The sequence below is a fragment of the Benincasa hispida genome, chromosome 2 (assembly GCF_027475165.1).
Source record: "Benincasa hispida cultivar pf3 chromosome 2, pf3_genome.v1.1, whole genome shotgun sequence".
In the NCBI taxonomy this organism is placed as follows: domain Eukaryota; kingdom Viridiplantae; phylum Streptophyta; class Magnoliopsida; order Cucurbitales; family Cucurbitaceae; genus Benincasa; species Benincasa hispida.
In genome coordinates this window covers 122,330-194,418 of record NC_143479.1, presented here as the reverse complement: position 1 = coordinate 194,418, position 72,089 = coordinate 122,330, and the positions used below count along the sequence as shown (strand labels likewise).

The 72,089-nt window shown below is 34.1% G+C and overlaps 3 protein-coding genes across 25 annotated transcripts; 2 read left to right on the top strand and 1 right to left on the bottom strand.

Moving 5' to 3' along the window:
- Positions 1-24,687: 24,687 nt before the first annotated feature.
- LOC120071709 (uncharacterized) lies at positions 24,688-27,297 on the top strand. Its single transcript, XM_039024089.2, has 3 exons — positions 24,688-25,313; positions 25,401-25,486; positions 26,814-27,297. Exons 1-3 carry the CDS (start codon positions 25,001-25,003, stop codon positions 27,102-27,104), a joined length of 690 nt encoding a protein of 229 aa, XP_038880017.1. The 5' UTR covers positions 24,688-25,000; the 3' UTR covers positions 27,105-27,297.
- A 4,540-nt stretch (positions 27,298-31,837) lies between these two features.
- GAUT11 (galacturonosyltransferase 11) lies at positions 31,838-36,589 on the top strand. Its single transcript, XM_039023617.2, has 2 exons — positions 31,838-32,597; positions 34,753-36,589. Exons 1-2 carry the CDS (start codon positions 32,445-32,447, stop codon positions 36,205-36,207), a joined length of 1,608 nt encoding a protein of 535 aa, XP_038879545.2. The 5' UTR covers positions 31,838-32,444; the 3' UTR covers positions 36,208-36,589.
- A 1,374-nt stretch (positions 36,590-37,963) lies between these two features.
- Positions 37,964-64,884, bottom strand: LOC120070581 (UBQ, helicase-c and DEAD-like helicase domain-containing protein). 23 transcript variants are annotated; one of them, XM_090311262.1, is made up of 30 exons: positions 64,641-64,884; positions 63,785-64,552; positions 63,459-63,570; positions 63,276-63,397; positions 62,230-62,382; positions 61,834-61,929; positions 61,491-61,613; positions 61,049-61,198; positions 60,834-60,965; positions 60,658-60,737; positions 56,192-56,286; positions 56,028-56,095; positions 54,981-55,070; positions 54,825-54,898; positions 54,632-54,739; positions 54,405-54,480; positions 54,055-54,191; positions 53,788-53,947; positions 53,516-53,695; positions 53,238-53,369; positions 52,925-53,080; positions 52,503-52,670; positions 52,234-52,346; positions 40,597-40,720; positions 40,390-40,485; positions 40,232-40,294; positions 40,116-40,147; positions 39,968-40,044; positions 39,724-39,808; positions 38,158-38,296 (listed from the first exon to the last, which is right to left on the bottom strand). In XM_090311262.1, the coding sequence occupies exons 1-28, from the start codon at positions 64,797-64,799 to the stop codon at positions 40,041-40,043; spliced, it is 3,771 nt and encodes a 1,256-aa protein (XP_090167388.1). In that variant the 5' UTR covers positions 64,800-64,884; the 3' UTR covers positions 38,158-38,296; positions 39,724-39,808; positions 39,968-40,040. The 23 variants fall into 23 exon arrangements, with proteins under 23 accessions (XP_090167396.1, XP_090167388.1, XP_090167386.1 ...); XM_090311261.1 differs by lacking the exon at positions 38,158-38,296 and adding an exon at positions 38,931-39,070; XM_090311270.1 differs by lacking the exon at positions 39,968-40,044 and having other exon boundaries at positions 37,964-38,296; positions 40,045-40,147; positions 40,597-40,697.
- Between the last annotated feature and the right edge of the window lie 7,205 nt (positions 64,885-72,089).

Sequence of the window (72,089 nt, the reverse complement as noted above, 5' to 3'; positions counted from 1 at the left end):
GTACCAACGTTTTGTTTTGTGTTTTTTTTTTTTTTTACTTCAAATTATAGTAATCAAAATAGAAATATTCTAAACTAATTAAAAATAAATTACTAAATAATTTGTTATTGTTATTTTTTAAGTTAACATAATGATAATATGGTTCAAAAAAAAAAAGTTATCGTAATAGTATTCGATGATAAATTTAAATTTATTTTATTACATTTTTTTGTTTCATAGTAATAATTAGTTAAAATAATTAAAATAAATTACATCAACTAACAAGTATTAATATAATGATAAATTTAAATTGAATAATTTATTCGTTATCGATCAGTGATCATAACTAACCAAAATAAAGGTACATCAACTAAAAAAGATTAAAATAAATTTATTAGAAAAATATAAACCAATTTTTTTTTATGTTATCTAATGAAAATTTATTTGACCAAATTAAATAACAATTTCCATTATATAGAAAAATTGCACGTGAGCTTTTTTTTTGGGGGGGGGGAATAAAAAATATATAATTAATGTGGATAAGGAAGATATAAAAGTTGTAAGATAATTAATATAGGATCTAATTAATAAATGAGGGAGAAAAAGATCAAAGTTGTTAAGTAATTAATAAAAAAAAAAAATGCAGACCTGCATAACGAAGTGAAAATATCTACTACTCTTGTCGTGTATACTACTTTATTCATAATTCAACACATTATTAAATAATATTTTAATTTATTTCATGAACCACACGTTATTTTTTAATATTACTATTTTGTTCATAATAAATGTCAATAAGATTGATTACAGTTTTGGAGGAGAATAAAATCACTTCTCATAGGTGATTGAGATTTTCAAATCAGTAGTGAATTATACCAATTGATTTCATTTAAAAAGTTATGGTAAGGACCATCAAAAGGGAAAGAAAGCTTTCATTCTCAATCCTTTGGAGTAAAGAGACCCATTGAATGTATTTATTATTATATTTCTAATTTATTTTAACTACTTATAAATCCAAAATAAATAAATAATTGGAAAATTTTTTAAAATCACAAAACTACTTAAAATATTTACAAATAATAGTAAAATATCACAATTTATCTGTGATAAACTGCAATAGACTATTGTCTATATCTATTATGACACATATAGATACAGATAGTAGTCTATCACGGTATATCACAGATAAATAGTGAAATTTTGCTATATTTGTTAAATATTTTTGTTCATTTTCTTATATTTGAAAATATCCCTAAATAATAGTCACGACTTCTTTTTCCTTTTTCAATTAAAAAATATATGTAAATTTTTCATTGATGATATATGTTCTAATTAATTAAAAGATCTGAGAATTGAAATATTAACTTTTGAAAGGGTAGTAAATATTTTATCTACTAAAATTAAGCTACTAATTGGCAAAAAGAACGGTCTTTTTGAAGCATGATCTTTCTTCTATTTATGATTAATTGGTTTAGGACTTTGTTTGAAAAATCAAGATGACTTCAAAATTCAAATTATTTTTTCAAGCTACGTCTCTATTTTATAAACTATTTTTGTATTATAAAGAAATAATGAGTAAAAATTGACCTTTTAGTATAATATATGTGTGGTTTATTGATTTATAGTAATATAAAGATTAACATATATATATAATAAGTAGTTTATTTATTAAAAAAAAACGAGATATAATGTAATATGAGGCTTATACATCTTTAGAGAAATAAATTTATTAACTAAATGAACTCACATATCAAATATATCAGCACGATTTCTATCTCAAAATTATATAAACCTACCCTAAAAGTCTAACTAGTTTTCCCTTAATATAGTTAGCTTGACAGAAATTCTTCATTCATACGTGTGATGTTTATATATACTTTTGTCTCTATCTTCATTACATAGTTTACTTAGTCTAATTAAAATTCTTCATTTAGACGTTCTCATTAATTTTGGTTTCTATCCTCATTAATAAACGTTATAAATAATTTATTCTATATTCTCAATTCTTATCTGAAAAGATTGATTTTTTTTTTTTTTGTTGACTATTTGTTTGGAAAATAAAGATTATATTCAAGTTATGTTTCCCTTTTGTAATATAAAGATCAATTTATCTTTTTTATCTTCATATATTACTTCTTATCCATAATGTCAATTGAATGGCTGGTTGCTGACATGTGTATCAAATGTATACGTTGAAACTCCTTCAAAATAAAAATAAAAAAAATACGACGTACAAAAAAAAGTTGTACATATTTTTCAAAAGAAAAATTACATCACACAAACCAATTAAAAAAAAAAATGAATTGTCATAATTTTACCATTTTTACCATCCAACGTAAAGTAGAATGAAGCACAAGGCAAAGATAAATATTTAGGAGTGTTTGAAGATTGCTATGTGTATGGACCAAATTAATTTATTGAAACCAACAAGTTGGTAGTTGCATAGGAAGATTTTGTCTTTTTTCATGGCCCCCTCCCCACCCCCCAAACAGCTGCCTATGGTCCTCCTAATGAATGGCATTTTAATGCTTTTTTTTTATATTATTATTTAAATAAAAATATAAAATAATATAAATGTTGCAATAATTTTACTCTTAATATAGGCGTTTTAGTTGAATAAGAACAAATTTTGTTAAAAAGAGATTCTTCTTCTATATAAATTTCTTTTTGGATGTTTGCATATAGATGATAAATAATTTTAGTAATGTTGACATCTTATGCTAAAAAATGGGAATAATGTATTACAAACCAAATAAAAGTATTGATTTAAAACTTTTGGGGACTAGAAAAATACCATATCCTAAATGTCTATTAGTTCAATAGAAGATTTAAAAAAGGAGTGATTTTGGAAATCAATCACTGTCATCCTAATTTTAAGGAAACGAAAAGTTTGCATTTGAGTATGATTGCAACAAAAAGAGTAAACAATTAATGGATTTTGCAATTTTTTAAAGTTTTGATTGCTACATAATTATGTAAGTTTAGAGATGGATGGATCGTCAAATTGAAAATTTGATAATGTAATTGTAAATTGTAACTATTACAAGTGAGTTTAGACATAGTAAAATAGGCCCACGATTAGAAAAACAATTAGTTCTATTAAATTCAAACTAATTAATCAACTACTCAACTAGAATCCTAATCTGTTCAAGATTATGACAACATTTATGATTTATTGGTAGTTTTTGCTAATTTAATTTTAAAAAACCAACTTTCAATGATTTTTTTTTTTCTTTTTGGATCTATCATTGAACTGTTAGTTAACAGTTGTAATTGTTATGTTGGACAGTGATCAGGACACCACTTGACTATGGCCCAAGCCTAAATTACACTAAATTTATTTTATATCTCAAAATAATGTTGGTATTTGATTTTTTTTTTTTTTTCCAATTTGATATTTAGTGAAACAAATAATAGACAATATTTTTCCTTGTTTAACATGCTTTTTCTTAACAAAAAAAAAAAAAATGAAAAGTAAAGAAAGAAGTTATATTAACATGTCCAGCCTATGGGGTTTGGGGTTTGAAAAAGATAATATATTGTAAAAAAAAAAAATAGGATTAAAAAATTAAATAGAATTATCAATCTAAGTCTATTACCTTATTTAACATGTTTGGGTTTTATTTTATTTTGTTTTTTTTACGGATAACATTGATCTAGGATGTTTAATATTGTCTATCTAATGAAGATAATTTTGTGTCATTATCAAAACAAAATAAGAACGTGTTAACCATTCATACTATCCTATGCGTACAATTAATGAAAATTCAAAGCGACAAATGTGAGTGAGAAAAGAAGAAGTGTGAGCGTGATGAAGTAAATGAAAGAAGAACCTTAGCGTGTGAGAGTACAATTGTATTGGACTAGTTGAACGTAAGCACGAGCATAAAAATATGAAACACACTTGTGAACATGAGGGAGGGAGGAAGAGACCTAACGTAAGAAAGCATTATTGTACGGATGACCTTAATTTTATCCTCACTAAAATCGTGATGGATAGTATAGATAATTAATACAATCTTAGTACGCTTTGACAGTAGCAGAGAATAATATTTCGCATTAGTTTCAAAAATCGAGACAAACGATATTAAACCTCCGAAATTTAGGTCATTCATTAAAAAAAGAAAAAAATCATTCCTTAGTTTTTTTAAAACACAATGGAGTCAAATTAAATTAAAAGGTCTCGTTTAATTGAAGTAATATTGTATTATATCAATCTATTGTCATATATAATTTTCAATTTTTTTTTTTTCCTTTTCCCTTCTTTTGAACTATCAACTTCACCTTTTTGTGCTTCAAGTGAAATTCAAAAGGAATAGGGTAGCTAATTTCAATTTTAAGGTAGAAAAAGTACACTAAAATTTTCTTAATATTAGTTTCCATTACTATAAATTTATTTCACAATTTAATTTTTATGCAAATAGAGAAATAAATACTTTCATCACTACCAAAGTACAAATTAAAATACTTTGAAAAATAAAAAGTACAAACTAAAAGGGACCCACATGATAATAATGTTTTTTTGTTTTATATTTCAAAAATAAGTTTGTCAAATCCCAACTATTTTTAATGATTTATTTAAATAAGGATAGTGGGCAATTTGAATGTATTTATATTTTCACTTTCATTTCAGTTTTGTCTCTGTATCTTAAGTTTTATTTTTCATCCTTATACTTTAATTTATTTATCTAGAAGTCCCTACTATTAATTAGTCATTAATAATATCATTGACTATTATTACCAAAGCTAATCACTATCTATCAAAACCCTATGCACACAATGTTTTATAACTTCTTTTTGTGACATTTAACACTATTTATTGTACATTGAGATTAATGCATTAACAAAATGTGAGATTTATACTTTTAAAAGTAGACCAAAATAACATCACCTTGATATACAAAGAAAAAAGTTTTAACTAATTATTTCAACTTGTCCCTCTGTATTTCAATGTCTTTCTACATTTTTTTAGTGTTACAATTCAAACATTGAACTAGTGTATAAATATATATAACTTTGAAGAAATATTATTAATATTTGGAAAGATATCAGTTTATACCCTTAAACTAGGGAGTTGTATCAATTAAATCTTGAACTATAATTGAATCAATTTAAACCTCCGAACTTTCACCAGTCTATCAATTTACGTCTTCCTTTAGATTTCTTTTGACCAATATCATGTGAAACTTATAATTTGAGTCAATTGAACTCTTAAATTTTCATAAGTCAATAAATTTAGACCTTTCATTACACATTGATTTTCAAACGTGTGTAGACTTCTTCAAATGTCAGTTTTACAAAATTAACGATTACAGTAAATGAATAGCAAAGAAAATTCTGACTAAGAGTCTAAATTGATTTATTTATAAAGTTTAGAAGTTTAATTGATACACGTAGGGAGAAAAAAACCAACAATATACTTATATGTTTCACACGAGGTTTTTCCAACGTGGAACATAATAAAATATTTGAATTGATACACTTACAAGAGTTTGAGATTTAAATTGATACAACCCCTAAAATCTATATATATATATATATATTTATTTATACTTTTTTCTTAATATTTTAACCAGTTGAATCATGTCGTTGGATGATCTCAAGAATGTAAATAAGGCATTAAGAAAAGGGTACGAGAGGAACAAATGAAGTGAGGTGGAAGCCAACAAACAAGTTAAGGTAAGTAGGGGCCAATATGAGAGAGAAAGAGAGAGTTTTTTTTTTTTTTTGGGGGGGGGATTGGATGGTTGGGTGTGAAAAGGGCCACTTGCCCTTGATTCAAAGGGTGAGAATGATGCCCATACCCTATTCATTCACTTGTCCATCTCAAAGAACATAACCAAAGAAAAGATTAAAAAAAAAAAAAAAGAAAAGAAAAAAAGAAAAAAAAGAAAAAAAGAAAATAGAATTTTGGATGGCCAGGGGTAGTGATGGTAAACAAATTAAATATAATTGGGGCCCACACCATTTAGTTCCCCCATGAGGGTAAGGCCTTTGCCCTCTTTGTGTTGTGTTGTCTCATTGATCTTTCTTCTATTACAATTATGATGCCCCCTTTTCCCCCTTTGATGAGAAATAAAGAAGAAAAAAAAAAGGGGGATAGAAAGGACAACTTGTCTTACTCTTCAATAATTTTCTTCCCCATTCTCATTTAACTCACATACATATACTCTTACTCTAAAATCCGACAATTCTTTCACTCTTCTGTCTCGAGCTACGTTGTCGTAGATCTACCGTACTCGTGATTTCGAAGAAAAAAAGAAAAAACAATCCGAGATATGGGACTTGCTTCATTCATTCGGTTATTGTTCTGACTATCTTAGTTGATGTCTATGTCAATTATCAATTACTTAATGCTATGTATAACAAGATTGTCTTCTTGACTTCATTGATATTTAAGAAAAAGGACAAAAGAAAAAAATTGTTATTTACTTAAATTGTTTAAAGGGAAAAGGAAACAAAAAAAGTCTTTTGAATTGGTGGGCCAAAGAAATTGGGTAGCCTTAGGTATCAAGCCCATTTAATGATCCTAAAAGGAGAAATCCAAGACTGCATTTATACAATATGCATGATGAAAGAAATTTTTTTTAAATAATAAAAAAAAAGTTCAATAATGTTTGCTTCATTATATACTATATATGCTTGCCTATAATTTAACATTTTTTTTATAATAATAAAAAAAATACTTTTTAAAATTTATATTGGTTAGTTATTATTTATTTTCTCTATTTATATATCAATTTTTTTTTTTTTTTTTTGCACCCACTCTCTCTATTACCTTTTATGAAAAATAGCCTAGAGAGAAGAAAAATTGAAATGTTTGATCTTTTGATACAAAGACTATATAAAGAGGTGAAAATAACATATAATTGTTGAATTAAAAAAATTGTGTATCATAGTAGTTAAGATGTTACTTCTTTTTAAGTTCGACTCTGATTCACAATTGTTGTACTAAAAAAATTTATTTGACTTTGAAGTATGAAGTTCAAAACCTACCTTCTACTAATTAAAGAAAATCAATTAAAGAGAACATTTGATGGACTACATTATTTCATAATAAATTACGTGTTATTTTGTTTTTTCCCCGATGAGCATTTTAACAAGTGGCATCCACGTGCGCAATATTGAGTCTAAAAATGAAATCAGTATAAATATTTATGATAAAACATAATTTAGGTTGTTAGATTATAGATTGGTTGAATAAAGTATATGTCAAAATAAGTATAACTTAACTGAAATAAAATATGTACTATCAATTTCAAAGTTAAAGGTCTAAAATGACCTTTGACATCCCATAAACATTTTAAAAATATATTATTTGAGTAGAAATCAATCTAGAGCTGTAATGATCTAGTGGTGTGGATCATTCCAACCTTCGATTGATTTCTACTCAAAGTTTTTTTAAAAAAATTTAGAATTCTAACACTGTCACATTTGTTTCAAATCTCATTTGTATTAAAAAAATCTTATAAAAGTTTTTACTTTTGAGGACAATTTCGAAACAAATAGGAAAGGTGAATGGTAATAATGTAATTTTAAAAGAATAAATGTATTTTTTTATAAAACAAATAGTCAAGGGATAAGTTTGTAATTTAACCTTTTTTCCCTTCAAAAGTTCAATGGACTACGGATTGTAGTGTTCGACCCACGATAGGTGAAATTGGGCTATTGGGTTTTAATCCAACATACTTAGGTTTGTCTATTTTTCTAAAAGGATTTCTATACTTAGCTATTTATATATTTATTGAATCACTTATTTGGTAATTGCAATCAGAGCATTTTAGGTTAATAATTGAGTGCATAATAATATTTAAAAAAAAAATCAAATGTAATCAAATTTATCGGTCTATCATGGATAGATTCTGAGAGTTGGATCTAATATTTATTATATCTGCAAATTCTTTTGCATTGTGTTATACATATTAATATTTTGAGTATGATTACTACATTTGCAACTACCTCTATTTCTTTAGAGGTGTTTGGCTGTCTAATATGAGCTAGGTTAAGTTGGTAATTTGATAAAAACTATTAACTCAATATTTGGCTCACCAACTTAAAATGTTGATGGACTTGAGTTCGTTATTTAACCAACTCAACCCAAAGCCCAACTCTCCCTCCCTTACATGTTTCCTACGGCTCCACCCAGTCACCTTCATGCGACCAACTCTAGTAACTAACTTCCAATGACAACTTCGATAAATACCACCTCTAACACAAATTTCGATAAATACCACATTTAATGATCAACTACGGTGAGAACTATCTTTGGTGGCCAGTTATGACGATCACCTCAGGCGAGTTAATCATTTCCTTAGGTATCAGTTATTTTTCTCTTTAAAGAATTATATATATTAGGTTTTTTTTCATGTTTATTTATTAATTTTTTGTTTGTACCACAAAACTTTATGATACGAAATTAATAATCAAATAAAAAATAAATAAAACTACAGAGGCCAAATGGAAAAAAAAATGAAATTGAATGGACAAAAATAAATTTAAATCAAAATTTTATTTCAATTCTCTATTTTTTTCCCCATTTTATTTAGAACATTCATTGATAAATTACATTATAAATTTTCATATGATTATATTTTAATAATATTATGAAAAAAAAAAAACGCACACAATTGGGATCTTAGCAAGAAGATATACCTACCAAATTTGGGATAAAGATTGCCAATAATTTTTTTTTAAAAAAAAAATTGGCATATTTTGAGTATTCTAAATTCTAATATACTTTAAATTAAACGGTTTGCCTTTAAATTCTAGAATATTAATCATGAGTTTGACATTTTATATTTCATATTGCAATCCTCCCTACCATATTGCCTAATCTCCGCCATCCACTCTTAGAATAAGAATTTTTACCTAAAATAGCCTCTTTAGGTCATGTATTTAAAAAATATCAATATTATTTTCGAACAATTTTATTATTTTCTATTATTTGGATTTTAGATTTTTATATATATTTTTCTATTGAAGAAGTTTTCTTAATGATTGAGAGAGAAAATGCATTTAATATGATTTTTTAATATTTTCAAATTTATAGAGAAAATGCATTTATTCGTTGAGATTTTCCTTTTATTTAATTTAATTGGAGAGAGAAATTACATTTAATGAAATTTTATTTTCTATTTTTGTTTGTTTCTTTTTTTTTAGATCCATAGTAATTTAAAATATACCTTAGAACATTTTGTTAGATATTTGAAAATATTCTAACAAATATATGGAATATACACAGTATATAACTTAAAGATTGATTCAATTTTTTATGTAAAGCACCATTTTTGTTTTTCATGTTGATTTTTGATATTATGTGAAATATTCCATTGTTTGTTCACTTGTGCATGTAATATATTCCATTGTTTATTTGTAAATATTCTAAAAAATATATGAAATATACTAGTAAATATATTTGATATCTACTCAAATATTCATGGTTATTTTTAAATATACTTTACAACATAAATTTCAAAACATACATACAAGCGTGTATATATCATATATCATAAATTCAAAGTTGTTGGAAATCAACAAAAATATCTACCATAATATATAAATCACAGATGGACCTGATGTTCAACATAGAACATATATACAAACGTATATATAACAAAACAAGAAATCTAAATACAAAAATCATCATCGTTATATAAAATAGACGAATATATATATATATCGTTATATATCACAATATATATGTATATATATTCTTGTTTTGTGTGTCCAACGACTCTCCTCATCTTCATCTCTTATTCTCCCTATCTTCATCTCGTCCAAAAACCTTGTCATCTACCAGATCTTCTTGCCTAACTCCATCGACTGGATCTGCCTGAATCCGCGTGCGGATCTACTCACGCTTGGTGTCGAAAGCTTCGTCATGTCGTCTCATGCCATCCGTTTGCTCGAGCCCACGTCATCATTGACTGGATCTGCCCAAGTCCGTGTCGAATTTGCTCGCGCCCGGTGCCGGAAGCTTCGCCCTGCACTATATCGTCTCACGCCTTCCGTTTGCAACCGAGTCGTCGTTTGCTCGAGCCCCCACTGGATCTACTCGTGCCTGACATCAGAAGTTTCGCCTTATGTGAGGTCGTCCTGAGCCATCCGTCTGCAACCACATTGTCGGGAAAGAGAAAAAGAAAGGGAGGAGGAAGAAAGAATAGGGATGAAGGATAAGGAAAAAGATTCCAACTTATTTTTCTTCTTTAAAAAGCAACATAAATGGGTGCAAAGCCCTAGGATTGTGTATGGGGGAGATAGAATCAAATATATATTTTTTATATTTTTTTTTATGTATAAAAAAAATATGGATGAGGCCTAAATGGTAAATACACACCAACTTTAGTGAAAACTTATATTCTATTGGTTTATTGTTAAAAAATTAAATGTTAAAGAAAAAAGTGTAAACGAATCTATTTTTTATGTAACTTAAACATGTATGTAGAGACATACAGGTGGATCATATTTAAGTGATAACCTAAATGGTCTATAGTATATGGATAAGGTTGGGTGCCTTATCCTGGTAACACTCTTGATATGCCCCATTTTGTAGTTGTTATAATTGTTGTAAAATACTACAAATGATCTGATCCTTATCATTCATGTGGAGACATGTGAGCGGGGGTATCTTATACAGAAGAGTTTGTATAAAGACCAGACCACAAAATGTTAAGTCTCTTTTTATAACGTCTTTGTTAGAAAAGACTTACATTTCACCAAGATGATCATAGGTAACCTTGATCTTAATTTTGAGTGAGTTGTGAACTTCTACTTATGAGAGCGATCATTTTATTTGTATAGGTGAGAGTGGCCAAATTCGCCGACTCAATAAACCTACCATTTTGGAGACTCGTCTGATTGGGTAGCTGGGAACATAGCTACATAAGAAGGAATTCACTCATTCCCTATAGTTAGGGTAAGAAGATAAATTACTCTTTTAAGGACTGATTCTGAGACTTGAACAATAAGGCACCTCACTCTCTCCTGGCCCGAGAGGGGTTCTAACTGTTCATTAGAAGGATCGCTGGTACTTAAGCAGTTAGATGTAACTACAGAGGTAAAATAATAATTTGACCTAGCTGTACTTACGAGCAATTTTTGAAGGATTAACGCATTGTTGATTGGTTATATCCAATCGACGCAAAAATATATCTATATTACGAAGAGCTTAGCTGTCGATTTTTACTGGAATGACCGATAGTTAATGAATGTTAATTAATTTAATTAAAAGAGTTTAATCAATTAATCTCGTATCATTAGAGCTTCAATCTATAGGTTCATAAGGTCCTCTTATTAGCTCAATGAGGACTGGTGGGAATCAAACTAATTTTGGTTTAATTTGAATTGTTCAAATTAATTATAGAGAATTAATTGTATAAGATACAATTAAATAATGTATAGTGATACATTATGTAATTTTATGAGAGAAATAAATATTTGAATATGATTCATATAAAATTTATATGTTAAAATTTACTGTAAATATGGTTCATATTAAATTTATATAGTTTTATGAGAAAAATAAATATTTGAATGTGATTCAAATATTAATTATATGAATATGATTTATATAAAATATATATGTTAAAATTTAATGTGAATATGATTCATATTAAATTTATATAGTTTTACGAGAGAATTAAATATTTAAATATTAATTATGTGAATATGATTCACATAGAAACTATGTGTTAAAATTAATATGAATATGATTCATATTAAATTTATATAGTTTGTTGAGAGAGGTTGTTATTTGAAATTTGAATGTAATTCAAATGTTAAATTATATTGATGTGATTTATATAAAAACTATAGATTATATTATATGTGATATAACATAATTCAAATTTTTAGTTTGAATTTTGAACTAAAGGGGAGAGAGTTATACCTCCCTCAACCATTCAACTCCTAATCTCATGTAAAGAAAGGAGAGAGAGAAAAAAAGTTCTTTCATTTTCATCTCCTTCCTCCTGATTCTCTCTAGTAGAAGGGGAACTTTCCCAAATCTCTAATCAAAAGGAAATCGAATACGAGGATTTCCATGAGTAGCGGAATGATCTTTCCAAATTTCAATCGTATATGAACATTACAGTTACAATCTCAAACGGAAACATATGGTTATGCGAAATACAGAAATTATAGCATGCTATACAAAAAATCAAGGACAAGAATCAACACACTTTTGTAAATTCATCTTCGAGTTCCTTGATCACGAACACTCGATCACAGCAACATAGAAACACGAACGCTCGTCCAACACGACCACTACACTGCACGAACACCGCGCACTCGAACTAAGTGATCGCAAGGTCACGAACATACCGAACACTGCGAACAACCTCCACAGAACATCGACGACGTCAAGTTGAGTATGACACCACCAAGAAGGTTACCTTGATATTCTTGGTGTGAGAATACAGAATGTGGGCTCTATGTGGACTTGGTTTGAGGCAGAAAACAGAGGAAACACAATCGTGTAAAGGATTGAGCAAGTGGGAGATGGAAGAACCTATCGTATAGGTCGATGCCCAATCATTTAGAAAAAGTTATGTGATCGTCTAGCAAAAGCTATGCAATCGTTTAGCACATTGCTTAACTGAGTGTCTATTGCCTAAGAACACTCCACGATCGTTTAACTAACTCCAAGTTGTCGCTTAGTAAATCTAATTTACTTGACAACTTCTCATGAGTATTTTTCGAGATTGGAATTCTTGAAACAACAATTTTCTTCCTTACTAAAATTAGGAAAACATTTTTTCTGTTATCTCACGGTTACCATGAAACCACCAATAACCTCTCACTCAATTGGTTATTAGAGAAAAATAGATAATTATCCAATAATTAATATTATTATAAATATAAAATATAAATGATAACTAACTTATCATAATATATTTATAACATATAGTTTTAATATTTCATCTCATGAAACATATAAATCATAACTCTTTTTCTATTTCATGGCAGTTAATGTAAATCTCATTTATATTAACCCTCCACTAGATGTATCTCATACATCATACTGATCATATCATATATAATTGAATTACCTCTTGTCAATTTAAACATTTCAAACCAACACTAAGAACTGATCCTCATCTTGAATCCATTGAGCTACCAAGGGGATCTTATGGACATGTAGCTCGAAGCTCCAACGGTACATGAATAACTGACTAAACTCTTTAGTCACGGGATCCACCATTCGTTAACTGCCAGACATTTAACTAAAGACTAACAGCTGAACTCTCCTTACCACAGATGTATTATGTGTCAATCTTAAGCAATCAATAGTGCGACAACTTTTCACAGATCTCTTGTAAGTACAGCTCGGTAACCGTTATGCCCCTGTAGTTACATCTAACTTTTTAAGTACCATTGAATCCTCTAATGAACATAAGTCATAGTTCTACTATGATTCAGTCCTCTCTTCCAAAGAGAAGTTGTGGCCAGTATGTTCAAGCCCCGGAATCAGCCTTTAAGGGAGCAATCTCTCTACTTACCCCTGCTTCGAGGAAGGAGTGAACCATCTTGTATAAATGAGTTCCCAGCTCCCAGATCAGACAAGCCCCTAAAAAGGTAGGCATGTTGAGTTGGCAATCTGGCCACTCTCACCTATACTAATCAAAGGACCACCCTCAAAGGCAGGAGTTCCCAAAACACTCAGGATTGAGGTCGTGTCACCTATGGTCATTTAGGTGAGATGTAAGTCTCCAGTATCAATGGCGTTATATACAGAGTCTAGTCATCTCGTGGTCCGGTCTTATACGAACTCTTTGTATAGGATACCCCGCTCGCATGTCTCTACATGAATGGCCAGGATCTATCATCTGTAGCAGTTTATTGAAGAAACTCTTATTCAAGAGTACCTACGAGCGGACGCGGATCTTTCCAATTTATTGTAACAGAATTACCACATATACATTCAAACATACTTTCATAATGCTAAAGGGATCAAGAAATCATACCAGATGAAGATTTATTCTTCACAGCGAGTCTGAAGCCCAACTGTCTACCTCGAATAGTCACCACTCGGACAGAAGAAAATGGAGAAGACAACACCACTCAGAGCTCTCAGTATTCTTAGATTGAGAATCCAAAGTGTGGGCTTTGTTCGGATTTGGTAGAGGGAAAAAGGAAGAGAGACCATACAAAACAATCAAGCAAGTGGGAGATGCGGTCGTCTACCACATAGACAACATACTTGATCGTTTGAGTGAAGTATACGATCGTGTAGTAAAAGTAAGCGATCGTCTAAATGATCATGTAGGAAAAGGTAAACGATCGTGTAGGAAAAGGGTGAGCGATCGTCCAAACAATCGCGTAGGAAAAACTAAGCAATCGTCTATACGATCATTTAGATAATAGCGCACAACGGTGTAATTGGTATGCGATCGCTTAACAATATCATATATGTAAGCGATCGTGCAGTCACTATCATATAGGCACTAATTTTCTAAACGATGACACTATCTTTTTCACAATATCCGTGCACACCAAGATCAATACACCGTCTGCTATTTATAATGTACTCATCCGTTATTTAGAACAAAAAGGCGCTTTCCCATTTCCTTTATAACCGTCCAATGAATGTGATCTTATCACATTCATAACTTATAAATTAATATCATATATTAATTATAATATTTTCTTTTACTAGATATAAATCATATTTATATCCAATTTCTTCCAAATTAATGTATCTCATACATAAAGTTAACTATATCATATTTAATTAACTCGTTCAATTATATCATATATAATCAAACTCCCTCTTGTCAATTCGAACATTTCAAATTGACCCAAAAACTGACTCTAACTTATATCCAAGCTACCAAGGGGACCTTATGGACCTATGGCTCGAAGCTTAAACGGTATATGAATAGCTGACTAAACTCTTTAGTCACGATATCCACCATCCGTTAACTGCTAGGCATTCCACTAAAGACCGACAGTTGAACTCTTCTTGCCATAAATATAATTCTATGTCCATTGGATATAACAAATCATCAGTACGATGAACCTTCACAGATGCTCGTAATTATAGCAGGCCAATTTACCGTTTTGCCCCTGTAATTACATCTTCCTCCTTAAGTACCACTGATCCCTCTAATGAACAATACAACATAGTCCTACTATATGTGAACACCTCTCGGGCCATGAGAAGACGTGTGGCACCACATCGTTCAAGCCCTGGAATCAACCTTAAGGGAGCTATCTATCTACTTACCCCTGCCTCGAGGAAGGAGTGAATTCCATCTTGTGTAGCTGAGTTCTCAGCTTCCAAATCAGATGAATCCCCAAAATGGTAGGTTTGAGTCAGCATTCTGGCCACTCGCACCTATGCAAATCAAAGGACCTTCCTCAATGGCAAAAGTTTCCAACTCACTCAGGATTGAGGTCATGTTACCTATGGTCATCCTAATGAAGTGAAGTCTTAGTTATGAACGGTGTTATATATCGAGACGTTAACACTTCGTGGTCAGGTCTTATATAAACTATTTGTATAGGGCTTCCGCTCACATGTCCCCTACACGAATGATCAGGATCAGACCATCTGTGACAAGTCACAATACTTGTGACCATTCCACAAAGCGGACCACATTCGTAGCATTACCAGGATAAGGTTTCCCTCCTATATCCATATACTACAGACTATTTTGGTTATCACTCAAGACATGATCCACTTGTATGTCACCACATATATGATTAAGTTACATACAGATAACTAGGGATATTAAGTTTATTGGTTTGTGGTAAAATATAAAACATCTAAATGTGCAAACCCCAACATTTACAACACTTGCAAACCTCTACAAAGCGAGTCGTATCCGTAGTGTCACAAGGATTAGGTATCCCATCTTAATCCTTATACTACAGACTTATCTAGGTTATCACTTAAGGCATGATTCACTTGTATATCTCATATACATACTTAAGTTTACATAAAATAACAATGGAGCTTTGTTTATTGGATATGAGTAAATGGCAAAACAATGTATATAATTACAAACAATGAGAGTCCGAGAGAATTAGGACACTAATCCCAACATCTCTCATACTCCTCCCTATGCCAAAATTGAGTGCAAACCCACACCTTTGCACGATGCTCGTCCCTGAGAATAACGAAAAAGACTTCGTGGTGGTGTCCGATTGCGGTGTTCATGAGATTGGGAGAAGATGATGCAAATTGGAGAGGAACACGAAGAATTGGTCTTCAATGGTATGTGATTCCCTTTATATCTTTCTTCTTTATTTGATTAACACAGTAGATACACATGCTTAAGTTAATATTGTTTATCGTTTCCGTCTCTCTATATTTTTATGTTATGTAAAACGAAGTTTAGAGATCAATGCATTCAATTGTTTCCACTGTAGGGAATTTCAATCCCTTCAATTGGAATAAGAGCCATCTCGAATCTCTAGATTTTGTTTTTGAAACTTTAATTCAGAGTTTTGGTGGGTGCATGATGCATTTTGAATGTATGGCTTTTTGCATATTAGATGGTTTTGAAATTGGCCTAGAATTTACTGTTTTAAAGGTGTTTAAATTTGTAATTGCCCGATGTTTTGGGATTTTAAATTCATGTAATCGAGTTTGTAATTATCTGTGTCATTCGTGATGGAGTTCCGACTTCGATTACATGAAATTTTGGAGTAAGAACGGAACAAATAGGATGAATGGGTGAAGCAGAACAAACTTTCTGCCTTACAGTATCGCAACCTATGAAGCACTGATACAGATACGAATACATGATACAGATATGATCGGATACGACGATTCGTCAATTTCTAAAAAACTAAGATACGGATACGTCTAAGGATACACCATTTTTTATATATATTTCTAAAAAGTGAGGATATTGATACGCTGAAAATACATTTTTCTAAAGAAAATATAGGATATAGATAAATTTAGCATACAAGTTAATAACAACAACACAAAATAGAATACAAACACTGAAATACAATACAAAAAAGGAAACATCTAAGATGTTGAAGTACAATAGTTAATAAAATGCAATAGAAAAGTGACTTATATTACAAAGAAGAAGAAGAAGATTAGAGGGAGAAGTATGAAGATAAACGAAGAACTTCTTCATTGAATTGTTGAAGATATCCAAATGGTTTATATTTTGGTGGACTTTGTGGGGACTTAAAGGTGAAGATGGAGATTATATGATTCTAATTTAGGGTTTGGTCCGTTATTTATTTATTTTTTCTTTTAATTTTGGACTCGAGTAGTGAGCTTTATAAATAGGTTGTCTAATTTTAGATTAGGAAAGATTAGACAAGTTACTTGTCTTTTTTCTTTTTTTAAAAAAAAGTACGCATAGAAATAGATACGTTAAATCACGTATCAGATACGTATCTGGAAAGTATCTGAAAATATAGATAAGTCAAATCGCATGTCAGATATGTATCTGGGAAGTATATGGAAGTATCGGAATTTGATACGTGTCTGATATTGATTCTTTGTCTCACATGAAGTATCTGTGCTTCATAGATCGCAACGCTCCAGCCACAACGTTGCAATACTGCATGAAGCGTTGCAACGCTGCGGCAATATAAAAGCCAGTGCCGCAACGCTACACCAAATAGTCCATGTGCGTGTCAGGAAACCTTCAGATCGTTGGTTCGAGCCCCTCGAGCGGTTTCTTTGCGGTTTTTCTATTTTTTAGTCATTAATTTGTAATAATTAATTATTTATTGTACTTTTATTAATTAAATTAATATAAGTGTAATATTAATTTAATTAATGTTTAGGATGCCAATTTCGGTCCAATATTGCCATTTTATTTAATTATACATATGATGCACGATTTTAATTATTTATATGTCATATTATATGTCACATAGTATAATGCTCACCATAGGATAAACATAAAATCATGCATCATTTTAATATAAAAGTTATATTACATAGTTGCATGATTAAGTTAAGTATGCTCATGCATCATATTTAATATAAGAGTGATATTATATGATTGCATGCATAGTAACATGTCCATGCATCATACTTTATTATAAATGTTATATTTGTATGATGTATAATATAAGTGTTATATTATGTAATAGATGTGTTATTTGTTTTCATTATTGGATTATATAAATGTTATATTATTGTGAAACCCAGATTTTCATTTTCCTACTTAAGCAGATGGTTAAGGAAATTAACTAAGTGAAAGCTAAATTCTATGTTGAAGAGAAGGAAATTTCTAAGTGTTGAATAGATTTTCCTTGAGTAGTTTTGAGTTAAGCTTTAATTGATGAAATATTGGTTAAGTGTAAAGTCAAAAAGGACTCATGTGTGAAGTATTAGGAGACATTAACGCATAAGTTGAAAAGGCAACCATGCGTTTGTAAGGTTGGACGCATGATTGGCCAAAATATTGGCAAGAGGCATTGCCAAGAGTTGTCATGCATTGGAAGCCAAGGAGAAAATTTGACTAAGTGTTGGAATAGGTATTGCTATGCGTTAGCCATAAGATCTTGGAAAGATTACTTGGGCAAAGGGAGAAGTTGAAGTAGGGTCAAGAGTGATGCATGCCTTGGAGGTTAGACCAACGCATTAGGCTCGATTGATGCGTGGCATACGTTGGACGCGGTGGAATGCGACCATACGGCTGAAGGAAGGCAACCGAGGGTGATGCGTTGGTATGGCACGAGGGCGGGCCGTGCAAAGGCAGGCAAGGGCGCGAGGGGATGCGAGGGCCGCGTTGGCCCCGATGGACACATTGGACCAGCCGGGTGTCCTATGCGTCAATGCGGCTGAGCATCCTATGCGTCGATGCCTTCCAGCCGAGCGACCCATACGTCAATGCGGTCGAGCATCCCATGCGTCGATGCCTTGCGACCGAGGGTCCTATGCGTCGATGCTACCGAGCGACCCATGCGTCGATGTTGTTGAGCGACCTATGCGTCGATGACGAGCGAGCTATGCGTTGATGCTAAGCAACTGTTCTATACGTCGAGGCCATGTGACCATGTTATGCGTTGGAAGTTGACGATGCCATGCACGATGGATACGTTGGACATAGGCCATGAGATGGGCTAGGTTGGACGCATGGTGGTTGGCTCTTGCGATGGTTAAGGCTTGCGATGACTGAGTAAGTTGGATTGCAATGGTGTTGGGTTGAAAATCAAGGGGAACCAAGGGTTGCTATGCGTTGATTTCCCACTATGTGTTGATGATTACACTATGCGCTGATGGCCAACTATGCGTTGATGGCCAATTATGCACTGATGGCATACTATGCGTTGAACATCCAAGGGTTTGTGGACGCATATGAAAGATGAGCTCATATGGAGGATGTCATCCGAACATGTGGCTAGTTAGGAGGAAATCATAAGCCTTAAGAAAATTAGGTGGATGCATAAGAAGACACGTAAAAGTTGAGAGCTATGCGTTGGTGAAAGGAGAAGAAGACACTTTGGCTTGTGCTAATGTAAGAATGCGTTTGATGGTGTGAGGAAAAGACACTTGGACATGTGGCCAAGTAGGAGGTGTCGGCTGTGGAGCAATCTTGGACGCCTATAAATAGGGCCAAGGACTTCAGATGAGAACTCAAATTCTATTCAAAGGACATAAACAAGAGTGTATGAGGATTAATTGGGAGAATATTATGCGTTGATAGAAGAACGCATGCGTTGGTAGCAAGACCATGCGTTGGTCTAGAAGTTCCAAGAAGGGAGATGCTGTCGGGCAGAAAAGACAGGAAGTAGCATCAACTTGGAATGAGAAGTTCTCCCAGAATACTCGTGCGTTTGATATGATTCCAAAGCCATCTGAAAGCTAAAAGAGTCTAGTTTTTAGGGTAGGGCTTCCAGAGAAGAAGCTCAAGGAATCGGGTTGGAGAATGAGGACAAGATAGAGGAGTTGAGCTATCGGATAAGCTGGGCCAGTCTCGATGTTTTGATGTTTACGGCCAAACCACGAAGATTTATGAACTAAAAGTTTATGGTAAGCTTCCCGAGACATTTTAGAACATGTTTGTAGAAGGAAGTATCTTAAAATATTCTAGAACTATGAGTAATCTGAGCTTTAAATTAAATCTGGATCGTAGGGTTTAAAATGGAGCCCGATGTGACCAAAGGAACTTCTAGAGGGAGGTTCCTAAACGATCAAGGTGAGTGGTTATTGTGTTGTTGTATTTTTGATATAATTTATATATATAGGAAAATATATATATAGGGGATAAGGTTAAAATGACATGATCAGGGATATATGTTTGTCTTGTTATTATGCTTGTTAAGATATTGCTTGTATGTTTGTGTTGGAAACTGAAATTGTACCCGGGATGTATAGTTAGCATGCTTGAAAAGGTACTTGATGGGAAAATATAGTTGGCTTCGGCTGGTGGGAAAATATAGTCGGCTTCGATCGGCGGAAAATGATAGTCGGTGACGACCGGCGGGAAATATAGTCAAGTTACCTAAGCATAGCTAGGTGGGAAATAGTCGATATGCACATTGGCGGGATAATAGGGTACAGGGAAAGTTTCCATAGGAATTGTTGTTGTGTTAGTATACGTGTTAAAGTGCTGGGAAAAAATGTATGAACATGCTAGGGATAACCAACGGTTAAGCTGAGGTTGATTGATTTTAATCAGAGATTGAGCTGGGGATAATCTAGCGGTCTAGCTGGAGAAATAATTGTGAACTTGTGGTAATGTTCTGGTTGACTATGCATTGCTTTCCAAAAAGTATATTTCTGTAATCAAAGTTATTTGTTTATTTAAAGGCACCACTCACTGGGCTTTATAGCTCATGCTTTCTAAATGTTTTTCTTTTTTCCCCCCAGGTAGCGAAAGGTGAGGAGTTCCAGGGTGCTACTAAGGTCAAGGTCTGCCACATACCACAGTTACACTTCCAGAGGGTTTTACAGTTGTTCTTGTAAATTTGTTGTTAAATCTTGGAGTTGTATAAACGTTACATTGTTGTAATTAAATGGGTCTACTTAATCAGTTGATTGTTGAATTTGTTCATTGGTATCAAAGTTATTTCCGCAAGAGTTATTAAGCAGTAAGTGTCAACAAAAGGGTTGATAACTGCTGCAGTCACATCCTCTCTTAGGCTTAGAGGGTAGTCTGGGGTGGGGTGTGACATTTATATAATGAAAATGAAAATGCATGAAGTATGACATATTACCTTAGAAATATAATTGTTATATTTTTATGAATGTCATTAGATGCATAACTTAGGTTTTAATTGTTTCATTAAACTTTATAATAGTTATAAGTTAAATGAAATTAGAATTAAAATCTATCATCAAGAGTTGCAAATAAAAGATTAAATTTGTAACAAATTTATCTATAAGGGACCTTTGTCTTAGAACGGTTCTGTCTAGGCTGATGTATTTAAACTGACAGAAATATAACATCCCTACCTGTGAATTGACCTGGAAGGTGGATTAAATAAATTTGTTACAAGCATACAATGAGTGATTAATATTTATTAAAATTTTTAATGAACATAAATCGACGTTGTTAAACTATCCAAAATAATTGTTACGTTGTGCAAAGTTAACAAATCACTTAGATAAATTTATTAGCCTAATTTACCTAAGTTATGAACCCCCATTTGCAAAATACTCAGTGGGAGGAAAATGATGTATATGATATTTCAATTTTCTTTTCATGTTTCTCCCTAAATAGTTCACATCATGAGATCTATACTTGGTCTCGAGACACCTTTGCTTGTTACGGATGGTGTTTGCATAGTCATACCAAAGTTAATGGAGAGAGTGTTTATAGTAAGCGGAAAAGGGAAGAGTGTCAACACATCCCATGGTCTCCTTCATTGGTTTACAGTAAACTTTCATGCTCGTCCTGGAGACATCTTTGCTTGTGTCCCCCAACGAATGATGTTTACATAATATTTTACCCAAAATTCAGAAATGGATAGGATTGCTTTAGTTTTTGCCCCAATCGTTGTTTTTCTACGATTGACTCATTGCGGCAAAACTCTAGAATCTAAAATGAAGGGTTACACTTACAAGAAACTGTTAAGTAAGTTAATGGTTTATTGACCAAAATATGGTAACTAGATGTTATATAAATAAAGAGTTATTCTAGTGTAACATTTGGTTGAGAGTGTCTCAATCCAATGAAGGAATGATTGACTGCTCTACGGTGGTTTTTATTCTAGCTCACTAGAGTATCATAGCAATAGAAATTTTACATTTATATGAATGGGATTCATATTCAAATTTATGGGTTCATCTTTAAATTTCTTTGTTGAATTAGAATGGATAATAAATTGCATATAATTGATTAACATATTTTATATAATCAATGTTATGTCCTTTTCTCTAAAAGTTTTAATTACCGATATAAGTCAAAGGTTTTGATGAATATATTTCATTGAAAATTTCATTAACACATAATAGCAGTGTAATTTTATCCTTTAATTTGGGTTTCAGAAGAATTGTTGTCATTTCATGAAATGTTCATGAATAAACTTTGCAACAATAGCTTATTGTAATTGTCTACATAACATATGATGTGTCTAGATTAAAAACATGACAAACCATATTGTATGTTGGAGTCATGGGAAGCTAAATGACCTACAAAGTTAAATATCATCGGGGTTCCAAGAAAATTATAATTACTAGAGCTAATGAGGAAAAAGTTTCTGTTAATTAATTTAGTTTTAAGTTTTGAGTTTTGTTTTAATTTAGTTCATAAGTTTCAGAATGTTACAATTTTACCCTTGAGGTTTGAATTTTGTTTCAGTTTGGTCCATAAATTTCAAGATTTTACATTTTTTACCTCACTTTTTCATTAAATACTTATTTTCAATCATTGATATCAATTTTTGTTAATTAATTAAAAATAATTAGAAGTGAAATTTTAAATTTAATTTTAAAAGTGATAAAAATAGTGAAACTTAATTAATTATAATTCTTTTAATATTTTTAATTTATTAATATGAATTAACTTTTAAAAGATGGAAAATGATCATTTAGTGAAAAATTGAGGTTAAATGTATAAATCTCGAGAAATATGGACCAAATTAAAGCAAAATTCAAATGTGAATACTAAAATTGTAGCATTTTGAACCTTAGGGACTAAACTAAAATCAAGCTCAAGACTTAAGGACTAAATATATAACATTTTAAAATTTAGGGACTAAATAGAAATTAAATCTAAAATCTAGGGACAAAAAGAATTATTTTTCTTAAAAAAGAAACAAAAAAAAGATTAATCTATTCACATGCGTTCAATCTAGAGACGTGGAATTTGTTTATCATCAACCGACGAATATCTTAGTTGCAGACGTGCGGAAATATAATAACAAATCCATACTTAAAACTAAAATAAAATGTATAAAAAAAGAACGAGAGAGAATTTGATTAAATTAAATATACATAATCATCTAAGTAATTTTCAATTTATATTTCGATAAGATAGCCTTTTGAGTATTATTGAAAAATACTTGGGTACGTTTCTAGTTGAACTTAACTTTATCAATCATACTAAATTATATAATTATAATTTATCATGTGACAAATTCTTCTTGTTTTCTTTTTGAAATATTTTAATTCATTTTTTTGTTTGTGTGATGGGAATGTGATACACAAAAATATATTATTCTTAAAGTATTGATATTTAGAATAGTAATTGGTACTTTACTATTTTTTTTTAACTCAACAATCATGAAGCGGGGAATTAAGTTATCGACATTTAAGATGATAATTGATGTGTTATCTATAAAACTATATTTGAATCGGTTAGTACCTTACTCACTAAATTAGGTTAAGTGGCTTTGTACATGTCCAAACATGTCAACAAATAAATAATTTAATGAAATATCAACATTTCGTTAAAAAAAAAAAAAAAACTAAATTACAAGGAGTATCCTAAAATTGTTCATTGTTTTTTTTTTTTTTTTTAAAAAAACTTATAATTTGTTAAAAGTAGCAGTAATTATTCTTGACCTTTCATAAACGTTTCAAAACTACTATTGAAGTAGAAATAATGTGTTAGAATGTTAGAAAAAAATTAGGAATTGAAATGATGTAGTAATGACATGGGACATAATATGAGACCCAAACATAACCACATTTTCTATTCCAAGTCATCATCGTACCCGTTTTGATTTTAAATCTATCTTATAAAGTAAGATGCTATTTTATCTCAAAATCAATTTACGATGAAAAGAGTACCTCATGTTTCTTGAGATACCTTAATTTTTTTCGAAATAATGTGGACATTTTTCTTATAGTATCCAACGAAGAATTTATAATGCGTCCAAAGTAAAATCATTTTTTTTAAAAAAAACAAAACTTTAATTGAACGTGAAACAAGAAGAGTATAAGTTATCTTTTTTTTTTTTTTTTTTTTTTTTTTTTTTTTTTTTTTTTTTTGTACAGATGAATCTTTCACAATTGCCTTTATGGTTAATAACCTCTCTTCCATATAGAAAATTTAGTTTTCTATTTAAGTTAAAGTGTATTACTGATCATCTGTATTGCAATTCTTATTTTTTTTTGGTTGTTTCTTATCTATTTTGCACTTTGACATGGATAGAATGTTAGATTTTATACACTTACGTGGGGTTAATTTATTAATCATAAAGGCGTTTGTAAAATGGTTATTAGTTAAAAAAAACTCATAAGAATAGAATGGTTTTTTTTTCCCCTTATTTTTCTAAATTAAATATTGTGATGGTTTGATATATTGAGGGAAGGCATTTTATTTAAAAATTATGAAACTTTGGAAGGCTGTGCATGGCACTGGTGGCAAATGGAAAATGGATAGAAGAAGAAGAAGACTAATATATATTAAATTCAATTTCATGTCAAGCACGTTCAAAGCGGTGCCCAACCCAACCATTCTCAGAAACACAAGGAAAAATTCAAGCAATAAACATCGCCTTTGATGAATTTGGACTGCCAGATGAACCAACCCAACAATTTTCAATTCAAAATTGCAATCATGGCGTATCTAGAATTTGATCTCATTCCCCTTACGACTTACGCTTATAAATACCTGATTTTCTTCAAACCCATCACCGGAAAATGGCGAGGAAACACACCCGATTGCAGAGGGTGAGAGTTTCTCAATCCTCCTCCGCTTGTTTTCAGGTCTGTTTCCGGCAGATTCGAACCAGACCAACCGCCGATTCGATTCAAAATTTTCAGAGGGAGGAACTTTTAGGGTATGGGGCGGATGGGTATTGCACGAAATCTGTGGCTCTGACTGGTAATAGAATAATGATTGTGGTTGATTCTAGTTTTGAGGGTAAAGGAGCTCTTGAATGGGCTCTGTCTCATGCTGTTCAGAATCAGGATTCTATTATTCTTCTTCACGTTTCCAAATCTTCAAAACAAGGTTAAAACTAGGTCTAATTTTTGTTGATTAGCTATTTCTTCTAAATGGGATTTCTGTTTTTCTGAAGGGGTGTTTGATGTTTTGCAGGCGTTGTGTTTGATGAAAAGCTTGACATGAAGGCTTATCAGCTTCTTCTGTCTTTGAAGAATATGTGTCAAATGAGAAGGCCAGGAGTAAGTTTCTGTGTTGTCTTCCATTTTTCTTTTCCATATGAGTCTAGAATGGAAGATTGATTGTTATGAATAAGGCACAATCAAAATTTAGTGTAAGAATATGTTGTCATGTCTTCCGTTTTCTTTTCCGCATGAATCTAGAGATGAAGAGGAGACTGATTGACGGGTTAATAATGAGTAATATAGAATCAAATTTTTAGTGTAAGAACATGTTGTCATGTCTTCCATTTTCTTTTCCACATGAATCTAGAGATGAAGGGAAGAGTGAGTTCAGGTTAACAATGAAAAATACATAATCATAATTTAGTGTATGTTGCTAACTAAGACAATGGGCTCTTGGTATTTCTGTATTACTCAATGTAATAGTAAGATATTGTCCCTCTAACTTAATCCGTTAGTTTTGCTTTTAAATTCTACAATATGATCATGTCATACCAATAGGAGAAGCTTTCCTTATTTATATACTAAAGATATTCTCCATTTCAAAGTTCTAAAACATATGGAAGTCTGTTTGTGTAACACCCTGATGACCCCGATATTCCCCTGTGACCTGGTTATGTTATCCTCCCTTGCCTTAAATGCTTTTTTCCTCCCTTGCCTTGAATGTTTTTTTTTTAAAAAGTGAAAGTTGTTCCACAAATCAGCACAGGTTTTTATTAGGATGCTTTGTCCTTACTCACATGCATCCTAGAAAAATTTCTAGGAGGTCACCCAACACAGGATTGCTCCAAGCTAAGCACGCTTAACTTTGGAGTTCCTATGATTGAGCCACCAAAAAGGAAGGTGCACCTTGTTGGTATAGGTAGTAACTTTCAAACTTTTTAAGCCTTTCTTAACCATACTTTCATGTCCTCAGGATCCCTCTCATTCGGATGTGATATCGGTTCATTTATGTACCCCTTCTGAACTCGGGTCGTTACATGTTTTTTCACAGTTTGCATCCCTAACATAGCTTATGTGGGCTGATGGTTTCTACCATGTCATCTTATCAACACTCTTTGTTCTATTTGTGATTGGGTGCAAATTTGAATTTTTGGCTTGGATATCAGTTCTTTTGTAATTATAGCCTCCTTATGATTTTAAACAATTGGAGGGCTCTTCTTGTTTGATTTTGCTTTAGTGGGGGGTTTCCTCAACCCCCGCCCTTAGGCTATTCCTTTCTTTCTTGGTTTAATGCATTTCTCTATTTCTTATATATATAGATAAATCAGTTGAATGTGGATAATAAGCAGAATGAGTTAACTAAAGAAACATGACACTCAAAAAGAACCCAACTGAGATACGTTACAATGAAAATTAAGCGGAATGCATTATTGTTTAATTTCAGGTTCAAGTAGAGATGGAATTTCTACAGGGGAAGGAGGTGGGTCGTGTGATTGTAGAAGAAGCAAAGAAACAGCGAGTTTCTCTGTTGGTTCTTGGGCAAAGAAAGCAATCCCCGTTCTGGTCACTGATAAAGAAGTTCAGTACAAACAAGAGAAGGAATCATGATGGGATTGTGGAGTATTGCATCCAAAACTCTTCATGCCTGACAATTGCGGTGAGGAGGAAAAGCAAGAAACTAGGAGGATATTTGATCACTACAAAAATTCACAAGAATTTCTGGCTTTTGGCATGAATCTGTATGTTAGAGTTTCTTCTTTCAGCTGCCATTGTTGTTTTTGTAGAGAGAAACAAGATCGAAACGTTGAGGCTTCTGATATTGTAAGTCTTATCTGGCCTCACTTTTTGCTTCTTCTATGACGATGGAGTGGCAGTATTACTCAAAAGTAGAAAACCCAGGAAAAGAAAATTACGTAGAAATTTGTAAATTGATCTTCTTTTTCGACTTCCTTGTTATTTGATTCAAGCTAGAAGATTATCATAGATTCGGGAGGGAGCCTTTGTTGTCTCTGTCTTATAGGAGAGAGTATTAAAATTCAGTCTTTTTGGTAAAATATTGAATTAAAAAGTGAAAACTAATTGAAAAGGATACTTTAAAAGAATCTTCCTCGATGGGATATGAAGCTAAATTTAATGAAGACAGTTCTAGTCTTGAATTCCCAAAGAAGATATAATATTACTTACAAAATTTTACACTAGAATGACTCCAGAACAAGAGGTTCTTATTAACTCCATATCCTCCACTGCTTGTTTTCTTATTGAAGAATACAAGTCTTCTGTCATCCTGAGTATAGCTTAACTAGTGAAGACATATTCTATCAAACAAAAAGTTAGACTTTCTTTTTGTCTTTCTCGTCATGTTTAGTTTGAGGATGCACCGAAAGGTGGAGCCCGCCCAAGCAAATCTAGTTTTTGAGATTGTAATGACCAAACTATGGTATGACAGCAGCTTTGCTTTGTCTGTAAATCAGAACGAACACATTTTAGCCACAGAATTTTCAGTGACTCAATGGTAAGAGAAAAACCCAGTTGGATTCCGACAGGTACAGATAGAAACAGGGCCAAGTTAATCCCAGTTTGTACCCTTCACATTTTACACTTCTGGTCTGTATAGTTAAGGCTCTGAAAATTGAGAAATCCCCACCTCAAAGTTTAGTAGGAAAAGACTCTTTATACATTTTTGCTTGTGTGTTGTTCGGCTAGTCTTCCCTATCCTTTCTGAAGTTGAGATTGCAGTTCTCTCTCTCTCTCCCTCTCTCTCTTTTTTTTTTTTTTGGTAATTTCAAAGGAATAGTACCTTTAGCGCTAATAATTAAGCTCTATAGCAACATTTTTAAAGAATAGCAAATATAACCAAACCTACTAGTAATAGACTCTATCGCCGATAGACTCCTCTCAGCGATATAGTTTACCATTGATAAATTTCTCGATCTGGATCTAAATTTTGCTATATCTGTAAATTCTTTTGCATTGTGCTATATCTGCTAATACTTTAGACCTGATTGCCGTATTTGCAACTGTCATTTTCTTTAGTACAACTGTGGAGATGGAGGAGGGAGGAAGGTCATGTCAAGTACCGTTGAATTAAACTCACCTTGCCAAGTTGAGATTGTAGGTTAAAGGCTTAGTAGGAAAAGACTGTTGGTACATATTTACTTGTGGGTTGTTTGGCTACAGTTTTTTGTTATCCTTTCTGAAGTTGGGGATTGAAAGGTATCCCAGGTTAGGCTGAGGGAAGTAGTTGGGTTTTGGGTGTAGGAGGTTGTGATTGCTTAGTTGATTCATGGTAAAAACCAAACAGAAAGCTAAGGTTAAATGTTGTGTCGGCGCAGGGCATGGTTTGTTTTTCACAGCACCAACATATTTTTTCTCTTTTACTCGATGGCTGATTAAAGTTGTCTTAGATCTTTGAATTCTCTCTTTTCCTTAATTTGGGCGTAACAAAAATCTTCCTTCTGACATTCCTTTTGGCTTTTCCTTTTTATTATTATTTTTTTAATCATAAAATTTCCCATTTCGTTTTTGGATGTCTTGAAATATTAATAAATTGGGTTGCCATTAATTTTTTTAGAATATTCAAAACCAAAGTATGTATATAAAATATAACCCTACAACTTACATAAACTATTTGAATTTGTATATGGACTCAAATCCTCCCATTGTTATTTGAATCTTAGGAAATTTTCACACACCCTATAAATTATTGGAAAATTTACCTTTTTGGTTTGAGTTTTCAGTATATTTTAATTTATTGCATATTTAAATGTATTGTCATGGTAAATATATTAGTGGAATATAAAAAAAGAAAATAATTAAAAGTAGGTGCATGTAAAAGGATTTGAATGTGGTCCATTTGTAATGGGTTAAGATCCGACCATTGTGCTAGATAATTATTTTGATCACTAAAATTACTTGTTTTGTACTAATATAAAAATACTAAGAAGGATTCGAGCTCCCTGAGTCTAGCATAGACTTATGGTAAATTTGTCCTCGAGTTTAAAAGATTTCTAGCTTTCTAGTGTTATTTGTCTGGTTGCTAGAAGTAATTTTATTTTTTGTTTATTGTTTTTTTAATTTTAGTGTTGATGTGGCATTTGGAATTAATAAAATAACTTCTCTCTCGTCTTTCTCAATCTTTTTTGCTCTTATGACGGTTGATGAATGAGTCTATGGGCTTACGAAGCCACTGGCTAGATTCAAGAAATGTGTCATTAGTGCAAGTTCATCTTGCCAGGGAAAAGTTTACAGTATAATATTTACTACTCTCGTTTATAATTTGACATGTCATTAAATGATATATTCATTTATTTCATGAACCCCATATAAATTTTAAATTCTACTTGTGTGGTAAGCAAGGTTCAAAATATTGATGTCAATAAAAATTTCGTGAAACTTTATGAAAATCAATAATAATTGATAGAAATTGTTATAATTAGTTAATGAAACTTTTGATTGTGACTTAAATAGACTATAATTGGTCATTTTTAATCATCATTTCTATAAAGTAAGTCAACAATTTAGATTTATATTTCTAAATATCTCTGTAAATGTCAATGCAATAGTAGAAATTTAAAAAAGAAATGGAAAAATAATTATAAAATAATATAAGTTTAGAAATATTTTGAGGTAAAATGATGTGAAAATAAACATTTTGTATGGTAAAAGAAACAAAACTCTCATCAATTCAATTTTAAGACGAAATGATGTGAAAATTTAATTGAAAAAAATTTGAATGAGGTTAAAAATAAATATAGATTTTTTTTTTTTGTGGTTTTTTCAAATTCAATTTCTTTAGGAATGAACGTTTTGAATTGAAAATGAAGCTGAAAATTGAGAAAAGTTGAAAATAAAAAAAAGTAGCATATTGACAAAGATTTATTGTTCCTAAAAAATGACATTGGAGTAAAACTATATAATTGCGGGTAACTAAGACTATAAAACTAAAAAAAATTGAGGTGGACTAACGTAACTGATTCTTAAAAAAAAAATTGAATTTTTTTCAAAAATTCTCGAAATTTCGTCGAAATTGGAGAGATGAAATTTCTCCCTACCGAGATTCCAAAGCCAAATTTGGATGAAAAATTTTCACCAAGATAGCAGTAAATTGAGATAATATGAAAAATTGTAGCATTTATTTTTTTTCAAATATTGTTTTATTTTATTTTATCTTATTCAAATGCCACGTCAATGTTAAAATTAATCAATAAAAAGAAACTACTTTGTTATAATTATAATTATTTTTAGAAATTTTGTAATGGTAGCACCATTAGATTTGAGATTTGCAAATGTAGCACATTTAGTAAATATTTGCAGATATAACCATCTTTGACCAATTTTGATAATAATACTTTTATTTTCCCAAAACTGCCCTTATTTTAACTTTATGTTTGGGCACCTATTCCTTTTCTTCAATCATTTGTTTTCATCTTAGTCATTGATAATCATATCATATTATTTTTATCGATGATAACCACCGGTAGAATTTTATATAAAAATAGAAATCTATTGATGACTATTATTGATAGAATCTGTATAAAAATAAATGTACGTCAGTGACTATCATGGATAAAATTCTATATATAAAAACAAAAATTTCATTGTTATGCAACTTTAAATTTACATAAATTTACATACTTAAAACTATACAAAAGTTCTACAAAATGTAATGTATAACTAAAGTTGAAAAGGAAATTCCAACATAATTTGATTCACTTGGAATATTTTAAATTAAAAGTTGGAACATAAATAGTCTTCATCCCTAGAGATTGTCATATTTCTTTTCAAGAAACTTTCTTATGGTCTTTTTTCAAAATTTTTTGGCATTATCCAAGACTTTTCTTGTTGGTTTAGATTTTTTTCATAATTTAAGGAAATGGAGGAGAAATTGATGATGGTTTTTTGAAGTGAAAAATGATTTGACAAGAGAAAGAGATGACCGTTTGACATTAGTTAAATCTAAGATGAATTTTTTGAGATGTCCATTGTAGACTTTTTAGTTTTCTAAATAGTTGGGCTGATTTTTGTATCATATTTACAATATTTTTTTAGGTTGTGCTATGAATATTATTAGTTTGAGCCTGATTATTATTTATACAACCAACCTTACATTTATAAAGATATCATTGTTTTTAGTAAATTATTTTTTTTTTGTCTACATCTTTTAAAAACAACAATTAAAAATCTTTGCAATGTCAAGTACACATGTCAACCATTAACCTAACTCCATCTTTCAATTTTGTATTTTCTTCACCATTTAGTACCATGCTTAAATTGATATAATTGTTTTATACAAATATATGATACTTTTAATTATGTTTTTTTAGATAACTTTTAATTATGATATATAAGTCTAAAGGAAGAAACTAAATGAAAATAATCTATATATATATATATATAAACCTTATTTTATAACGAACAAATAACCCAACAAACAAATATATAAAAATTTCAATTTTATTACAAAAATCTATAGAGAAGGAAGATCAAACCTAACCCAAGAGAAAAAGAAAAAAGAAAAAAGAAAAAAGGACCTTTGTAGTTAGGAAGCTGAGCAATCGTAAATTTTGATGTAATTTGGCAGTGTGGCAACGATGGGGTTACAAAAAATTGCATTTTGGATGGTAATTAGCATTGAAGGTAGCCTCGCTGGCTCATCAGGCAACTACAAAACCGCAGCACATGCTCCCATGAGCTGTGCTTTTCCTTAGCCTATGCCCCCCATTCACACCCCTTTTTCATCTTTTGGAGCAACCGTTTTGTGAAATTCTGAATTTGATTACTGCTAGCTCACACAGATCAGCCTTTACTCTTATTAGTCTTAGCTTTGTAGGACTGATTCTGATTCTGGGTACTGATTCTTTGCCTTCTCTTGGGTTTTTAGATTGAATTAAAAGGTGGGTATTTCTCAGGACTGAAGAGGGTGTATTGACTTGATCGAGATTGAGGGCTACAGTGGTTTTTAGTGAGCAAAAAAATCGATATGCTGGAAGTTATTCTGTTTTTTGATTGAATCTGGGAGATGGGTCGGTTTGGATTGTTGATTTCGTGTTGAATTGAGGGAAGTAATCGGTGAAAGATGAGGCGGCGGCCGGCTGACTTTCGCCGCCCGGTTCGACGGAGGTTTTCGCATTGGATCTGGGCGCTTTTGGGGGGTTTCACAATTGTAGGACTCGTTTTGTTTGTAGTTCATCATAATCAGAGCGAAGATCGTATCGAACAGCCCGTCCTGGTAATGCTTCCTTCTGTGCACTTACTCTTCTCTGCGTTTTCAGCTTCTTGATTTCGATTGGATCGATATCTTCATACTCGTGTTTGGCTAAATCATTGTTCACTCTGCTGCTGTTACATCAATGAATTCAATTGTTGTTGTTTTGACTTGAGGTTTCTGAGCTCAATATGATCTTAATCAGTTCCTTTACATCTTAATCACGTTGTTCTTTATGCATGCCTTCATTGTCATTCCCTGGATGTTTCAATTAAGTTTTCTTGTACAATTAGGAATGAGAATTGAGTTTGTATCAATGGCTATCATAATACTCTGGCCATCTCTGTTCTGTCTTTTAAACATTTATGGATATCAAATTTGTAAAGCAGTCTTCCTGGCAAAGAGTGTTTGATATAGCTTGATTAATATGTTGAGAAGTTTGGTTTGTATCGATTGTCTACTGGTTACTGCACTTATGAGTATTTTACAGGTGGTCCTACTTTCACAAAGGACCACAACTTTAGAGTTGCTAGGACATAATTAGGAGACAATTTTGTTATTTACATTTGCTTATACCTTGATATGGATGTTACTATGAACTGATGTGAGAATTAATGAGGTAATTGTCTGCTTCGACTCTTTAGTCAATGAGATGGAAGTGGTTGGCAATGGCAGCTTAAAGTGGATGGACAAGAAATAAATTAAAGTTAAACAACGTGGTCATGGCTTTAAATGCTCTGTTTTAAAAGAAGAGTAATAATTAATAAAGAATGAGTAAGAGGTGAAACTCTATTTGTTTGAAGTAGACTTGGTGTGGATAGACAAGAGATAGATTAAAGTTGAGCAAACTAGATCTCGGGGATGCATGGGATTTCTGTTGTTAAGTTGTCAATATCTCGTTGGAGTAATTCGAAGAATAAGTTTTCATGGTTTTAGAATAATGTGTTTAGAAAAGGGTAATGGGAGGTCTTCAGTTTCATGGTTTTGGAATGTTTGGTGATAATCAGTAATTACTGTTGTTTGAATATCATTGCTTGAAAGAAAATTAAAATAAAAGTTCAGATTGCCCTTACAGGGCAATGTGAAATATCATATGATGTTTCTGGTTTGACTCTTAATTACAGTTTCTTCTGAAACAATTAATCTATTCCATTTTCTGCCTGTTATTTGATGATGTTAAATTTTCAAGTGGTGTTCTTTTATGGTTTTAAAATTAATTTGCATTGCAATGGCTGCTGATCAGATGTTATATAGAATACAAAAAAGGGATAAAACATGAAGGGTTTAAGTTGTTGCAGTGAATTATTGACTGTGGTAAATAGTTGCTTATCATTTTATAGAATATATAGTTCAAATTGGTTGAGACAACAATCACTAGTAATCTCAAAGTTGCGCCTGAAGATGAGCAAGGGAAAAGGAACTCATAGTAATAAGAGTAATATATATATTTATGTATTAGCAAATGCTGTGATTACCAGGTTCAATATTTATCTGTGACACCCTTAAAAAACTTTTGTATCTCTGATGCACAACACCTTGACACACCCAATTTCACCTTAGAAGCACAGGTATGGACATCAGCCATGACCCAGTGGAGAGGGAAACATGTAATTTTCTAAAAGGATTAGGATTCGGACACATAAAAGTGTGTATATTGATCGAGTGCTCTGGTTGTATCTCCTCATGTCCAAACAATGATTTTTAGGACATGTTCGGGAGTGATTTTGAAATGGTTAAAATTACTTTGAAACATGACAAATCATTCAAAATAATTTTGATGGTAGAAAAATCATGTTTAAAAGTGTAAATCCAAACATTAAATAGATTTTGAATGATTAAAGAAATGTTTCATTGACTTTGAACATGACAAAAGTGATTCTAAACTTTTTAAAATCACTTCCAAACATGCTCTCGCTGACTTGGACTAATCTAGTAATCTTAGATATGAATGAATTGTGTATATCAATTGTCACTCCTCTTCACTGGAAGCCAATTCACCACAAACAATTGACTGGCAGCATCGTTTTCCCATTGATGGCTGATGGGGATTTTTCTAAGAATGTAGTGGCTGCGAGTGCCTGAGCCCTCTTTAAAGTTTTTCCTTCTCTTCTTTTTTTCTTTGCATATGATGGCCTGAATGTTGATTAGTTGATTTTTGACATGACCCCTCTTTCTCCAGGAGAGAAATTCAAGAATTGAACAAGTTGCTCATGACAGATTAAATTTCACTGAAGAAATATCGAGTGCTACATCATTTTCCCGGCAATTGGCAGAGCAAATCACACTTGCCAAAGCTTATGTAGTTATCGCCAAGGAGCATAGCAATCTTCACCTTGCTTGGGAGTTGAGCTCTAAAATCAGAAGTTCCCAGTTATTGCTTTCAAAAGCTGTGATGAGAGGAGAACCCATCACTCTGGAGGAAGCAGAGCCCATAATCAAAAGCCTATCCTCTTTAATATTCAAGGCACAAGATGCTCATTATGATATTTCAACTACAATAATGACAATGAAGTCTCATATTCAAGCCCTTGAAGAGCGGGCTAACGCTGCGACAGTACAAAGCACAGTGTTTGGGCAACTTGCAGCTGAAGCTCTTCCAAAGAGTCTTCACTGCCTAAATGTGAAACTCATAGCTGATTGGATGAAATATCCTTCCTTTCAAGAAATGGCAGATGAGAAGAAAAACTCCCAGCGAGTCGTGGATAATAATCTGTATCATTTTTGCATATTTTCAGATAATCTTTTGGCGACATCTGCTGTCATCAATTCCACTGTTTCTAATGCTGATCATCCAAAACAGTTGGTCTTCCACATTGTCACGAATGGGATTAACTATGGAGCTATGCAGATTTGGTTCCTTAGCAATGATTTTAAAGGGTCCACAATAGAAGTCCAAAAGATTGAGGACTTTTCTTGGCTAAATGCCTCTTATGCTCCCGTTCTGAAACAAATGCTCGATCCAAATACACGAGCATATTATTTTGGAGGGCTTCAAGATTTGGCAGTTGATCCAAAACTGCAAAACCCGAAGTACCTGTTGCTATTGAACCATCTTCGGTTTTACATTCCAGAGATCTATCCACAGCTAGAGAAAGTAGTGTTTCTTGACGATGATGTCGTAGTCCAGAAAGACCTCACACCACTATTTTCTCTTGATATGCATGGAAACGTGAATGGAGCAGTCGAAACCTGTCTCGAAGCATTTCATCGTTACTACAAGTTCCTGAACTTCTCTAACTCAATCATAAGCTCAAAGTTTGATCCACAGGCATGTGGATGGGCCTTCGGAATGAATGTTTTTGATCTAATTGCATGGAGGAAAGCAAACGTTACTGCTCGGTATCATTACTGGCAGGAACAAAATGCTGATGGTTTGCTTTGGAAGCCAGGCACTCTTCCTCCTGGTTTATTAACCTTCTATGGGCTAACGGAACCACTTGACCGAAGATGGCACGTCTTAGGATTGGGTTATGACCTGAACATCGACAACCGTTTGATCGAGAGTGCAGCTGTAATTCACTTCAATGGAAACATGAAGCCATGGTTAAAGCTGGGCATAACCAGGTACAAGCCTCTTTGGCAACGTTACATAAACCAAAGCCATCCTTATTTTCAAGATTGCATTACAAGTTAAACTGTACTACTAATTGATTGCAAGTCACTCGAGCAATCTCTTTGGCGCTTCCAACACATTTCACCAATGCTTTCATTGTAGATTCAAAAAGTAGACAATTTTGACTTTGTTAGGAGGTTTTGTTTACTCCACCCTAGTTTCTTGAGAAGAGAAAAAAAAAGAGATGATTTTTATACATTAGAGAAGTTAAAATGTAATGAGGAAAATGGCCCTGGGAATCCATTTTTGCTCCCATCAGCAAGCTGTAGATTTTCTTTTTTTCTTATTTTTACTCCCCTCATTGTCTGCAAGCTATAGATTGTTATTATTTACTTGTCAATTTCTTTAATAATTTGTTCGAACATTTTAGTTATGTAATTGAAATCGATTTATTGTTCATACATATGCTTATATGCTTCAGCTCAATCGTTCCCATTGAATCAAATACCATCTGGGGTTAGGCTTTTAACCTTTTTTCTGAAATTATGTGGTTTTTTTTAGTACAATAACGGTAGAGGGCTTCGAACCACAAACATCGTCGTTAATAACACTCTCGTATGTTAGTTGAGTTATGTTCGCTTTGGCTTTTTCGAAATTAGGTTGAATACAAACAAAAGAACAAACCACCATCCTTGAATGAACTTATCCTCTAAAATCCATGTTGTATGACAAATAGATCTACCAGTGCACCCTTCAAAATGATGGCTTTGATGTTCCAATTGGGATCTTATCTTGTTTTATTACATCAAGCTTAGGAGAGTAACATGAAAGCTATAAATATTTTCTTCTTTGGGTCTTTATTTATTTGTTTGTTCAATAACGATAAAAAAAATTCTTCGAGATTGTCTCTTTTGTGGGGAGCATGTTCCACTGCCCCTTTTAGGAGGTGCTATAACATAGGGAATTTTAAGTACTCGGAATTTCATTTGAACATAAATTGAAGGTTAATCTCCACCGTTAGTTTATTATAGATGTTTTTTCCTTTTTCTTTTTTACTTTCTTATTTACTAGCATTATTACTATAAATTTTGAAAACATACTCAATTTAAGATTTTCTAAAAGTAAAAAAATTAAAATTGGATAAATAGAAGTACGGACAAGATAATAATATTTAAACTTAAATTGATATTATGGTTGTAAAATGTATTGTAGGAAAAAAGGATTCTGTGATTTGTAGCATTACTTCCAGTATGAGCAACCTTGATCTTTTCAAGAACACTTTTCTTTTTGACATTCTCAAAAGTGCTTTAACTCATTTGAAATCGTTATTCTAATAATTGTGAAGTTGAAGTATTTTATACAGCTCCTTTGTTCCACCGACAGATGGTGGCCTTGAGGTTAGCAAATTAGAATTTAGAAATATGAAGCAATCCGATCTACACTCATATAAACCGTATGAAGATTAGACACAAATCTCTTTAACATTTTTTTGGTTGTCTCATTAAACAAGTTTTTGTAGTACTCAATAAACAATTCATTAATGAATTATAATTAACTTTTACTTTAAATTTAAAAATTTCACAGAGTTTAACGGCAACGATTGAAAAATGCCGTTAAAAAATGAGTATTTAGTGAAAAATTGAGGCTTAAACGTAGATAACAAATTGAAATAAAACTCAAATCTTAGAAGTAAATTATAAGATTTTAAAATTTAGGTACTACATTAAAACTAAACTCAAAATTTAACGACTAAAATTGTGGAATTTTGAAACCTGGTGACAAAGGGTAAAAAAATTTCCACAGAATTCATGAGTCGACAAGTCTCAACGAAACCAAATTTAATCTGTGTCAAGTAGCAAGAAGCTAAGACGTTATAATATTAGCAGTTGGTTGGGTTGGTACAACCTCGCCATGTAAGAAACAAAGTAGTGGCCCTCAAGCTGTTGAACTACAAAAATTTACTCCCAATTGAAGCACAATTTTCATATATGCTAAAAATATAGAAACCTAACATCTCAAGTTATCCTACCAGTTGAGGACATGCTTTCGACCCAGAGATCAAAAGTTCAAATAATGAATTGTTTGAACCATCGAGACTAAATAATCGGAAATGTGATACAATAGTCCTGCAATTTATGTTTGAAATAGTCGACCAACCTGTGAATCACTTCTGCAAAAACATCAACACATTGACTTGATAAACAAAAGAACATAACACCAAAAGAACATCTCAGTTTTAAATAGGAACAGAGTTTTGTGAAATCAGTTAGAAAATCTAATACAAATGACGTGCAAGTACTTCATACTCAACGGTAGAAGAGTAGATTATTTAGTCCAACAGAGTAAAATGAGAAATGGTTAGAAATGACTCTCAAATGTTTTCATCTTTCACACTAGCACCCTTTTGGAGAACTTGTTGAAATAGTTTTTCTTAGTCCTTCTCGGTCAAGATTGACTTCGAATAATAAACTATCAATTATTTAGACTTTCTCGATTGAATCTTTGCTAGAATGGGCATCGAGATTGTATGCAATCTTTTCCAAACCTTAGGTAATTTTTTCAAATCTTCTCCAAATTCTCAAATCTTAATATATATATATAAGGAACAATTATAAGGAACAATCTCAACTGGGAAAGACTGGAAAACTATTTCAACGAGATCTCTAAAAAGGTGAAAACTATTTCAAATTTCTGATTAAAATCAAATATAGAAATATAGGGGAATAGAAAAAAGAAATTTCAAAAAATGTTCATAAAAGTGGACATGAATTATTAATGTTTCATCGCAAGTTCAATAATGTTCTGAAGGAGGTTGTTCAAACGCCTATCACAATTCAAAAGTCAATGGCGCAGCGCTGACGGGCTCAGTTGGCGGCCAGAGGGTGCGCTGTCGCCACTCGCCAGCACAGTAAAAGCTATTTCAGCCAGCACCTTCTCTATAGGGCTATTCATAAGCATGGCAGCAAATTTAATGGGGACGACTTTGTGTAATAATTCAAGCACCAATTCAATTATATTTTAATGAACTTCATTTCATACGCTAAAATAAGGACAAGCATCTCCCTTAACCAACCATTCACAAGTATACACCAATATTATGTTTGGTACCCCTCAAGTAAATGTTAAAACTACAAACATAAGCACATGTAAACTGAATGGAAATCAATCCATTACCGAATGCTTAAGACCATTTCCATCTCATTATTAATATAACAAATAGTCTAAAGCTGTTAAAAGGATAAATAATTAGTTTTTCCAAACCAATAACTGACCCTCTTTTACTCTATTTTCACCATCCTATGTTAGAAGGTTCTTTTTTCTCTTTTTTCTCTAAAGAATATTAGATCATATAAAAGATGAGATTCGAACTTACAACCACGGTTGTAAGAGGGAGTAAACATGCCTTAAAATAAAAATGAGATGTCATAACATTATACATAGAATCTCAACCCTATCTAAAAATTAGAAAGAAAAAAGGTATTCCATATCTGAATTTTAAAGATAATTCTCAAAATTAACCATTATCTTTAGTTAATTGTCAATGCTTCCTCCTTGAAGCAAAAGACCTCTAAAGAACAAATAAGAAAACTAGTTCACCTGACGGAGGCAGATTATATTTCGTGTCCAGATTATAGTTGAACCTCTCACGTTTAGAATTATGGGGAATATTTTCTTCTAATTCCTGACAAAAAGCAAAATCCATGAGAAGAGTATTGAGAACCTACCTAATGAATCTAAACTGAGCAATTAATAATATGTTTGTTTTATCCCAATTACCCTTTTATAATTAACTCCAGAAGCAAAACTAGTTTTTTAAATCAAGAATTGAAACTTTTCAAACCTATCCTAAAAGAGGAACTATGTCATTTTTCTTGCAGTAGAAAGAGAGTATGAATCTCCAATAACTTCCGAGTTTACCTGACATCAAAAGATAAGTTTAATCTAAGTCTGAGTAGTTCACTCTCTTATTCATGCATTCAAGACTTTACCTGCAATATGCTTTCTCTGCATCCAGAACGCCCTGAGTGGATGAATAATTTAGTTAATTTCCATAAAACTAGCACGAGGGAAAAGTAATTAGGATCCATAAATTACAAGTTTGAACCTTGATAATTAAACTGGCTGCATCCTTGTGTAAAACCTCATTGTATTCGTGGCAGGCCAGACTCTGGGGAAAAACAAAAGAAAAAAAATACTTTTGCGTCATAATCTTGACCTACACATTCTTTTTCCTTTTTTTTAAGAGAGTAAATGAAAACATACTTGGACACAATTAGGGCAGCCGGTCTCTCCTAAGCAGCGGCAAGAGGTGAGAAGTTCAAAAGCAGCGTTCAACAGCTCTATGAAAACGGGTTGAATCTGTCACATGTTCAGTTAAGTTCTTAGTATTAAAAACCAAAAAGAAAAGGAATTGACCTGACACCTAACATACAAGCATAAATGGAGCAGCTACAATTTCACGTTGCTCACCTGCAGTGACAGACCAGTTCCTCCAGGATGTTGATCATACAACAGAATTCTTTCTGGAAAATAGCGAGTATCATGAGGATTTGCACATTCAGGAGCCAAGTCTGACATGTTGCATATTATGCGTCTGTAAGAGACTACTCGATGAGTTGAAAAACTACTAAACTTAAGTTAAAGGATTAACAAAAGAGCAGATTACATTTGAAGGTTCTTTTTTTCTTTATAATTTCTTTCATTTGGTGAGAAACTTGCCTATCCAAAGCTCCAACTCGTGTGTTTTAAGTTCATTTGAAACTAACTTTTAAGGAGACAAGTTAGAGGTATGCTCAGTGAGCCAACATGTTTTAATGGAAGAGATTAAGTTGCGAAAAGAGTAAGAAAGTGAACACCAAGAAGAACATGGGAATTTGGCCAAATCAAAAGATCTCTCCTCAATAGCTATCTGATAGAGTCTCGATTATGTATTCACTATTTTGGCTCAAAGTAGCCTAGGAAGCCGAGACCTCCTCCCTCTTACAAGCTTAACAAGCTCAATTCTAAATAAAAAGTTTTCATACTCCTCTTTGCTTCTACTTCCTATCTTTATAACAAACAGCCATCCCCCTACTAACAAAATTTGTTAACAGATTTGATCCCTATTTGGTGGCCCCAATTCTAACTAATTTTATTCTCTCCCACATTTACATTTGTACCCTTCTTCCCAATCTTCTTATTAGCTCTTCTTTCATACTTTCTAAATATGGGAGGTCTATCATTACCCTCCACCCAAAGCACCACCTTGTCCTCAAGGTGAAAGTCAGGGAATTGCTCGGCTATTTGTGCTCCTCCTTCCCATGTTGCATCTTCTATTGGTAAATCTTCCAACTGTATGAGTACTTCAAAGTCATTAGGTGATGATATAGTTGAACCAATCTTTCGAACTCCCAAAACTGACATTGGTTTGAGCTGCTTTCTGAATAGCCCCACCGTTGGTGAAGAGAATCGTGGTAATATGGTCCCCTCGGCTTTCCTTAATTGTGAAACATGTATTACCGGATGTATGCTGACATTGTGAGGTAGGTCAAGCTTATATGCCACTGGTCCGGCCTTTTGGATTATTTGAAAAGGTCCAATGTAGCGCAGTGCTAGTTTTGGGTGCTTGTGCACCACTAATGATCCTTGACGATATGGCTTGAGCTTGATGTACACCCAATTCGAGACTTCAAAGTTCACTTCTTGTCGTTTCGAATCTGCTAGAGCCTTCATTCTTTATTGCATTGCTTCTAACGTTTTCTTCAACTGCTTGAGCATCCCATCTCTGTTTTTGAGTAGCACGTCTACTTCTCCTACTATGGCATTCCCCTGTGCATAATGAATGAGTGTGGGTGCTGGTCTGCCGTATAATACTTCGTAAGGTGTTCGTTTGATGGCTATGTGGTAAGATGTGTTATAATTATATTCAGCCCATGCTAGCCACTTGTGCCATTGTGAAGGAGTTTCCATGGTAAAGCAGCGAAGGTATGCTTCTAAGCCTCAATTGACCACTTCTGTTTGTCCATCCGTTTGTGGATGGTAGGATGAGCTCCTCTTAAGTTGCGTTCCCATCAATTTAAATAATTCTTCCCAAAACAGGCTAGTGAACACCTTATCTCTGTCAGATATAATGCTTCTTGGTACTCCATGCAATCGTACAACTTCCTTCATGAACAAAGTAGCCACGGTTGCTGCGGTATAGGGGTGGCGAAGAGCGATGAAGTGTGCATATTTGGATAGCCTATCAACCACCACAAGGACTGAGTTGTATCCTTCGGATTTTGGAGAACTGAGTTGTATCCTTCGGATTTTGGAGAACTGAGTTGTATCCTTCGGATTTTGGCAGCCCCTCTACAAAATCCATGCTGATATCTTGCCAGGTGAGCTCGGGTATTGGCAGGGGTTGTAGCAATCCAGCAGGGGCTAATGCCAAATACTTGGCTTGTTGACAGACAGAGCAATCCCCTACAAATTCCTTCACTCTTGCTTTCATCCCTGTCCAAAAGAACTCCTTTAACCGTTGATATATTTTCACTACTCCATTGTGCCCTCCAATTGGATTGTTGTGGAATTCTTATAAGAGTAATGGGATGGTAGGTGACTGCGGTGGAAGCACAATACACTGCTTATATAGTAGGAGTTCTCCCTGAAGTGCATACCCTCGGGGATGTGGTTGCTTTGCTCGGATGTTATCCCGGATTGCTCTTAGTTCCGGATCCTGCTCAATTTGGCTAGTGAACACCTCCTGATTAAGGGCACGCATCACGCTGATCATTGTCATTTCCATCGTGGTAGGTAGCCTAGACAATGCATATGCGGCCGAGTTCTCCATCCCTTTCTTATACTCGATTTCGAACTCATATCCTATTAATTTAGCCACCCATTTCTGGTATTCCCCTGCTATAATACGCTGCTCTAATAAGAATTTGAGGCTTTTCTGATATGTCCGCACAATGAATCTTCTTCCCAATAGATAAGGACGCCATTTCTATACAGCCATGACTATAGCAATCAGCTCTCATTCGTAAGCAGCCTTGAGTCGATGCGTAGGTGGGAGGGCCTTGCTGAAGTATGCTACCGATCTTCCTTCTTGCATTAATACTGCTCCAACTCCTACCCCGGATGCATCTGTTTCTATTATGAATATTTGATTGAAATCAGGGAGCTTGAGGGTAGGGAGTTGGGCCATCCGCTGCTTCAAGACCTCGAAGGCCTCCCGAGCTTCCTTGTTCCACTATAGTTTGTCCTTCTTGAGCTGCTGTGTTAAAGGGAAAGCAAGCGAACCATAATGGGATACAAATTTGCGGTAGTATCCTGTTAACCCAAGGAATTCCCTGAGTTGTTTAACTGTTGTTGGGGTTGGCCATTGGAGCATAGCTTCCACCTTCGATAGATCTGCTGCCACTCCCTCTTCTGATATAATATGCCCCAAATAATCGATTTTCCTTGCCCCAAACGTACACTTCTTAAGATTGGCCATAAATTGGTTATCATACAATGCTTGCGATACCAAGGATAGATGTTGCACATGATCACATAAAGAAGAGCTGTAGATTAGGATATCATCAAAGAATACTAACACAAATTTTCTTAAGTATGGGTGCAAAAGGTCATTCATTACCGATTGAAATGTAGATGGGACATTTCTCAATCCGAATGGCATGACTAGAAACTCGTAATGGCCTTCATGAGTGCGGAATGTTGTTTTATGTATGTCTGAAGGGGCCACCCAAATTTGATGGTATCCAGACTTCAAGTCAATCTTGGAGAAGACTCGTCCACCGGCCAATTCATCAAGGAGTAGTTCAACCATTGGGATAGGGAAATTGTCTGGCACCGTGACTTGGTTCAATGCCCTATAGTCAACACAAAACCGCCAGCTTCCATCCTTCTTCTTTACTAATAACACAGGGCTTGAAAAAGGGCTTACGCTGGGTTGAATGATCCCGGCAGTGAGCATCTCTTCAACCAACTTCTCAATCTCGTCCTTCTGGATTTGTGGGTACCTATATGGTCTAACATTCATTGGTCCTGCCCCCGGCTTGAGTTCAATGTGATGTTCATGATGCCGCACTAGAGGTAGCCCCTCAACTGTCTAGAAAACGGATTGGTATTTTTTTAAAATCTCTTGTATTTCAGGTTGTGGTTCCACTTTTGATCGATCTCCTTCATCCTTTTCAAAAGTCAAGAGTGAGTTTAGCTCGAGTAGAATGCCCTGACCCCCTCCTTTTACCAATTTCATCATCAACTTTAACGAGATTTGAGCTTTCATCAGGCTGCAGTCTCCTTGCAAGTGTACCCGCCAATCACTTACTTGAAATTCCATCTCTGATGTTCCCTAATCGCATTCGACCCGTCCCAAAGTCATCAACCATTGCACTCCCAATACCACATCAACGCTGCCCAGGGGCAAAGGGAAGAAGTCATTGATAACAGTCAAGTTAGGGAGATTAAGAATTACCCCTTTGCAGATACCCGTCATTCTCACCGATGCTCCTGTCCCCAACATTATCCCATAACTTGTCGTTGGCGTCTGTGGTAGTTTCTGGGTCGACACTAGTTCGTTGTCGATGAAGTTGTGTGATGCACCGCTGTCGATGAGGACGATCACGTCCTTGTCTCCTATAGCTCCCCTGACTTTAATCGTTCGGGGTGAGTCGATTCCTGTCAAAGAATTTAAGGACAACTCCGCCGCCTCTTGCTCGCTAGTCTCCACCACCATCGATTCCAATGTAGTCGTCATGGGCATTTCGGCCTCCCCTGATTCTTCCTCTGTTTCATTTGTCCCAGCTCCTTCTTCCTCATCGTGATATAACAAGATGCTCAACTCCTTCCTTTTACAACGGTGACCCGGTGTATATTTCTCTTCACATCAGTAGCAAAGTCCCTTATCCCTCCGATTTTGCATCTCACTGTCGGACAGCTGTTTGAAAGCTTCGGCCATGAACGATTTTCCGTCGATAACTTTTAATGTAACAGAGTTTGAAGATGTACCTAACGTGCGGGTCGAGTTGAGAGAGATTGTCTGGGCGGCCGACTGTGTGTTCTGACTTAAGTTGGAGTCGGGTTGACCCATGGTCGAATTGAGCCCCGAGTTTGAAGACGCGCCTATAGACTTTGGTGGGTTCGAGCTGCCCCATTTTTTTCTTCGGGCTTCCTCCGTATCTTCTATTATTTGGGCCATCCTCATTTTTTCCTTTAGCCCAATTAATTTGAACATTCTCATTTCAATTTGTATGTCTTCTTTCAGCCCACTAACAAACTTACTCTTTAACGTCTCGTTTGAAAGGTCCTTCAACGGCCTTGAAAGTTGCTCGAATCGCCGTCGATATGCTCGCACACTGCCGTCCTGCTTCAAGGTCAAAAACTGTGCTCTCCGATCTTCCTCTTTGACTAGTAGGAAACGTAGTAGGAGTTGCTCTTTAAACTAGGCCCAGGTATCCATCGACGTTCTCTCTTCTTCCCACTGATGCCACTCTAATACTTCTCCTTCCAAACACAAAATCGCAGCTTCAATCTTGTCCTTCTCCGATAATCGGTTCACAACAAAATACCTTTCGACTCTATGAAACCATCCCATCGGGTTTTCCCCTGGTTCCCCTTTGAATATTAGTATTTCCAGCTTACGCAATCTCATATCGAACAACGGCACTTCCCTTCTTTCGTTGCCTTCCTCCCTTGCCGGTTGTTTACCTCTGTCTGTCACTGTCCTCTCCGATGATCCTGATTCCCTCTCCTTGGCTATTTCCGATTTCTTCGACCAGACTTCCAATGCTCGGATCATCTTTTGTTCTATAGTCTCCCCCAAGGATTCGATCTTTGCAGTCATCATGTTCTCAGTAATCTGCTGCATCTCCTTAAACCTCTGATCCATTCTGTTTTCCATTCCAACTAGTAGTAAGGTGAGTTGTTCTTCCACAGCTGATAGTCTTGCCTCCATCTTCTTCACCATACCCTTTCCCACGAATCAAATGTCTCTAATACCAGATTGATAGAGTCTCGATTATGTATTCACTATTTTGGCTCAAAGTAGCCTAGGAAGCCGAGACCTCCTCCCTCTTACAAGCTTAACAAGCTCAATTCTAAATAAAAAGTTTTCATACTCCCCTTTGCTTCTACTTCCTATCTTTATAACAAACAGCCATCCCCCTACTAACAAAATTTGTTAACAGATTTGATCCCTATTTGGTGGCCCCAATTCTAACTAATTTTATTCTCTCCCACATTTACATTTGTATCCTTCTCCTCAATCTTCTTATTAGCTCTTCTATCATACTTTCTAAATATGGGAGGTCTATCACTATCCTTACCATTGTATATACTATTTTTTCTCCCAAACCATATCCCACAGTAGTGCTTTGATGGCATTCATCCGTATGATTCTTGCTTTCCTCTCAAACCACACAAACGGATGAAAGTAAAAGAAGAAAAGAGCACACAACCTTTACGTGGAATACCCTAGAACCGGAAGAAAAAACCACAATACAGAGAACTTTTATTATTTTCTAATAACACATACAAGAAAGGACACTGATATAAATAGATTGGTCGGAAACCCTAATATAGACCAGGGCAAAGCTAAATCACTAAAATGCCCTTATGACTAAAACCCTCTAATTTCAACACTCCCCCTCAAGTTGGGACATAAATATCAATCAGACCTAACTTGCTAATACAAAAATCAAAGCTTTGCCTAAGTAACCCTTTTATGAGGATATCTGCAACTTGTTGACTAGAAGGAATGTACGAAATACAGACTAGAAAGAATGTACAAAATACAGACTAGAAAGAATGTACGAAATACAGACATTGCCACTATCCAGTCTTTCTTTAATGAAGTGTCTATCGATTTCCACATGTTTTGTCCTGTCATGTTGAACCGGATTATTCACTATGCTTATTGTTGCTTTATTGTCACAATAGAGCTTCATCGAAAGATCACTAACTTGATGGAGATCCGATGGAACTTTCTTCAACCAAATTTCTTCACATATTCCTAGACTCATAGCCTCGTATTCTGCTTCAACACTACTTCTAGTAACCACTCCTTATTTCTTACTTCTCCAAGTAACGAGATTTCCCCATACAAAGGTATAGTACCCAGATGTTGACTTTCTGTCTACAATAGAGTCTGCCCAGTCAAAGTCGGTATAAGCTTCAATGCATCGTTTGTCAGTTTTTCTGAACATCAAACTCTTACTAGGAGTAGTTTTTAAATATCTCATGATGCGTTCCACAGCCTTCATATGCTCTTCGTAAGGTGCTTGTATGAATTGACTAACTACCCTGACAGCGTAGGATATATCCGGTCTAGTATGAGATAGGTAAATTAATTTCCCGATTAGACGTCAGTATCTCTCTTCATTGACTGGAACTCTGTTAACAGAATCACCAAGCTTAGCATTGGATTCTACAGGAGTATCAACGGGCTTACATCCGGTCATACCTGTTTCTTTTAATAAATCAAGTGTATATTTCTGTTAAGAAACAGAAATCCCCTCTTTTGACCGTGCTACTTCCATTCCTAGAAAATTCCTTAATTTCCCAAGATCTTTAATCTCGAACTCCTCAGCCATTTTCCTTTTTAGCCAGATAATCTCGGTGGCATCATCTCCTGACAAAACAATATCATCCATGTACACAATAAGAACAACAATCTTCCCTGATACTGACCTCTTTATGAACAAAGTATAATCAGAGTGCCCTTGAGTAAAACCTCGAGACTTAACAAAGATAGTGAATCTGTCAAACCAAGCTCTTGAAGATTGTTTCAACTCATACAGGGACTTTCTTAATTTAAACACTTGGTGATCAAACTGAACCTCGAAACCCGACAGAGGACTCATGTAGACTTCCACTTCTAATTCACCATTAAGAAATGCAATTTTTTACATCGAGCTGATGGAGAGGCCAGTCTTTATTCAAAGCTACTAAAAGAAGAATACGGATGGTAATTAGCTTTGCTACAAGAGAGAAATTCTCTGAGTAGTCTATTCCAAAGGTTTGAGTAAACCCTTTAACAACCAACCCAACCTTGTACCTGTCAAGCGTCCCATCAGACTTATACTTTATAGTGAACACCCACTTACATCCAACTGTCTTACGTCCTTTAGGAAGAGAAACATGATCCCAAGTATTGTTTTTCTCAAGAGCTCTCATTTCCTCCATAACCGCAGCTTTCCACTCGGGAATCTCCATTGCCACATGTATACTGTTTGGTATCATTAATGTATCCAGGCTCGTAGTAAGAGCCTTGAACTTAGGGGACAAATTACAGTAAGACAGATAATTGTGCATAGGGTACTTAGTGTAAGATCTAATACCTTTCCTCAAAGCAATGGGAAGATCAAATGAGGCATCATGACTTTTTATTTTGTCTGACCCTTTATCAAGAACATCACATTCAGTCTCCTGCTATAGAGTTCCATCCTCTGATATTCCTTTCACACACTCATCCTTACCTGCAACATTATCACTTTTTGGAGTTGTTTCCTCAAATCTGTCACTCTCAATTGCATCAGCCTCGCACATGGTTTCCTTGGTACAATCGTCGGTACAGTCAGAAGTATTGTCATTCTCACCCACATTACATATATCATTTTCAGCACAAACATCAATATCATTAAAGACAAGAGTACGAGTACCTTGAGCTGAAGTTGGGTCCAACTAATGGACTGAAACCGGAGAGACAACAGGTGGTACTATTTCCTTCTTAAGATTCTTCCTGTAGTATGTTATCCACGGGACTTGTTTGGTAGGTAGGATAGTGTCGTTAACACTCAGGATAGGTTCAGGTTCAGGGAGTAAATATAATGAAATCGAAGATGTGGACCAATTAGTCTCTTCACTAGAACTCTCCCCCTGAAGATGACTAATGGGAAAGAAGGGCTGATCCTCGAGAAAAATAACATCCATTGAAATGAAATACTTTCGTGATGATGGATGGTAACACTTATATCCACGTTGATGATGAGGATATCTGACAAAGACATTTCTGAGCACGAGGGGTAAATTTGGTGCGATTAGGACCATGAGTATGAACAAAGACAACACAACCAAACACTCGGAGAGGGACGTCAGGAGTAAAGCATGTGGTTTGGTATGGCTCTTTGAAACACTCAAGAGGAGTATGAAATTTTAGAACATGTGAAGGCATGTGATTAATCAGATGTGCTGCAGTTAAGACAACATCCCCCATAAATATGACGGAACGAGCAACCTCAACTAGATGATGATTTTTCCGTTCAGCCATCCCATTTTGTTGAAGAGTATACACACAAGAACTTTGGTGAACAGTCCCTTTAGATGCCAAAAATTCACGAAAGGTATTGTTGAAGAACTCCCGCCTGTTATCAGGATGGATGGCAATTTGGTGTTAAACTGAGTTTCCACAATGGTATAGAACTGTTGGAACACCGACGATACCTCTGACTCATCAGTAAGGAAGATAACCCAAGTAAGTCGAGTGTGATCATCAATGAAGGTTCCAAACCAACATTTGCCGGTAGAGGTGGTGATGGGTGAAGGACTCCAAACATCACTATGGATAAGAGTGAAAGGTTTAGATGGCTTGTAAGACTGAGACTGAAACAAGACCCGATGTTGTTTAGCACGAATACACACATCACAAGTCAAAGAGGAGACATGAGCATTATGAAACAAATGAGGAAATAAATATTTCATATATTGAAAACTAGGGTGCCCAAGGCAAAAATGCCATAACATGTAATCTTTTTCAGATGTAGAAAAACAAGAAGAAACAAAACTAGCCATATTACTATTCCTAGAGGAGGTATCAGCATTAAGGAAATAGAGCCCCTATTGTGCCGGGTAGTGCCAATCGTCGTCCCCGAGCTCAGGTCCTGAAATAAAACAATATCACGTGAGAAAACAACTTGACAACCTCGATCTCTCGTAATCTTACTGATAGACAACAAGTTGTAAGATATTTTTGGGACATGTAACACATCTTGTAAAGTTAATCCCTCAAACGGGGAGAGATGACCCTTTCATGCAACAGGAGCGAAAGACCCATCTGCAATCCTAATTCTTTCATTGCTAGCACTCAGACGATACAAAATAAATTGATCAAATGAGCCAGTTAAGTGATCCGTAACTCCCAAATCAAGAATCCATGGTTTTTTACCACTTATACTAATAAGACCAAATGACTGAATCGTACCTGACTGGGCAATAGCACTGATACCGACAGCACCAGACTCATCCTAATTGTTCACCTGAGGTTGAGGTTGAGAATTACCATTTGTTGAATTACTCACAAGAGCTCGTCCAGAATTTGACTTATCATATTACCGACGCCGTCTACTATTCGGATCATGCAACTTCCAACACTGATCTTTAGCATGCTAAAGCTTTTTGCAGTGTTCACAAACCAGAGGTTTACTACTCTGTTTGTCACCATCAAGTCCAGATGACTTTGCTTTAAACGCAGCGGAATCTGTGGAAGAAATAGGAAGGTTATTCGTAGCACTTGACCTGTCTTTCTCGAAACGAACTTCAAAGCAGACTTCCATGAGGGAGGGTATTGGTCGCTATCCCAATATTCGACTATGCACTGTATCAAATCTAGAGTTCAAGCCAGCAAGGAAATCATAAACCCGATCTGTTTCCTCAATCTTTGAGTACTGCACTCCACCACAAGGACAGTCCCAACACTGATCCCGGCTGGATCTCTAAATTTTGGGTTCCAACACTGGGGGAAACCACAAGTTGTCTGTTCGACGGCACCCGATTGGAACGACGCTGTCTGGAAGTTGCTCATCCCAATCGGGTCTACTGCCGGCTGGGCTCCATTCAATTGGTCGGCTCTGGTAGGGTCGGCTAGCTTGAGGAGGTGAAAGGCTGTCTGAAAATACCGTTCTACGGTAGTCTGCACAGCAGTGGCTATGTCGACGACGGGGCCGCCACCATCGCCCGCTGGTTGTGACTCCCCTGATTGATTTTCATTGATGACGGCTAGGGTTTCATCACGATGCTCCGATACCATGATGAAAGTAAAAGAAGAAAAGAACACACAACGTGTACGTGGAAAACCCTAAAACAGGGAGAAAAAACCACGATCTAGAGGACTTTTTATTATTTTCTAATAACACATACATGATACAAGAGAGGATACTGATATAAATAGACTGGTAGGAAACCCTAATACAGACCAGGGCAAAGCTAAATTACTAGAATGCCCTTAGGGCTAAAACCCTCTATTTTCAACACAAACCATGTCCACGTAACAGCTAGACCAAGTTGCTCTTCGCCAAGCAATTAATTCCCACGAGCATGGAATTCAGTTTTCGTTCATTACTGGAAGCCAAAAGTTAGAGTAATAGATTTCTTTCTGAATGATAGCTCGGTTTTCCATGAGACTTTGTTTTTCGAAGACTATACGTCTCATAGTCTCCTCTGGTCTCCAAGGCAAGGTGCACCAACGTAGCAGTTGAATATAAGAGCTCCTTTTCTGCATCCTTTCAGCTGTATTGAGCTCTCTAATTAAGTTGACCAGCAGACATATTTGATCTTTCATTGGCACTCAACGCTTCCAGTCAACCAAAATATTTTCTTACCTAAATACTTGCTTTCACAGAAAATTTTCAACTTTCTGAAAAATCTGGAAGCTAGACTCTTGAGGGAAAAAAATCTACAAAATTCAACAATATACATATTCACTAAACCTCTGTTTACTCATTTATTGTCTAATCCACATCCTTCTGCTTCTAGTATATATCTTTACCCTGCGCTAGAAGACTAAACTCCCCAAGATAATCAAATTTTTGCTTAGTTGGTAACTTTAGGTAGGATAAATACCATAGATTTTGTCCAAATATCTTCTTCTGTGATTCCTACTATGGTGCATGCAGCTTAGGACCTTGATCTACAGAGCTGTCCCTTCTCTACAGTTTCAGAACAGATTCTCTGTCTTGGGTACATTTTGTATTAGTAGGGCCCCACCTAGAGGATGTAGGGAGATGGTCGAGGGAGGTGCTTGTTACCCCCACCCCCACAGTTACAGGCGCTCATTACACCAACATGCTATATTTACATGTTCGGCAATACAGGGTCCAAAAGGGAAATCTTTAAAAGAAGATCTTAAACACATTACAACGCAAGACTTACAATGGCACTACATTCAGAAGAGCATGTGAAGCAGCATGCAAGCCTGCACGAAAGTCAAAGTTTTTCCTTTTCACCTCTTCTTTTATTGATTGTGGTACTGGAACCCAGACTGCCTGCTTAGCTTTAGCAAGGAAAAATAAAATAAGCAGGAAAAAATAGGAGTTTTTTTTTTTATTATTATTTAAAAAAAGAATGAAGAAGAAGAACTTGATGCCGAGGCCAATTGATTAAAGAATGAGTCAAGAATATCCTAATTTTTCAAAGATCACCTGAGAGTTGTATGAATATTTTGGAAGTGAGAGGTTCAGTGTGTCAATAATTTGATTACTTCCTTTCTGTATTTGATAGAAACCAAACCAAGTGGTGGTAACTCTACAATCATTTGCTTGTGCAGTTGTCTTTGAGGGCGGAATATTTGGAGCTCTCCTTGGATAGGCCTAATTATCAACATGACACTAATTAGAATTGAGAACTACGGAACAATACTGTAAAAAGGCTTTTTAGGGTTTAAATTCACGTCACATTATCCATCTAAAATGCCAAAGCCACAATCCTTTAAAATAAACCAATTACAATTCTAAAAGAGAAAGATACACACCAAAATCCAAATTTAAGAAGATATGATATCAAAATGCAGATGTGAAAGTTCAGAAAGATGGTAGTAAAAGAATAGATAATAAGTCAAACATACCAAATTACCATCAATAACATGAATGTCAGTGTAATCGCGTGTTTTTGTGTAATATTTTAGATCAGCTTCTTCACAGAAAGCAAGCATAGTCGACAAATTCAAGCTTTTGACAAGATATGTTCGCCCTTGATGCATGTAGACAGCACCTTCATATACCTGAACCACACAGCCGAAAACCTATATTGTTAGATTCATCGAGCAATCAAGCAACCAATGAATAGAAATGAAAGGGATCCACCCTGACAGCTTTTATTATTCTCTTTGAATAAAAAATTAGAAATGATTTTGTTTATGTGCATAAATGGTTTTATACCGAAGCAGCAGTCACCTGAAAGAAAGCCTTGCTTTCCTCAATCTCTTCGAGAATTTCATTTTGACGCTGGTCTACAACTTTGTATCTCTCTGCTTCAATGGCTCGGATACTAACTGAGCGGGAAGGCATTTTCTAGAAAAATTAAAAAAAGGAAACATAAAATAATAGTTCAACTAACCACAGGTTTGTATCGAAATACAATTTCTGGTGAGTGATATAAGCTTTACAAAATCCATCATCCAAATGAACAGAGTTTGAATCAATTGAGAAAATATTACCTCTTGCCCAATATAGTTCCATATACTTTTGGATGAACCACATGATGACTCAGCAATCAAATCTCCTCTATTTTTCAGAGACATTAGGGCAGTGTTTAAGCCAGGACCAAAAAAATTCTGATCATAAGCCACACATACTGGGTGTTCATATGCAGCACACAACAAATGCTGTTCAAGAACCTATGAAAGCAGCATCAAGAAATATGGAGACTAAAACTTCGCCGAAGCAGGGAGTGGGTACAAATTTAAAGCATTTCTATAAAATTTGGAACCTGTTGGTTTTTAGCATCAATATGGCAGCACTCAATTGGGCTCCCAAAAAGTTTTTCAGGGTGTTTCACGAAATATTGGTCAAGAGGCCCTTCAAATGCAACATACACAGAAAGAGAAGTCTTTTCTCTCCTTCCTGCCCTGCCTGCTTGTTGCCACAAGCTTGAAAAGAATACAGCATGGAGGAACATAAAGATATGAAACCAAAAGAACCGAATTATGGACAAGTCAAAAGACCAAGGATAACAGAAAAGATTAAGGAACTATACCTGGCAATACTGCCAGGAAAACCCAGATGCAGAGTTGCATCAATATGGCCTACATCAATACCCAATTCAAGGGCATTTGTCGCAGCAACGCCACAAAGGTTTCCCCCAAAAAAGTCACTCTCAATTCTCCTCCTATCCTGCTCGGTTTGTATTCCAACTCAGAAAATATGCACTTCATGGACAAGTTAAATTACAATAACAAGCATATCATGGGAGAAGCCAGCAGACAAAATTTTGCAGTAGGACCAAATCAAAATTTCTTAAATCCTGGTTTCCATTCCACAATACAAACATAAATCTATAGAGATAAATAATTCTCGAGTTTCAACAATAGAGGATATCTCATATACCTCAGCAGTGTATCCAGCACGATAAGCACACACAGACTGAACCAGATGGGGTGCACTCTCCTTGAGAATTTCACGCCTATAACAATGAAAAGAGTAGTTGCAAAATTGAGTTGGAACTATCTCTAAGCAGCGAAGTGAAATTAAAGCAAGCATAAGTGATAATATAAAATATTGAAACCAAAAATCCAGAATAGTCACAACAGGATAAAAATATCAGTATCACCTACGTGTAGCATAAAACGAGTTCACAAAGTTTACGAGTTTTACAAAAAGCAATGCAGCGAAGTCCATGCAGAACCATTTCTGCAAAAAGCCTCGCAATGTCCATAATTGGGCTGAAAAGGCAAACAAGGAGTTAAATGATATAATAAAGAGATTGGTCCTCATCCACTGAAGTCACTAGATATGAAAGGTTGTTGCCTTGGATTTCTAACTGTCATGTTCTTTTTAGTACTCTGCGGAGAATCAATACCTCTCTGATAATTTTTCAAGGCCTGTACCACAGAAAGAAGCAACAAGGGAAAATAAGAATAACTTTATCATGAAAATTTATGTTCACAGACGTACAAAGAGCACCATAATAGGATTCCAGAGGATGAAAAGTTTTCTGGCAGACGGACTTCCATTGTTTTCAATCAGCTCTAAGCTTGACAGATTTCCAAGTTCCTGAAGCATTACAAAAAGGGCATATTTCAATTCATTTACACATTCAGAAACAATGAACTCAAATTTGATTTCACTTTGATCTAATATGACTGTGAAAATGACATGCAAGGATATAATAATTGCCAGTCACTAAAACTAAAAGTGAGATTAAGATGAGAGAAATTAGAAGGTTAAGAGCACTTCTTAGACACAACATTTATATTTGGCATTTTGGCTACAATTTAGAAGCATTTAAGAAAGCCAGCAATTAGCAGTACCTCCAAAGAAGCAATTTTTCGGTGATTTTCTTTACATATCAAGTTCTTTTAGTTTAAGCCCTACATTCTTAATCTCTCCTGAGATACTTCTTTCATGGATTACTCTTTATACACTCTCTTCTTACCAATCTCTCTAGATTTTCTATAGATTCATACTTTCCTTATTAATCTCTCTCTTCATACACATTTTTTCTAACTATGCTCTCTGTATATTAATGTCTCTGCAACCAATGTCTCACATATCTCTTCATTTTTGCATTTTCCCCCCCAATACTAATGTTTTTGTATTAGTAAATTATTGGTTGTAAAATTATTTTCGAAGCAAATATCAATCAACTAAAAAGCACATTCAAGTAGATCAAACAAAATACTTCTGTTTTGACTCTCATTCATTATGCAATTTTTAACAAAATACTTATAGTAGGAACATAAGCACTTGTAAAGCCCTCTCATATACAATCTGGTAAACCTGGATTGAATCTTATCCATCATGTTGGCACTGTTTTGACTCTCATTCATTATGTCGACATAAGACACTAAACTAAATTATATCAAAGAAAACAATTAAGTTCGAGTAGAAAAGACATACATGGCACTGCTGCACTACTGAAGATGCTTCTATACATTTTCAAAAGAGTTTCACGACCAGTAGGCATCTAGACTAAAGTACATGGTTTTTAGCAATGGTCAGAACAATTACCATACAATGTTCACGGGGATTTGCAGAGGTTGCTGTGCAGAATATAAAAGAAGGATCACTTCCATACACTGCATGATAAATCAGATTTTGTTTGATAACAAAATTAGAGTTGAATATGGAAAACTCCCTTAATTTTCATTTACACACAAGGTGGTTATACAGACCGTGAGAGCATAGTCGGCGAAGTCTCCGTAGTATTAGTGCGGTATGACATCCAAATGCTCCCTTATAAGTATGAGCCTCGTCAATGACTATAAACCTGAGTAAAAATAATCAACTGATTAAGTCTTGAGGTAAATGTGCACAAGGTTAACAATTTAATTTTTTTTTTTTTTTTTGGTAAAAGAAACATTTCATTGGTAAATGAAATAAGGGGAGGATCCCAAAAACATAGGATGATTACATAATAGAGCGCCAATTACTGACCAAAGAAGATAAACTAAAGTGAGTAAAAGTGATGTAGGAACACAATCTTTTGTTAGTTATTTTAAAGTTTAGCTGTATTTTCCTTTAAGTTTGATTGTATAACCAGTTACCTACTAAACCGGTCATCTTTAGTGTATTGTAACTGGTTGGCACCCTATATAAAGGGCTGCTTTGTTTCATCTGGGGATTGAATAAGATTTGAGGTATTTTTTCTTCCCTTGTGTGTGCATCAGGTGGTATCAGAGCCCCCAATCCAAGGCTGACTTGTCATATTCGGATCCTTATTTCCCTTCAATCACCATGGTTGCGGAAGCTTCCTCCAATCTCGAAGGCCGTTTGAATGATGTTGAACTAGCAGTCGTGGACATCAATAAACAGCTCACTACCATCACCAAAGCCAATAGAGAACCTTACACTTCAGATTAATTCCTTCACTTCCACCCGCTCGACTCCAAGAATTCCCACCGAAAGTAGAGCCAATCTTCAAGATAGTTCTCAAGAACGTAGGTTGATAAGGTTTAATGACCTTTCTTTGCTTGGTTTTATGGGAGATGATTCTGACTCCTCGGAAGATGATGAAGTATTAGTGCAAAAAATGCATCAAAGATTTTCAAGAACGCAAGTGGGAGGCCAAGAATTCCGAGAATAACCCGATTACAAGATCAAGATGGATCTACGACCTTTTAATGGTTGTATGGACATTGAAAGGTTCCTCAATTGGGTCAAGAACGAAGAAAACTTCTTTGCTTATACTAACACTGCTGAGAAAAAGAAGGTCCGATTGATTGCATACAAGCTTCAAAGTGGTGCTTCTGCAATGTGGGAGCAAATTGAGAACAATCGGAGCTATTATGACAAACCTCCCATTCGAAGTTGGCCTAAAATGTTGCGTGTAATGAAAAAGCAGTTCCTTCCCATGAATTATCAGCAAGTACTTTATAGTAAATACCAACAATGTTGTCAAGGGGAATGCTCCATTGCTGATTATGCCAAGGAATTCCATCACCTTGGTGCAAGAAATAACTTTCTTGAAACCGAGCAACAACATATTGTAAGATTTGTGTTTGGACTTCAAGAAGACATAAAAAAAATCGTTAATCTACATCCTTTAGCTTATCTTGCAGATGCCATTACTTTAGCTACCAAGATTGAAGAAGAAGAAGAAGAAGCAACTTCAACCAAGAACTCCTCCGACCATTTCCACGGGGGAAGCAACAGAATGCCTACAAGAAACCCAATCTTGAACCCAACAAATATTCTACTCCTCAAGGCAGAATTCCATGGCCTGAAAGGAAGACCAATCCAAGAAGGGAGCATCCACGAGCACAGGTAATGATGGTACTACTCTTAGAAAAGATTCTAACCCCTATAACCGTCTTACTCTAGGTAAATGCCTTCAGTATGGACTGCAAGGACATCTTTCAAACGAGTGCCCGCAAAGAAGAACTCCAACCATTAAAAGAAGAGGAAGATTCTACCCAAGAACACCAAGATTCGGATGAAGATGCCATTTTTTTACATGCAGATGATGGGGACCAACTTTCTTGTATCATTCAAAAGATCCTCCTCACACCTAAAAAGGAAAGGCTTCCACAAAGAAGTACCCTTTTCCGGACTCAGTGCACGACAAATGGTAAGGTATGCCAAGTAATAATAGATAGTGGCAGCTGTGAAAATGTTGTGTCTAAAAAACTTATAAATGCTCTTAACCTTAAGACTAAAGCTCATCCTAATCCTTATAAGATAAGCTGGATTAAAAAAGGTGGAGAAGCTTCAGTCCATGAACTATGCTCTGTCCCTTTATCCATAGGAAATCAATGTAAGGACCAAGTAGTTTGTGACGTTGTAGACATGGACGTTTGCCATATACTAGGAAGACCATGACAGTACAATAACCAAACAATCCACAAGGGAAAAAGCAACACCTATGAGTTCATGTGGCTAGGTAAGAAAATTGTCCTACCTTTGGAAAAAGGGGAAGATAAGAAACCTACAAAGCATCAGTCACAATTTTTTACATTAATTACCAAAGCCGGTTTCTTGAAAATTAAAGAACCCCTTGTTGCCTTAGTAGTAAAATAAGATGTCTTTAAAGAATCACCTGCCCCTATACCTTCCGAGGTGCAATCTTTATTTGACAAGTTTCCTATTTTAACCGAGGAGCCCTCTTCTTTTCCACCTTTACAAAACATTCAACACAAAATAGACCTCATTCCCGATAGAACTTTACCTAATCTTCCCCATTATAGAATGAGCCCTAAAGAATACACCATTTTACATGAACAAATTCAAGAGTTCTAAATAAAGGTCTTACTCGACCTAGTTTGAGTCCTTGTGCAGTCCCAACCTTGTTAGCTCCTAAAAAAGATGGGTCTTGGAGATTATGTGTCCATAATAGGGCTGTTAATAAGATCACAATAAAATACTTGTTCCCCGTACCTCGACTTAGTGACCTTCTAGATCAATTAGGAGGAGCTTCCCTATTTTCGAAAATAGATCTAAAGAGTGGATATCACCAAATATGAATTAAACCGGAGATGAGTGGAAAACGGCCTTTAAAACTAATGTTGGTTTATTTGAGTGGCTTGTTATGCCGTTTGGACTATCTAATGCACCAAGTACATTTATGAGATTAATAAATCAAGTCTTACAACCATTTATAAATAAATTCGTAGTTGTTTATTTCTATGATATTCTTATTTATAGTTGTTGTTATGATGATCATTTATTGCATTTACATTCAGTATTTAATGTATTGCATGATAACAAATTAGTCATCAATCTAAAAAAATGTTGTTTTCTCAGTTCTCAAATTCATTTCCTAGGATTTATAATCAGCCCATAACAAATTAACTAACAAAAAGATGGGACCTTTTCACATTTTGGAAAAATATGGCGACCATGCTTACAAGTTGGATCTTCCTCCTGACCTTCAGATAAGTCCAACCTTCAATGTAGCTGACATATTTCCGTACCATCCATCGGATGATTTCAAGCTAGCTACTTAACACGAGGACGTGTTATTCCTCCTTAGGGAAAGGATTTAATGTAGGAACATAATCTTTTGTTAGTTATTTTAAAGTATAGCTGTATTTTTTTATTTTTTTTTTTAAGTTTGATTGTATAACCAGTTACCTACTAAACCGGTCATCTTTAGCGTATTGTAACCGGCTGGCACCCTATATAAAGGGTTGCTTTGTATCATTTGGGGATTGAATAAGATTTGACATATTTTTTCTTCACTTCTGTGTGCATCAAAAAGGGTGCTTTGTTTTACCCCAAGAAAAGCTGTAGATGATACAAAGTCCATGAAATAATTAAAGGTAGAAAATGAGCCACGAAAAAGACTCTATTCCTTTCGCCCCACAAACTCCAAAAGAAAGCACGCAAGAGAGCCAACCAAATCAACTTCTTTATACCACGAAAAGAATGACCCACCAACAAGGAAGCCAATGCATCAGAAATGGAATTAGGGCATGTGAAAGACCACCAAAAGCAGGCAAAATAGTAGCCGAAAAATTAGCAGCAAACGAACCGTGGAAAAACAAGTGGATTGGAGATTCAACCTGTTGACAACACATATGACACCAAGAGGGAGAAATAGCCATATAAGGCATGCAGTGCTGTAAACGGTTTGTAGTATTAATGGCACCCCAGCTAAGCTCCCAAAGAAAGATTTTAATCCTTTTTGGATAACTGTCTTTCCAAATGACCGAATAAAGATCAAACAAAATTGAATCTATTGCACCCACCAGACTAGCCAACAGAGGTTTAACAGTCGGGCCATATCCAAACATCAGCAGAGGATCGAATATTGACAGAAAGCAAATGGTTGGATAAAAAGGCCCATTCTAAAATTTCCATTTCCGTAAGATGACGTCTTAAACTTAAATCCCAAGCATTAGTAGGTGGAATCCACACATTAGCCACAGTGGTCTCCGGATGCTGAGTAATACAGTAAAGTCTTGAGGTAACTGTGCACAATATTGACAATTATGCGCAAAAAATCAGCATAATTAGCGTGCACAATGCTGACAAGCAATGCCCAATAAAAAGGTAATCAACTTAAATTGAGATCAACATCAAGGCCAAAGTATTTAAAAAAAGAAAAAAGGCAAAAGTCAGAGAGAGTGATAAAATAGATGGAATGTGGCACCATGGAGTGAACAATAACAGAGATGAATTGTAAAGTTTGAAACAATACCGAAGATTTGATAATATTCTACTAAATTGTCTGTGGTGTGGCAGGATTGATACATGTAGCATATCTGGATTTGTGATTAACTGTATAAAAACAGAAAATTTCTGAAGGAATTTGGTTTTTGGACTAACGTTCAGGGAAGGAAGTGGGGAGGTTGTAAAAAAGACTTCATAAATTACCAGCCTAGCATTATCACGCAACAATATCCTGTCAGCCTGTGATGTATCCCCATCATAAACGCCAATGTTAAGGTTATGATTAAATCCTTTCATCATGATGAGCAAGCTTCTGAGTTGATCTTGAGCTAAGGCCTAAATATGAAAAAGATTTACATCTCAATACAAAGACCACTTTGTATGGAGCAACTTATGCGATAATTGAGCAGAGATCATACCTTAGTTGGAAATAAGTAAAGAGCACATGATGAGACATTTTGAGACATTGCTTCAAGAACTGGCAAGTTATAGCACAGAGATTTTCCACTTGACGTCATTGTGGCAACAGCAACATGCTTTCCAGCGAGGGAGGCTTCTATTGACCGTGCCTATCAATTCCGTATAGTAGAAATACAGAAACAAGTATTTTGTTTAATTAAAAAAGATGTATTCAACACAAAAGGAATTTATACATAAGATAAGTCATATCAACCCACAAGTGAGGTAAGGAGTTCATAAAAGTGTCATCATGACAAGCTCAAATATAAATAGTTTTCATAATCACAAAAGACTTTAACAGAGTGCACCAAGACGAGCTCAAATATCTACTCATCACAAATTAAAAGTGAAATAAGCATAACGTGAGCCTTGTTAAAATAAAAGCATAAAAGTTAGTCATACCTGATGGCTATACAAGTTTGCTACTCCAATACATTTGAGTGCTGATACAACATTATTTGAAAGTTCCTTCGGAATTTCCACATAATTGGCTTTCCTAGCCCCAATATCTTCAACATGCACTATCTGTTTACAGAAACATACATATCATAGTTCTCAACTAACAACTAACAATCTATCCCAAAAAAAAATACAATTTTTAAATACCAGTTTCACTCTTTAATTGAATGACCTGACTAAACCAGCAGACAAAATCATTGACACACAATGACTAAACATATCAATTTATCGATCAATTAAAGAAAATTTGACCCGTGTTTTGCAATTCACATCCTCAGCTACATACCTGGCCCTCAGATCCAACACCCTTTTCAAGATGTTCAACCATTTTCTCAGGCAAGAGTTTTGAAGTGTCCTGTGGGATGGAGAAACCATAAAGGTACTGCAATTAATAATACAAATCACGCTGTGAATTATTCTAAACACAAAATTAGAGGTAGAACTTCTGGATTCATGAATTGCTTTAGTAAACATGTTGATATAAACTTTGTTGGTCAAACGTGACTGCCCAGCAGACACAACAAGCACACATTATAAGATAGCAAAACTTAAAAAATCACATCCCCTGTGAGAAAAATCAAAATCAAATCTCAAAACACTAGATCTTGCATAGGAAATTTGAAAAAAGAGAAGCAAAGAACTGCATAGCTACATATACATACTACTGAGGATGACTTCATACATGACATTGTCTTCGGTCTGATTGAGAACTAGAAGCCGTATCACTTTTTTTTCCCCTCTTTGCTTCACTTCCATCCACATCAGTCTCATTTGGTGTGATTAAAGCTTCCAAAGAAAAAGGCACACATATCTCTCTTCTGCTTCCATGTTTAAGCTGCATTCCATTAATTCCATTAGTAGATAATTGGACACTGATTATAAAAATGGTATGCTGAATACTGACATGGTACTAGCTGGATCAGAATCCCAAATGAATGCATAGATAAATTCGAGACTGCAATGTAAGACTTCTTTTATATCTTAACTTGCGACTAACATTCCAAAAAATGAGAACGGCCTAAGGGCCAGGGGAAGAGAGAATCCTTGCCCAGCAAGAGCAACTGCTGGATTAATTGGGCCATTCTGATCAGATCTTAGACTCATCTCCACTGATGCATGATAAAACAACACTTGAAAAGCCTTCTAAATTCTTAAGAACTGTTATCATGACTCGGATAATTTGCTCTTAAAATTCAGCACTATTTGTTTAGAAGCAGATGTGTCATCCACAAAGGCCAGTGAAAAGTATGGATCCTACTTTTCTTCATACAATGATTATTGGCTAATTCTTGCTCGTATAATTTTTAGGAACCAATTTCAGGTTCCCTTATTACTATTGTTGTTGTTTATATTAGCAAATCCATGTTCAAATAGTTAATCATATACCCTCCTCCTGAGCTCATCTCAGCACTATACTAACCCCATCTTTACCTCCAGAAGGGGCAGGAAAATTTCCTAACTGGATATTGAAATTGAGAAATGCTGGTACGAAAATAAGGGGCACAAAGGAGGAGATAATGGTAACAATACCACCTAGGTAACCAGAAATCTTGAAGTATGATAAGTTCATTCAACTCTATTAAACTACTCGCCACATAAAACTTCAACAGTGTGAATGGAAGCAAGGATGCTCTAAAGTCGTTTCTTCCCCAGTGAAAATATTTTACAACAATCCTACCCTTAAAAAAACTATAACAAAAGCAAGGAGACAAGAAGAGTGAAACATACCATATGGCACTTGATAGCCTCCAAAAGATAAAATTTAAAGGATCCTTCCCGTCTCTTCAGTGGAGTGACATTCGTAGGTGCTTTGAACGATTTACATGATGTACAGCAACGATGTGAAGTAACTGAGAGCAAACATCCAATTGGAAACCGAATGCATCTCAATAAAGTAAATTTTCACCTTACCAGTATTGTCAATGTCATCTTTCCATCGACCATTTTTTTCAGTCAAATAAATACTAATGATAAGCCTATCAACACAAGTATCTTCCGATCTGCCACTTGCAAAATGTACTGCCTGGCACAGCAGAGTATATACTTGTTAAAATTATAAGTTAGGTGAATTGATTAATAATGTAATCACGTGAGTTCTCAAGGAATCCATACACAATGGGATAAACTTAGACATTACAAATTGACAATTATACATCACTCGTAATGCATGTGTCGATATAATGATATAGTGATACCCATTAAACTTGGAAAACTTTCACCAACGTGGAATCAAGTACCTTGGGACATAGAAGAGAGAGATTCTGTATGTCCTCCATACAAAGCGTAATTCCACGTTTCCGCAGCTGGTCCATTGCTTGCTCCAATCGACTTACAGTCATAATTTCCTCTTGTAATTGAAGAAACATTGCAAAAACATTTAAGAAAGAAAATGCCTTCATTGTCTTCTTCAACCATACTGGACATAGACATGAAGAACCACGTGTGCTATTTGGAGCTCTTTTGTTACCACTTCGTGAATTAGCCTGTTTTGCTAACATACAATTCCCATTACGTGGGTCCGACAAACAATCCACCGACTCCAAATACTTAATAAAGCTTTCACAGGTTTGTTCGTTTAGAAACCCCTCGGAAGGAGACGATGAAAATTTCCTCAAAACATCATCTAAATTTCCTTTCAAGTCATCATAAGCAAAACCCTTTTTTCCTTTTGATTTCGAACTAAAAGAACTAGTACTACATGTCGCTACCAATTCAGCATCCACACCTCCGACTTCGGAACTCCCTCTCTCACTCTCAGGGCCATTTTCCTCCCTCCTTTCATCAGAACAGCCATGTAAATACGATAAATCCTGCACCATATCGGACCACGCAGAATCAGCGAATTGAGAAATTGAGCTTCCGCACGAAACACTAGACCCTTGTTCATATTGATCACGTAGCCGAGACTTGGAAGACTCCTTTTTATTAAATGGAATGAGAACTAGAAATTCGCCATGGTCAATACGACACGCACTAATTTGACTCTGGGGTTTCAATTTAGTACCCTGAAACGAAAATGCGAAGTATCATAGGAGGGAAAACAAAACAAGAAAAGAAAATACACGGATAGAGAGAGATAGAGATGTTGATTACCTTGAAAAAGAGGTGAAAATTGGGGGAAATGGTTGCGGAGGGGAAATTCCGCCTGAGTAGAAGTTTGAGGTCGTCAATTGTTCTGTTGCCGGAGATGGAAACGGTCAAGGATTCTCCGGTTAGAGTTTTGATTTCGATTTCCCTCACACTTTCCTCCATTGTCAGTCTCTCCTTGAAGCTTCTCACCGGAGTCCGTTATGGCTGAGAATTTGGCGGGGAAACTGGTCGGTTCGCTCGCCTGCAACTTCAAGTTGGTGTCAAAAGCACTCGACCACATGGGCCGTGGATTTTATTGTTATTGGGCTTCTCCATGAAAAGCCCGATTAATTGGGCTTCTAGTCGGTCGGCCCTATCGTTAGAAAATTAGGGCTTGTGACTTAAAACACACCAATTTGATGGGTATTAGTTTATAGGGAAATTGTGATGGATATGACTTGGAGTGCAATCAAAAATGGGAAAATTCAAAAATCGGGGGAAAAAAAAACGGATCTGGTTTGGTTTTATTTTTAGTATAAAATTGAACATTATTTGGAGAAAGCTAAAAATTATGGATTCGGATTGTTTTTTTATTGAAAAAACTATCAAAAACCTAATTCAACCAAAGGTATATAATACCCTTACATATAAACTCCAACTCTATGCTCCTTTTAGTATTTTGTTTAATTACGATGCATCGTATATTTGTCGTATTAGAAAAATGATCAATTGTTATGGTACATGTATTTTTTATCTAGAAAAAATTAAACAAGTTCATTTTCATTCGATAAAAAAAAACAATAAAAGAAGGAAGGCTTAATTTTAGTTTGAAAAGATTAAAAAAGATTCCATTCAAAACAAACACATAACTACAAATAAAAAATTGGGAAGAAAAAACATGCTAAAAACTAAGAACGATAAACTGAATCGAATAAAAACCGTGGTTTCTATTCTTGTATTGGACATTACTTTAATTCCCTTTCTTATTAAATCAATCGGTTTGGATTAGTTATCATGTGGTCCCAAACTCAACAAAATTAAACCAACTCTTACCAAATATTGCTAGTGAACAATACCTGTTACCTAGTATTTGAAGAAGCGACTTAAAAGGATGTTTGTTGTTAGGAAATAAGAAGGTATAATTTTGTTTCTCAAATATGCCCACAGGGTTTTTGTATGTAAGGCCCCTTTTAAGGGGCCCAAATGATATTTGACCCCATATTCAAATTTGTTAAAAAAAAAAATGACATTCTGGTTACGTTAGACACATATGAAAGTACCATATTGTCCTCATACTGCATGCGAGGGCATGACACTTGAGCGAATTATTGTTACTTCCTCTCGCTCCTCATTTCTTCCCATCGCTTATTTCTCTCATTTCTTATGAGACACAACTGTAATTTTTCCTTGATTTCCCCCCTTCGCCTGAATTCTTCTTCTAGCTTCTTCCTCATCAATTTTATAGTTATCTCCTTCGAGGCTTTTTTTTCTTCCTTCATTCGTATTCTTGCTCTCGCTTCTTCATCTCGTTCTAGTTCACGCTCCAACTTACATCTTTTGTTTGGAAGAAGAAGACGACGATAACATGAATAGAAGAAATCACTTGAAAAGATACAAAAAAAAACAAAAAACAAAAATAAAAAAGCGAGAAGAAGTACGTTAAAAAAAGGAAAAAGAAAAGAAAAAAGGCAAGAAGGAAGCATTTGGATCAAAACGCTAATTTGACATAGTGATGATAGCGACAAAAAGCCAAAATTAATTAGTTTTAAACCTTGAGGTTGTTTTCATTTTGATCTTTTATACAATTATTCATATACTCATAGTATATCAATTTACATTGATTTGAGTGTTATAATTATTTGAACACTTTCTAAGTGTTGAAAAAAAATATCGTCTATCTCTCACTATTGATAAACTCAAACAAGAATAAGGAGTGGAGGGAGAAACAAGAAGGGACGGAGAGAAAGATGAGGAATGAAAAGGGGAAAAAATTAAAATAATATTTTTAAAAAATTATAAATATATTTTTTATTATATAAATCTGTATAAAAATTATATATATAATAAAAGAATAGGTGTCTAAGTAAGTAAAGGAAAGAGACCAGTGCCAAAGAGAGCATCCCTTTACTGCACACTATTCAAATTTGGGTGAAATTACTATTTTTAATCTAAAAAAGTTTCACCTTACAAAATTAACTATTTAAAAAAAAATTATTTTTTCTTACTTTTTCTAGATGTTGAGTTCAGAACCCCACATAGTCAAAATACCATTTTACTACTCGTTTAAGTATTTTTTATTTTACTTTTTTCTATTGTAACCTTTTATACCCAATTTCAATTTTAGATTTAACGGAATTTTTTGGAATTTCTTGCCAGGATTAAAGAGTTTCTGGTAAAAAAAAATCTTACATGAAATTTCACATAAGAATTGAAAAATGGGAAAATTTTCATAAATTTCAATTTTTGTGAGTTTTTTTTTAACACAAAAATAGTAATTGTAAATAAAAAGAATTAAAAGCTATAAAAACTATATCCCCTTACATAAATTATGGTAAATTTAAGTTCAAAATAACAGACTTAAACTTATCGAAAAAGGTTGGAATTGGAATTGGTTAAAAAAATCCAACTAAAACTTACGGGAATTGGAGTTCATTATTATTATTATATTATTTGTTAAAAATAGAATTGGTCTTATTTAAGTTTAATTAATTAATTTTAAAAATATATATATGATTTAAATAATAAAACAAAAAACAAAAAACGCGCATACACAACATTTATTGCAAAATTCAAGATTTCGGTAAAAAAAAAAACTTATAAGAAGGAAATGTAAAGATTTTTTTTTAATTTTAATTATAATTTAAAAAAAGACACGACATTCCTTACTTACCAAGAAGTAATGTAGTTTGTTTTTTTTTTAATAATAACATCAATTATTATTTATATTATAATTTTTTTGGAAAAAAAAATGTTTTCTTTCTATCCAATTTCTTGATAAATGACTTATCGGGAAATTGACTTCCCGAAAAGTCATTTACGGGAAGCATGCCTACAATTTATTTATTTTTAATAAATATAAAAATACTCATCATACCGGGAACATGTTACACTTTCCGGTAATTCAACATACCAGGAAACATTTAAGTTTTTTTTAATCAATTTAAATAATAATAATAATAATTAAATTAAATTAAAAATAAAATAAAAATAAACTGCATGCTTTTCGGTAAGTCAATTTTCTGGTAGTCACTTACCGAGAAATTGGACAGAAGTAAAGAAGTTGTTGTTGTAGTTGTTTGTTTGTTTGTTTTGTTTTGTTTTTGTTTTTGTTTTTTTTTTTAATATACATTATCTTTCTCGTAAATAATGGTAGTTGTGTGTGTGCTTTTTTTTAAAAAATATATATATATATATATATATTTTTATTCAAATCATGTTTTTCTTAAAATTAATTAATTAAACTTAAGTTAGACCAATTCAACCCCTTTCTTTAAAGAATCAGTAAATTCCAATTCACATAAGCTTTTAGTTTATATTTTCATTTACCATTCTCACTTTTGAGTTAAAAAAATTCTCACAACATTTAGTAAAATTTGGATATTATGAAATTTTTTCTAATTTTTAAATTTTCAAGCAAAATTTCACGTAAGACCTTTTTTTACCCCGTTCAATCCTTACCAGAAATCCTAATAAAATTATTTTTTAAAATTTTATTTTCTTTTAAAAATAACAAAAATATAGTGAAAACAAAATGGACAAATAGAGTTCAAGGTTTAAAATTGGACTGGAGTTTGAAAAGTTTATTAGAAAAAAGTAAATTAAAGACACTTGAACGAGGGTTTAAATGGTGTTTTTATCATGTGGGACCTTCTAATCAAAATCTCAGAAACTAAGAAAGATGTTAAAAGGAAAAAAAAAATTATACTCAACTCTATTAATTCTTCCTCCTATCAGTACTATTTCGAAGTTTATGAGTTAAAATATAGCATTTGAAAATTGAGGAACTCAAAATTATGTGAATAAAAATATAATTTAATTATAAGATCACAAATGTTCTCTACATTTTTATATTGATGTTTATTATAAGATCACCAATTTTAATTTTCTCCTGCCACGTTAACTTAGTTGCAGCTCAGAATCTCACTGTCTTTTACTTTGAATGAAAGTCTCAAATCAATCCAAATTTTCCAATTTTTACGATGATTGGTGGACCATCGTAATGACTGGAGGACCGTACAACAGTGGCTCATTTAGCATTGTTGGGAGGAATTCCATCATGAATGAAGTCAGGAAATGCTAATCGTCGAAGGGATGGGGGTTTTCCAAATGGTTCGTGGGCATTACTTGGTCAGGACATTCTCATTCAGGGAAATGGATGTTGTGGTTGGCTACAACGTTACATTGATTCACGATCTCCACAACTACTTTGGTTGAGGATGATTGAGGATTCTGTATTTTCTGATGAGTTTCAAAATCTACATATGAAGTATCGATTAAGTTGTCATTTTCTAAGTGTCAAAAAGAATTTAACAAGTAAAAATTGTCAAGTTATAAAAAATATTGAACCACAATAAATGTCAATAATTTAGACATTTGACCGTCAATAATTTCATATACTTGAAATTTTTAACATATAAAGTGTTAAAAACATTACTCCTATTTTTGACATGGGTTTACTTGACATTTTTAAAAACTCAAATATATTGATAGTTGAGTTGAAAAAGATGTAAATTAATACCGTTTTTGTAGTTGTGTAAATTTAGAATTTTCTTTTTGAGTTTTTTTTTTTCAATCATGGAATAACTGTTGTTCATTTGAACACATACAACTAAAACAGTAATTTAAAAGCCTCCATACTTTTAAGAATTTTTACTTTGTATTTTTTAAACAAACTCAAATTAATGTAGAAATACATTAAATCAAAGGTGAATAACTCAAACACAAGTAAATTCAGTACAAATATATTTATAACTAAACCCAGTAGATCTGTCAATTGTATCCAATAAGACAATCCCATGAACTAACAAATTTATATTCCAGTAACTAAAAAATTTGTGTTTATTGGAAAAAAGGAATTTAGACCTCTATGTGTCTCTTCATGCATATGTAAAAAATTAAATTAACTAAAAAAAGTTGGATCTTTATGTGTCTGTTCATGTCGATTGACATAATTGTTTAGATTGATGATGTTAACATAAATACTTTAGATCTATATTGAATATATATAACCCTATGATCATTTATGTTAAATTGTCAAGAATAACATACCGGATTCTATTGTAAAATTTACGACAATTATAAGGTAGCTATTGTCTTCTTAAACCAAATTTCGAATGCTCTACGTGAGATTTTTCTCTAGATGGGATTAAAAAAAGACCGAGTGCTTATTGTTTTAGTATATCGGGAATCATAATCCTGAGGTGTCTAGTTCAATTAGGGTTCTTATTAAACCCTAATTAACTAGGAATAGCTTCAACCCATTAAGTCCATACTCAATTAGGAATCTAGGGTCTTAATTAAATAGATCACATAATATGGCTCAATCTAATAAAAATAATCCAATGTGATAAATTTCACATACATAGCTCATACTTTAATTAAACGTATAATTATTTAAATACGTCTAACATTCTCTCACTTGGGTTATGTATGTGTACCTGATATAATTGAATCACTTAAATCTTAAGCGTGTGTAAATAGGTTATTTCAATAATAAAACTCTCCTTTAGTTCAATCTGGTCCATCTCCTGTATTAACACGGAATCAAGGTGACTTTCGTCACTACTTTTGTAACTAAACCTTCCTTGATCACCAATTCCAATACATTCAATGACATAGATCAAGTATGGATGGATAGCATGGAAACTACATGCAAAGTGATCTAGATCATGTCTGTTTCCAACTTGTCCAAATTCCTTAGTGAGATCATTCTTAAAAAATCTATACTAAACCGCATGCATGATTAACAAGTTTAGATAATAAAACATAAACCATGAACTTTATTCTATATAGAAATTAAACAAAATAAGGTCGAAGAACATCTTTAATAACAAACTCCCACTAAACCATGGAATCAGAAAAGTGACTAACACTCATATGAGCAACATGCTCATGAAAAACTTTAGGTGGTAAACCTTTAGTCAATGATCTGTCATATAGAGTTTGTTCCTATGTGTTCTGTCGAAATTTGACCATTCTGAACTCTTTTTTTAACAATCAGAAATTTCACGTCTACATGTTTTGACTTCGTATTTTGTTGTTATTAGAATACATCATTGCCAACTTATTGTCACAAAATAATTTTGGTGGTCTTTCTATATCAACCACTATCTGTAGCCCAGTGACAAAATTTTGCAATCATATTCCATGATTGGACGCTTCATAATATGTTATAAACTTTGCAGCCATGGTAGAAGAAGCTATAAGTGTTTGTTTAACATTTTTCCAAGATACAACTATTCCAGCTAGATATAGCCTAAAGTGGATCGCAGAGTATTTTAGCATCCAACATAATTGGAATCAAAATACCTAATGATCTCCAAAACTTCTGATCTCTGATAAGTGAGCATATAATCTTTTGTTCTCAGTAAATACCTCATAACTCATTTGGCTGCTTTCTAATGATCCATCCCCGGGTTGCTCAAATATCTGTCTAACACTCCAACTATGAACGCAATATCTAGACGTGTACACACTTAAGCGTACATTAGACTTCCTACAGCCGATGTAAATGATGCATATGGAACCCTCTATATCTCTTTGGTCTCGAGTATGGTCTTGGGGCATTAACCTAAATGAAATTTATCACTTTTAGTAATCGGGATATCTTCTGATGCATGATCTTTCATGCCAAATTTACTCAAAATCTTTTCAATATAGTTCTTTTGTGACAATCTCAAAATACCTTGAGAATAGTCTCGTAATATTTCAATTCTTAATACAAAAAAAAAAAAAAAAAAAAAAAATCACCCAGATCCTTCATCTCAAAGTACTTTTTTGAGAAATCTCTTAGTGTCATGCAATAAACCTACATCGTTACTTGCAATGAGTGTGTCATCGACATATAACACTAGATTTATTTACTCCTACTGAACTTGTGATATACACAATCTTCCACTATATTCACCTCGAAACCAAAGGAAGTTATCGCTTCATGGAATTTGTGATACCATTGACAAGAGGCTTGCTTGAGATCGTAGATGGATTTCTTCAATCGTCTCAGACACAAAGTGTTATGGTTGCACTTTGAATTACTAGACACAAAGTGTTCTGGTTGTACCATATAAATCGTCTCATCAATGTTCCCTTTGAGAAATATAGTTTTTACATCCATCAGGTGTAGCTTTAAATCAAAGTGAGCTACCACCGGAGAGAAAGTCTCTCTATAATCAATGTCTTCCTTTTGAGTAAAACTCTTTGTAACAAGATGAGCCCTATATCTTTCGATATTTTCATGTGAATCCATTTTGATTT

What these genes read in the sequence shown, in the direction of transcription:
- LOC120071709 (XM_039024089.2), top strand. Translation starts at nt 25,001, where the DNA reads ATGGCGAGGAAACACACCCGATTGCAGAGGGTGAGAGTTTCTCAATCC. An exon ending in TTCCAAATCTTCAAAACAAG is followed by an intron (nt 25,314 to 25,400) that starts GTTAAAACTAGG and finishes GATGTTTTGCAG; the next exon opens with GCGTTGTGTTTGATGAAAAG. An exon ending in GTCAAATGAGAAGGCCAGGA is followed by an intron (nt 25,487 to 26,813) that starts GTAAGTTTCTGT and finishes GTTTAATTTCAG; the next exon opens with GTTCAAGTAGAGATGGAATT.
- GAUT11 (XM_039023617.2), top strand. Translation starts at nt 32,445, where the DNA reads ATGAGGCGGCGGCCGGCTGACTTTCGCCGCCCGGTTCGACGGAGGTTT. An exon ending in GTATCGAACAGCCCGTCCTG is followed by an intron (nt 32,598 to 34,752) that starts GTAATGCTTCCT and finishes CTCTTTCTCCAG; the next exon opens with GAGAGAAATTCAAGAATTGA.
- LOC120070581 (XM_090311257.1), bottom strand. Translation starts at nt 64,799, where the DNA reads ATGGAGGAAAGTGTGAGGGAAATCGAAATCAAAACTCTAACCGGAGAA. An exon ending in CAAACTTGTATAGCCATCAG is followed by an intron (nt 61,199 to 61,490) that starts GTATGACTAACT and finishes CGGAATTGATAG; the next exon opens with GCACGGTCAATAGAAGCCTC. An exon ending in ATCCCCGTGAACATTGTATG is followed by an intron (nt 55,071 to 56,027) that starts GTAATTGTTCTG and finishes GTAATGCTTCAG; the next exon opens with GAACTTGGAAATCTGTCAAG.